This window comes from Delphinapterus leucas, chromosome 19, assembly GCF_059928025.1.
Source record: "Delphinapterus leucas isolate spDelLeu-1000000601 "Yukka" chromosome 19, BTC_Dleu_Yukka2, whole genome shotgun sequence".
Classification (NCBI taxonomy): domain Eukaryota; kingdom Metazoa; phylum Chordata; class Mammalia; order Artiodactyla; family Monodontidae; genus Delphinapterus; species Delphinapterus leucas.
Window position 1 is genome coordinate 69,002,702 of NC_143147.1, and position 70,171 is coordinate 69,072,872.

Consider the following 70,171-nt stretch of genomic DNA (forward strand, 5'->3'; position numbering starts at 1 on the left):
AGCAGGGGGTCAGTGTGAGTTCTAGGGGCAAAAACTCAGGAGGTCAAATCCCAACAGCCTCTCAGGTCTCTGTGACCTCAGTTGAGTTGTTTAAAGACGCTGAGCCTCCGTTTTCTCATCTGAAAATGGGTTCATGACAGGACTGTCCTCACTGGCCGGCGTGAAGCTCAGAAACGAGTGTCAAGCGCTGAGCACAACGCAGGCGTCGGGAGCGCAGTTGCACGGAGCGGCACGGAGAAGAGGAGGGTGGGAACGACAGGCACTGCTACCGGGGGCTCAGTGAGTGGTTGGGAAGACGAGGCAGGGCCCAGGGGCTTCGGGGGATGCTGCCCCACGCGTCAGGGTACCCACCTCCTGATTTGGTCTTTGAGTCAGTCAGTGGCCTTCCCCAGCCCACTGAGAAGAGTCCCCCCAGCCCCTCCCTGCTTCACCGCGTCTGGATGGCCTTTCTCTTCCTCTGGGGCAGGGACCTCGTCTCATTCACATCCCCCAGATCCTGGTCCAAAACCAGCACTGTGGCCAGGAATCACCCACTGCGTGCGTGTTAACGTAAAGTGAGACCCATGTAGACAGCTCATACGTACCACCTAAGCTGAGTGCTTCGTCATAGACGGAGGTCAGCTGAGGCCCCTGCAGGTTACGGGCCCAGCCCAGGACCGCCCACCCGTTCGTTCATCAGCAGAGCCAGCCTTGGCATGAGCCCCCTGACGCCTGGCTGCAGCCTCACCCACCAGCTTTTGAGGTCCGCACTGGAAGGGTTATGCTGGCCGTATGCCCCGGCACCCAGAAACCCAAGCATGGTGGGTTGTCAGGAGGACGGAAGGATGGGGTTTACCGTGAAGGAGACCAGAGCTCAGTGGGAAAGGATCTACTGTCCTCTGAGCAAGAGAAACAGAAGAGAGAATTCTAGAGAACCCAGAAGTTCAGAACAAGAATGAAACGTTCGAGTCTTGGTAAATGCTGCGTGTCGCCATCCGGGCCGGGACTTTTGAGGCCTCAGGGCTTTTCCAGGGGCAGGTGGGGGGTGGGAGGGGGGACAGGAGTGTGTGGGAAGGAGGGGGTCCCGGTAGGGAGGCCTCCAGGCTCCCTCCACCCCTGCGCTAGCTTTAATCTGAGGGCGCTGCCTTTATCGGTTTTATTTGTGTATATTTCTGGGTACAATTTCCTTTGAACAAAGGGATCTGTGACTCAAAGAATGTTTGAAAACCACTTACTATTTCCAGTACAAGATCAAGGCGAAGAGCAATCAGGAATGGCTGGGAGAGACGGGGCAGGCTTCCAGGAGGGAGAGTTGGAATTCAGACAAGGAGAGGGGCCCTGGGTCAGGCCGATGACGATAGGATGGGGCGTGGGGACCAGCCAGGTGACCGTGGGATAGCCAGGGGCCTTCTCGGATAAGAGCAAGAGGCGTGTTGATAAACAGCCAAGTGGGGAGGGTTAGAAGGGCTGGGTTGAGGGCTGCCCCGCTCTCTCTTTTGTTAGGTACCCCGAGTAGCAGGCCCAGGTTTTAAGGTCTAGGGCAGCAATTCCCGAAACCTGGTTCTAGAACGTTCTAGGCATCTCCCACCATCTTCATGAAGTCTACAGCACATGGTGTCATTGGAGAACTTCCAGCAGAGCCCAGTGCTCAGAAATATCCTCCCTCCCCTGCTGTGTCTGACCCCCTTGCTCCTGGGTTTCACGGCCTCTGGTTTCAAAGGCGTTGATCCATGTTCACATACAAACATCCAACCCAGCAGTGGTACCCTTGGGTATTCAACCCAGAGACGTGAGACTCACGTTCACCCAAAAACCTGCACCCAGAAGTCCCTAGCAGATGTGTTTGTACCAATGCAAAACTGGAAACCACCCAAATGTCCTTCAGTGGGTGAGCTGTGGTACATCCATGGCCTGGAATACAACTCGGTGATAAAAAGGAATGAATAATTGATGTGCAAACATCTTGGATGGATCTCTAGGGAATTATGCTGAATAGAAAACCCCCAGTTTTAATAGGTTACATGCTGTGATTCCGTTTACATGACACTCTTGATATAACAAAGTTACAGAGATGGGGAACAGATCACTGGTTGACAGGAGTTAGGTATGGGGAAGAGGGTTAGCCTGCTATAAAGGGGTCAGGGGAACACCAGAAAGCCTTGTGCTCCAACAGGAGCAGTCCTGTGTCTTGATGGAGCTGGTGGCTATACCAACCTACACATGTGATAAAAGTGCATAGAACTACACATGCACGAAACGAATGCATGTGAAACTGGCAAAATCTGAATAAGCTTTAAGAATTGTACCAACGTCACTTTTCTCATTTTGATATTGCACTATAGTTATCCAAGGTGTGGTCATTGGGGAAAACTGGGTGAAGGGTACACAGGACCTCCTGTGGATTCCTTTCTTTCTTTCTCTTTCTTTTTCTTTCTTTCTTTCTTCTTTCTTTTTCTTTCTTTCTTTCTTTCTTTCTTTTCTTTTTTTTTGCAAGTTCTTCTGGATCTGTAATTATTTCAAAGTAGAAAGTTAAACAAACAAAACCCCCAAATATCACTGGGAGGGGTCTCTTGCGCTTCAGTTAAGTTGTTGGAAATCGGTCAGATCTTCGACAGCAGAGGAGGTGGCAGGGAAGGGAGGGCCGCTGAACCTCAGCCAGCATCTCAACTGTTTGCCCTGGCTCCAAAGCAAGTGTCAGGTTGCAAAATTAAAGCCAAACAGAACAACACCAACAGGATGTATCCTTGAAAAAGAAAGGTCCAGTGGTGTGCCGGGGCAGGCTGGTTGCACTTGTCCTCCATTTCATGTTCCTTGAGTCATGCTGTGGCTTAAAATCAGCCATGGTGGGAGTATTTACACCACAGAAATTGGCAAACACTACAAATCAGGTTTGTTTTGTTTTTAATGCAGGAAGCCAGTTGTTAAATATTCGCCAGCACCCCGCTGAGAATACCTGGCCAGAACTGTCTTAGACATGAAAGGACACGTATCAGCAACTACAGAGAGGCCCTGAGGCAGGGTGTCCAGGACTGGTTAGTGTGGTCAGCTGAATAACGGCCCTCTGAATATAGCTCCATCTGTGACTGTTGTAGGCATGTGAGCTATGTGAACTGCCACTGGACACTTCATCCTCTAAACCCCCGTTTCCCTTTCTGGAAATAGGTATGGTGCTAATGCTGGCTGCCCTGCCTACTGATGGCTTACTGGAATGAGATAAGAGGTGTAGAAATGAAAGGGCTTCGTGAACAGGCGGAGGCTCTGCTCCAAAATAGACCATCAGTACCCGATGCTCTGCTGGTCCCACGCAGCTGGTGTGTTTACGAGTGTGTCCCTGAAGATTAAGGGCAGGGGCAGATACTCCCCGCTGACGTTAAAAGCCACCCTCTAGAGACGCTAGGTATAAACTCACCGAAGAGGCCATAATGCAGGTGTAACCTATTTGGTCTACGTGACGCTGGCAAATCGTCTCCTGTCTCCAGAATCAGTTTCCCCACGTGCCAAATAAAGGCGTTAGTTGGCTGACGTACTTCTGTGAGTGCTGAGAGACACAAACCATGACGTCTACACTCGCAACCCCGTCTGAGCACCACTGAATTGTCCCTGCGAGCACTGCGTTCTGCCCTTAACCTGCTTCAACTCCAGTGCCCTCACAACAACCTATTTCACAGGTGAGGCATGAGAGGCTCAGAGAAGTTAACGTTCCCGACGCCGCAGGTCACAGAGCACTGGGCCAGGACTTGAACTTGGGCCTACTTGCTCTGACACCTATGTGACTTCCACTTTCCAAACTTGCCATGAGATATGTTCATGTTGTTTTGTAGGGAAACCAGATATATTTTCAAAACACTTGAGAGGGTCAAGACTGTGGTCATTTAACAGGGTGAAGAGTGAATCCCCCCGACGAACAACGCCCTGTACATAAACTGCATCTACAAACCAGGCCTTTCCAGGGGGAGGGGGAGGGGCCTCGGGGAGGACGGACAGACACCCAGTGGCTCCTGCCAGGCCGGTGAAAGACACAGAGGTGGAAGAAGAAAGAGTAGGAAAGAGGTTTCTTCCCCGCTCAAGTTAGAAAGCGGGGAGAGACAGAGACAGAGCTCGAAAACCACTGGAAGTTCCCTCCTGTCAACCTCTCCCCGTCTTAATTAAGCAGCCAGTCCCCCCACCCCACCCCACCCCCGCTCAAAACTGCTTTGCACTCAGCACGAGCCGCTGCCCAGCAGGCCCCAGCTAAGCCTTCGAAGTCCAACTGCCTCAGGAAATGGCAGCAGCCCACAGGTGTGGGCAGGGAGGCCCTTCCCGCTCTCCTGCACCAGGCAGAACAGCCGCGAGGTGGCCCGAGAAGCTGCGAGAACATTCCCCAGACCCTCCCCCACGTGCTGGGACCCCCAACAGCATCCCACCGACTGTGACCACCCCTAGGGGGAAATGCATTGACCAGGGAAGCCCAGCCTACACCTGCGTGCACCCACATGGGTAAAACTCAAACAAAACCACCTATACTTAGCACTATGATGCGCAACGCACACGTGTTTTCTACCTTCTTCTTTTAATGCTGGTGGCAGCCTTTGACATTCATTTTGCTGCTCATGGATGGCTTTTGAGTTTCTTTTTTTTTTTTTTTTGGCTGCATTGGGTCTTCCTTGCAGCACACGGGCTTTCTCTAGTTGAGGTGAGCGGGGGCTACTCTTCGATGTGGTGCGCAGGCTTCTCACTGCGGTGGCTTCTCTTGTTGCAGAGCACGGGCTCTAGGCACGTGGGCTTCAGTAGTTGTGGTGCATGGGCTTAGTTGCTCCGCGGCATGTGGGATCTTCCTGGACCAGGGCTCGAACCCGTGTCCCCTGCATTGGCAGGCGGATTCTTAACCACTGCGCCACCAGGGAAGCCCCTTGAGTCTCATTTTTGAAAACCCAGCCCACTGGATGGAGGCACCAAGTCCTTTCTTTCTTTTCTTTTCTTTTTTTTTTTTTTGGTTAAATATAATTTTTATTTTTAAAAAATTCAACAGCTATATTTATTTTAAAATTGCACCTAAGTTTGATTCTAAAAAAATGTTTCAGTTATGTGTACTTCCTTTTAACAAGCCAATCTGTAGCTTTTTTTTAAAACTTATGTATACATTCTTTTTTTATACATTCTTTTCCGTTATGGTTCATCCCAGGAGATTGAATCTAGTCCCCTGTGCTCTACAGTAGGACTTGCTGTTTCTCCATCCTGTATATAATAGCTTACATCTGCTGACCCCAAACTCCCACTCCATCCCTCCCCCACCCCCTCCCCCTTGGCAACCACCAGTCTGTTCTCTGTGTCTGTGAGTCTGTTTCTGCTTCATAGACAGGTTCACTTGTGCCATATTTTAGGTTCCATATATAGGAGGCACCCAGGCCTTTCAAGAAGGCCTGGCCCGGTCCCCAGGCTCACCGCTCCATTCCAGGGGCCCCGTGCTCCTGCAAACCCTGGCGGTTCCTGAATGTCTCCAGTCCTTCCACACGTCTGGGCCTTTGCCCACACTCGTTGCTGAGCCTGGATGCCCGTCCTTCTGTCTGCTGATGTGTCCTACAGTTGCGACCACCTTGACGAAGCCTTTCCTGAAGTTCTCATTTGTGCCATGGGCTGTGTGCAAGCGCCTCTGTTCTCCACTGATCACACGAGGTGTGGTCATCCTATGGGGCCCAGGCGTGAGCCCTCTGGGACCTGTTCCCCCTGCCTGGCCAGCATCCCACAGATCAAAGTTTCTCCATTAACATTTGTGAATGAGAGAGAGTGGCGGGTTGCAGAGGGAGGGCCGGAGGGGTAGGATTCGGACCTCCTCCAACGGCAGGCCCAGCTCCTAAGGAAGGAGAGCAGGATTTATGGGTTCATCGCTGTGTCACGGACAGCGCCCACCTCTGTCTCCAGGTGGGGGCATGAGTCATCCTGCAGGTAAAATGTTTAAGAAAACCCTTAGAGATGCTTTGACAAACCTTCTTAGAAGAGAAAAACACAACCCCTTGACTTAATCCAGAAAGGCAGGAATGAGGTAGAGATAGGGAGATTTGGGGGCAGGGGGCAGTGGGAGAGAGGAGAGAGGGGGCCCCATTTCTAGAGCAGTGATGCCTGACCTTGAATCTAGAGCCCCTCCCCCATGCCCACCCAGCCGAAAGACCCAGCCTTTAGTGTCAGTGGTCCTTCAGGGGACAGAAGGGAGATGGAAGGGAGACCTTCCCCACCAGCACGTGACGATAATAATAGGACCCGTCTCACAGGGTTTTGTGAGGACCCAGCGCGTTAACAGAAATAAAGCACTTAGGAAATGGCCTAGCATGGAGAAAGTGTTCCGTTCCTTGTATTTCATCATCACATCAGCACTTCAAAGTGAATATTATTATTCCCAGTTTATAGAGAAGGAAACTAAAGCGGGAAGTTCTCCAGGAGAATCAGCTCAAGGAGAAGTACATCACAGAATCAACTCAGCGAAGAGTATTTCGTGAGCCTCTCTCACATGAAGGGCCCTGGGAGCGTTCCAGGAAACTAAAGGTCCTCCCTGCCCTGAAGGGCAGAGAAAACCCTGAGGGGAGGAAGGGGCTCGTGGCTGTCAGGGAGAGCTTGGCAGGAGCGACCACACCTGGAAAGTTCTAATCAGGGTGTGTGATTAGGTGGAGAGAAAAAGCCATCAACAGCTCAGAGGCGGGGAGATGCTTTAGTTAGGTTTACCTCCTCCACCCTCCAGCCCTGCACGAGAAGGTGCTAATTACAGAAAATAAAATCGCTTTGCGTGAGAGCAGGTCACAGGACCCATTTATCATGGGCCTCAAAGTAGGCTTTTGATCTCCAAGTGAGGATGCTACCCCACCTCACTCCACCAGGGTGGAAAAAAGTATCCACCCTCCATCCTCACCATTAAAGGTAAAGCCCTTCAACCTTGGGGGCACATTAGAATCCCCTGGGGGAGTCCCACTTCCCACCTCAATTAAGTCTGAATCCCCGGGGGTGGTGCCCAGGTATCAGCAGAGCTGATACCCATGGCTGCTCCAAAAGCAAGTTTGCAGCTCTGTTTCTTTGGCTTATTATTATTAATTATTATTTTTAATGGAAGTGGCCAGAGCCTCTTTCCAGGTGAAGAACAGAAAGCAGGGAAGAACTGGCTTCTCCTTGTGACCTGCGTCCAAGCCTCTTTTTCTCTTGCTGAGGGATTCTTCCCGGCAACCTCCAAGCAACGGGCCGAGAGATGCTGCCCTGCGTTTTCGGTCCTCAGCTATAGGACGAAGAACGCTTAGAGGCTTAGTAAGAGGCTGCTCAGCACTCTGGCCCCTGGGCTAGTAAGATCTAGAGTGAGAATCCGGTGGCCCCTTCTAGGACAGAGCAAGCCCAGAACAGGGCTGGAGGACTGCAAAGGCGGCAGCATCTCTGCCACTACCTGCTGCCCACCTGTCCCAACCTGCAAGGGAAGCCTCAGCAAAACACGGGGCTGCAGGATACAGCAGCCTCAGGCAGCGGGCCACACCCCGAACCCCATCCCTTAAATCCACTTGAATTCGACTGGTTGGTGGGAATCTCTGTCAACGGACTATCTCCCAAGGCCCCTGCTCCCTGAGCTTTGTTCCTCGGGGACGTGACTGCAAGCTCGTCTGAAGTGATCCTTACCCCCCTCGTGTTGGGGGTGGGAGGCTAGGCAGTGAGCGCTGAAAAAGACTTGGGTCACGTGAATGAGGCGAGGGGTGGAGGGGACATTGCGCCCACCTTTTCACTCTCTCCAGGAGATGCTGTGTGGCAGGTGGACCTCTCTGAGCCCTAGCGTGGGACCTGTCAGTCACGCCTTCTCACCCCTGCGGTTTCCACAGTTCACTCTTACCTGGGTCCTCTGCGTTTACCTTTGTGAACATTTGTGTCTCTCCGGGGTCATCCTGCCGGAACCCACATCTCCTCCCGCCTCCCTTGCTCTTTCGGGGTTTTCACCTTCTGCTCCCGCCCAGTCCTTCCGCTGGACTGGTCCCATCGGATGACTTCCCAGACCTAGTCCACTCCTTTTGCCCAACGTCTCACGGCCTTGGGTATTGCTGACCACACAATGTAGCTGTGGTGGTAGGGTGAAAATGACGATCTTGATAGATGGATGGACAGGCAGATAGATAGATAGTTGATAGATAAATAGATGGTAGATAGATGATAAATAAATGATAGATAGATAATAGATGGACGGATAGATGGATATAGGTAGATAGAAAGATAGCTAGCTAGCTAGTTAGATAGATAGATAATAGATAGATGGTAGGTAGATGATAGATGATAAGTGATTGATAGATAACAGATGGATGGATAGATAGATTTAGGTAGATAGAAAAATAGATGGTAGATAGATGATAAATAAATGCTTGATTGATAGATAACAGGTGGATGGATAGATAGATATAGGTAGATAGAAATATAGATGATAGATAGAGATAGATAGATATAGGTAGATAGATAGATAATAGATGGATGGATAAATAGGTATAGGTAGATAGAAAGATAGATGATAGACAGATAGATAGATAATAGATGGATGGATAAATAGGTATAGGTAGATAGAAAGATAGATGATAGATAGATAATAGATGGATGGATAAATAGGTATAGGTAGATAGAAAGATAGATAGATATACATATATAGATGATAGATAGATAGATATAGATATCACCTAGTGCTTAAAGCATGTTTGCTCTTTTCCCGCCATTTCTGCCTCCCCTCTTGAGGGTTTATGGTGCTGGGTTTACCTGGGGGGCTGGTGCTGTGTGGGTCAGCAGTGGCTGGAGGGGGCTACAGGGAGGAAGGTGTTCAGAGACGACAAATCACTGGTCTGAGGCCCCATGGAAGTGGCCATCCCCAGCCTTCTGGGGCCGCCATCCCTGGGGTGGAGAGAGTTAGTGAGATGGTCCCTGCCTCACCTTCCCATAGAAGCAGCACGACCAGGAGGTGGGACGCTCTTGCGACGGAAGTAGCTACAGCCCCGGCTTCTCCCGCGGCTGCGCTAATAAGGAGGCAATCTTTCTTTTCCTCTGTCCTTTGAAGATTTGGGTCTAATTTGCAAGGGAGCTGCTAGCCTGATTGTTCCATTTTAAGGACGTGTAGCCCTGGAGGAAAACACCAACTAAGGAAACGGATTATCTTACAGAGGCAGACAAAGGAAAGAGAAGAAATGGCGAAATTTATAATTTTTTAAAATTTGGTAAGAGAAACAGGAAAAATATTTGTGAATAGTTATGAGGTCAGGTAGGGAAGCATTCCTAAGCATACACATATTAAGAACATATAGGACTTCCCTGGTGGCACAGTGGTTAAGAATCCGCCTGCCAATGCAGGGGCACAGGTTTGAGCCCTGGTCCAGGAAGATCCCACACGCCGCAGAGCAGCTAAGCCCGTGCGCCACAACTACTGAGCCTGCACTCTAGAGCCCATGAGCCACAACTACTGAGCCCACGTACCTAGAGCCCACGAACCACAACGACTGAGCCCATAAGCCACAACTACTGAAGCCTGTGTGCCTAGAGCCCGTGCTCTGCAACAAGAGAAGCCACCACAATGAGAAGCCCACACACCACAATGAAGAGTAGCCCCCGATTGCCGCTGCTAGAGAAAGCCTGTGCACAGCAATGAAGACCCAACGCAGCCAAAAAGAAAATAAATAAATAAATATACATATTTAAAAAAAAGAACATATAATGGAAGGAGTGAAAGATTTGAATACTTTTTTTAAATGTAAAATTTCTCTATGTGAAACAGAACAATTTCTATAGGTAAAAAGAAAAATGTGTACAGTTATATATTATATAGGTTAACAAACAAAATATTAGAACATATATGACAAAGTAAATGCCCTTCATATATAAAGAGCTCTTAAAAGTGAATAAGGAAAAAATGGAAAATTCCAGTTAAAGAAAAGTTCAATGAACATGTAATTTACAAATGAAGACATACAAGAATACAAAGTATATCCTGTCTAGTAATAAAAAAATACAAACTAAAATAACAGTGAAATTCTATTTTTTTCACTTAAATAAATACTCAGTGTTGCTAAGAGTATGGGAAACAGGAATTCTGATTCAAAGCTACCAAAAATATAAATACATTTCTGGGGGCAGTTTGCTAATATGAATTAAACTCTTCACATCCCTTCACTTAGTCACTCTCACTTTTAGGAATGTCGCTTAAGAAAATAAATATGAAGATTTGCATATGAAGATGTTAATCACAGAGTTCTTCATGATGATTTTATTTATTTATTTAATTATTTTATTTTATTTTATTATTTTTTTTTTTTTTGCGGTACGTGGGCCTCTCACTGCTGTGGCCTCTCCCGTCGCGGAGCACGGGCTCCAGACGCACAGGCTCAGCAGCCATGGCTCACGGGCCCAGCCGCTCCGCGGCATGTGGGATCCTCCTGGACCGGGGCACGAACCCACGTCCCCTGCATTGGCAGGCGGACTCTCAATCACTGCGCCACCAGGGAAGCCCCTTATTTATTTTTTAAAAATTTGTATTGGAGTATAGTTGATTTACAATGTTGTGTTGGTTTCAGGTGTACAGCAAAGTGAATCAGTTATACTTATATGTCCACTCTTTTTTAGATTCTTTTCCCATATAGGCCATTACAGAGTATTGAGTAGAGCTCCCTGTGTTCTACAGTAGGTCCATAAAGATCTTAACATTAAGAACAACCTAAATGTCTGAAAATAGGAAATTGATTTAATATAGTTTAGCATAAATATATTGGATAAAATACAATACAGCCAACAAAACCCTATTTTCAAAGAATATTTAGGTATACACAAAAATGCTCACAATATAATATTAAATTTTTAAAAAGGCAGGCTACACTGACTTCCCTGGTGTTCCAGTAGTAAAGAATCCACCTTCCAATGCAGGGGACACATTTCCCTGGTCAGGGAACTAAGATCCCACATGCTGCAGAGCAACTAAGCCCATGCGCCACAGCTACAGAGAAGCCCACACACCACAACAAAGATCTCACGTGCTGCAACTAAGACCCGACACAACAAGAAATAAATTAAATAAATAAATAATACATCTTTTTTAAAAAATTGAAAAGTAAATTAAAAAGGCAGGCTATGCACTTTGTATGCATTCGAAGGCAAATATGCCTTTTTAAAAAACAAAACAAAACAAGCTAAAGGAGTTTGGGAAGCTCTGTGTATCCCTGAGCCAAGCACGGGGCCAGATAAACTGAGTGAGTGTTCCACCTGGACCCCTTACCCACGTCTTTTTCAGGGGAGGAATAGCCCCGTGATCAGCAGCTCACCAGAGTCACATGGAGTCGGGCAAGGAGATTCCCCACGGGAGGGACTTGGGGAATACAGATATAGCCATCCTGCCTTCAATGACATTGACTGTGATGATGGCAGTGGCGAGAGGAGGAGGGGCTAGAGGGGCACCGAAGGGATGCCACCTGCCGTGCTGGGGTTCCCAGGGGCAGTCTAAGCATGTACTTGGTCACTGACAAAGCCGGGCACCAAAAACTAATTTTTAAATGTTTCCCAAAAGCTTTGAACTAGAGAAAGACCAGAAATGATTGATTTCTTTATATTTATTTTGTAGCTATTATATTGAATTTGCCCTTGAGTATTGTTTTTCTTTTGAATTAAATAGGGCAGGGAGAGGAGTGGGGCTCGTCTGGCCCTCATTATCACTCTGTGTCACCACCAGACTGCTGGGAGGGGTCTGATCTCCAGCCCACCCAGAGGAGGGGCGCTACTGGCTGCAGGACTGTGGCCCCTCCTGCCTGGGAAATGGAAGGCTGGAACCAGAGACAAGGTCAGGAGAGCCTGCTGGTGGGCACCAAGGCTCCCAGACCAGAACTCAGCACAGACCCTACTCAGTGCATAAGACAACTGTGCACCTAGAAGATATTCAGGAAGCTGAGAGAAATGAGTGAGTTCTGCAAGAGCACAGGATATGAGGTCCAAATTAATACTCAATTATTGAGACTTCCCTGTGGTCCAGTGGTTAAGACTTCACCTTCCAATGCAAGGCGTGAGGGTTTGATCCTCGGTCGGGGAGCTAAGATCCCACATGCCTTGCAGCCAAAAAACTAAAACATAAAACAGAAGCAGTATTGTAACAAATTCAATAAAGACTTTAAAAATGGTCCACACCAAAAAATCTTAAAAAAAAAACCCTCAGTTATTATCTATAGACTATCAAAGAACAATTGGAAAGTAACATTTTAAAATGCCATTTATAATAGCATTTTAAAAAAAAACAAGAAATACCTAGGAGTATATTTAACAAAATATATCCAAAATATGAATGTTTTGAAAACAACAAAGCATTACTGAGAAAAATTAAAGACCTTAACAAATGGTAAATTATGCTGTGTTCATGGGTTGGACGACTCAGAGTTTTTAAGATGTTAGTTTTACCCAAACTGGTCTATGGATTCAACTCAGTCCCAATCAAAATCCCAGAGTCTCTGGTCAGAAATTGACAAGCTGATTATAAAATGTGTATAGAAATGTAAAGGACCTAAACTAGTCAAAAATATTTGAAAGAAGAATAAATTGGGAAGACATACCATCTGATTCCAAGACATTATAAAGCTACAGTAACCAAGACAGTGTGGAACTGGCATTAAAGAAAGACAAATTTATCAATAGAACAGACTAGAGAATCCAAAAATACACCCACAAATTTATGGTCAGTTGATTTTTCAATGAGTATGCTGGAAAAACAACAACAGGGAAAGGAGAGCTTTGGAAAAACTGGGGATCCACATGAGAAAAAAAGAAGTGAAACGTAAATCTAAACTTACACCATAGACAAAAATTAACCCAACGTCAATCAGAGAGCTAAACTTTATAAAAGCTAAACCATAAACGTTTTTGGAGGAAAAAGTCTTTTTGACTTTGGCATAGGCAAAGATTTTTTTTTAGAAAAAACACAAAACGCACTATCAAAAAAGGATAAATGGGTCTTCCCTGGTGGCGCAGTGGTTGAGAGTCTGCCTGCCGATGTAGGGGACGCGGGTTCGTGCTCCGGTCCGGGAAGATCCCACATGCCGTGGAGCAGCTGGGCCCGTGGGCCATGGCCACTGAGCCTGCGCGTCCGGAGCCTGTGCTCTGCAATGGGAGAGGCCACAACAGTGAGAGGCCCGTGTACCGAAAAAAAAAAAAAAAAAAGAATAAATGGATGTTTGACTTCATCAAAGTAAATACCTGGTCTTCAAAGATATTTCTTATTTTTCATTAAAGAATTGAAAACGAAAGCCACAGACTGGTAGAAAATATTTGAAATACAAACATCTGACAAAGGACTTGTATCCAGAATATATGAAGAACTCTTATAACTCAATAATAAGAAAACAAATGACCTAATTTTAAAAATAGATAAAGATGCTATCAGATATTTCCCCAAAGAAGATGCATTAATAACCAATAAGCAGACTAAAAGCTGATCAATGTCATTAGTTGTCAGAGAAATACGATGGGATATACTATACAGGCACTAGAAGACTGAGAATTAAAAAGCCTTATCACTCCAAATGGTAGAGAGGACATGGAACTCTCACACATTTTCATCCATTGTTAGTAGAAATATAAAATGACAAGACCACTGTGGAAAACAGTTTGGCCTTCTCTTATATGGTTAAAAACATACTTATATAAACTAACGCAACATTTTAAATCAACTATAATCCAATATAAAATAAAATTTTTGAAAAAGGGAGATTTAAAAAAACATATACAACTCAATGATTTCACTCCTTACTTAAGTGAAAACATACGTTCACACAACTTATCAATGGATATTGAAAGGAGACTTACGCATAATGTCCTCACAGTGACAACAACTCAAATGTCCATCAACAAGTGAATGGACACACAAGTTGTGGTACATCCATACAATGACTAAGACTCAGCAATAAAAAGAACGAACTAGACACATACCAGGGATAAATCCTCAAAACTACCATGGGCAAAACAAGCGGACACAAAAGAGTACTTACTGGGTGATTCATTTATCTGAAATTCTGGAATTGTCAACTGTGGATGATTTTGTGCTCCCAGGGGCCATTTAGAAATATCTGGAAACGTTTTTGGTCTGTCTCAAGTAGGTGTATGCTACTGGCATCTGGTGAGTAGAGGACAGGGTCTGCTAAACATCTTAAAGTGCAAAGAATTATCTGACCCCAAATGCCCAGAGAAACCCGGGCAAAACCAACCTATAGTGACAGAAAGTGGATTGCTGATTGCTCCTGGCTGGGCAGTGGGAGAGGGAAGATTGACTGCAAAGAGGAAAGAGAATGTTTTATATCTTGATTGCAGTAAACAGAAGCATTTCATTTTATGCAAATTATACCTCAATAAAACTGATTTTAAAAAATGACCCTTAACACTACCTTGAAATACTTTTCTGTTGTTCTCATGCACCAGGTCACTAAAAATGCATGGTTCTAAGTGTAAAGTACCCTGAGCAATCTCTTAGTTCTGAAGATAACCCTCCCATCCTACAAAACTGAACCTATGTTTCCTAACTAGAATTTGAGGAGGGTGAAACCAGGAGGAGAAGCAAGAACAAAGACGTCTGCGGTCAATCCACAGTATTATAATGTTCGATTATTACACACACACATAGATGCAGATATGGACACATACACACATCCATTTCCGCAAATGCCGTTTGCATGGTGCCTGACATCAGGAAAATACATGTGTTAATAACCTTTGCTGCACCCCCACATTCTTTATGCTTTGATCTCTCCATCCATGAATGTTTTCATAAAGCTTTAACCTTTTGGTGAGGGTGCAGGCTTTGGGAATGGAGGCAGGTGAGGACAAAGCAGTTCTATGATAATCATCTCAGAAACGTTCATTTTGGAACCCTTTTCCGTGGTGTCCTGGGACCAGCTCACATAGGCTTGTGAAAGCTGACCTCAGGTTTCAGTCTCAAAGCAACCGTGGTGGGAGCATTTACACCATGGAAACTGGCCGATGCTACAAATCAGGGTTGACTCCCCAGAGAGCTGGTTGTTACACGTCTGCCGGCACGCCACTGCCTCTGACTCAGAAAGAAATGAAATTCATACCAAAAAGAGGATGCCCACGGGGTGTGAACATGGACATTGCGGTTTGGAATTTTTTGCCTCTTAGGTCATAAAGACAGTTGCAACTGCGCTGAAGATCCATCTTCCTGTAAGACAGAGGGTGGGAGTGGGAGGTAGGGAGGAGCCTGGACCACATTCCATGCAGAGGTTTAAGTGAAAATTGTCCTTGGTAGCATGGGGGCTCCTGGTTAAGCAGAACACCGTGTTTATTTTACAAACCTATTCTTTGTACTGCACTGAAGCTGGATGCAGCACAGATTTGGGTGGGATCTTGGCCGTGACCTCAACGCGAGGGCAGAGAAGCCCTCATTTAGGGAGGGTCCCACCCCAGCCTCTGCTCACTGTGTTTTCCGACGGTTCATGATCCTGCAGTGAGGCCGAGGAGACAGGATTGCTCGAGGGACCACACGGTGAGCCCCAGGCAGAGCTGAGGCATCCTGCGGGGCTTCTGGGGCCTGACTCACTGTCTTTTTTTCCACGCGAGTAAGGCCAGGAAGGAGAGAGCATCCCCAGGGAGCAGCTTCTGGGGAGCTGTGGCTCTGCCTCTGGCTTTCTGGGTGCCAGCCTGGCCCACGCGGAGAAATTCATTTCTTCCTGGTGCGGGGAGCAGCGAGATGACCAGACGAGATCCCAAGTCCGGGCAGTCAGTGGCAGCCAACGGAGGCCTTGGGGGTGGGATCCATGCAGTCCTGTGGCTTGAGGGCCCTCCTAGCATGCATTTAAATCACGTTGAAAACGGGACCTCTATTTTTTTTTCATCAAGGAGCAGTTTGGTGTCCCGGCAAGATACTGGCCCATGTCCCTGGGCTTGGAAATCAGACCTGGAAAGCTGAAGACCTTCCTGCCCTTCCGAGGGCAGATGCCAGTGCCAGGTCCCCTCCGTCATGCTGGGACACAAGGAGGAGCGGAGGGGGGCGGAGACGCCCACCACCAGCAGCCCCGCTGGGCCACCAGAGCTGGGCACAGAGTCTAGGCTGCCCCCCTGGCCTCCTAAAGGACCCTCGGCTACTTGGGCTCCCATGGGACCTGGGATGGGGGGTGGGGAGTCTTCAGCTCCGTCCCCACCCTCCCAGCAGAACAGGATGGCAGGGCAACCTGCTCTCCTGCGTGAAACTGTTGGAGAAGACCCCCCAACCTCTCTGCCGCTGTCTGCCTCTGATAGCGGGATCTTAAAAACTTGATAAAAAAAAAAAGAAGAAAGCAAGCATAAAGGATTGCAGGGGGGCAGGGGAGGCAGTTTGAGGAGTGGGGAGACCCTAGGTAGAAATCAATGAAGCCTTGAAACCTTCTGCACTGAAAAAGCCTGCACTTCTCTGTTGTCTTTGGGAAGCCGCGGAATGGCTGGGAAACTGTTTTTAATAAACAAGAGTTCAAACGCTGAGGCTCCATCACCAACAGTCACGTCTTAAACTCTAAACTTTACATGAAAACTCTCGCAGTCCCTTTGAACTGGCCTCCCCTCTCCGGCAAGCATTCCAGTGTTTATGCATTTTTCGAGATTGCTGGCAGGATCTCGGGGCGCTTTGAATACTTTCTCTCTCTTTAGCAATCGTCTGCTTTCAGAACCCATTAATGCTCCACTCAGCAACATCAAGGTATTGCTTTGAAGTCCCTTCTGGCTACAGGCCTCTCACACTCTTTGGTTACTGTGCAATCAAATAATTAAATGGATTCTCAGGGAAAAAAAAAATCATTCTTTTCCTTGGTAATTAAACACTCCGGGTTGGACAGGAGTGCCGGCTTGCCAAGGAAGTGAGGCTCTGTAAAGACGTGGAGCCCAGCAGTCTTTTCTCGTGGTCCCTGGGGAGAAAAATAATCACAAGCACTCAGCTCGGTTCTCACTTCCCTTCTGCACAAGCAGCTTCCCTGGGCTCCGGGCTCTGGTCTCAGGACCTCCCTTCCAGGGCTGGGGGTGAGGGGATCCCCGCCGGGAGGCTCCCTTTGGGGGTGGGGGATGGCTGGGGTTGTGGGAGGGGCATCTAGAGGCCAAAATGGGCCTGTGAGAGATGGTAGGTGCAGGAGGGCAGGGACCGGGGCTGCCCCAAATCCCCTGTGAGTACTGGGAGGGGGAGACAGAAAGAGGAACGGGAGAGGGGAGGGGGAGGGGGAGGGGGAGGAGGGGGAGGGGAAGCAGGGCACGAGGGCGGAAGAAAGCTGCTGCCACCGGTTCTGTGTCTCCATCTTCCATGTCTCCATCTTCTGTCTCCATCACCTGTCTTCCAGCCTCCACCAGGGTTAGCTTCTCCCAGAACCGTCAACCCCCCACCTTTGATGGGGGTAGAGCCCCAACCTGGAAGACCCCAAGGTCCCCTTCATCACCTGCTCCACCTCTAGACCCTCCATTCTCACTTCTGTCCCACCTTCTGGCCTTGGCCAAAGTGGTCCGCTCTCCCATGACCACCCTCCCACTCTTTTCCTGATCAATTCCTAAGCCCCAGTGAGTCTCAGCCCCGAAGTGACCTTCCTCTGGGGAGGCCAAGCCAAGGTGTCCTCCTCTACGTCTCCAGACAAGCTTCGTTCAGGCGACAGCTCACCCTGAACTACATCAGAACCAGGCCCTCCTCTAGGGCAGGGACCATGTCTTCACTGTCTGTGTCCCCCACCCCAGTACAGGTACAGAGTGGTTCTCACTAGGTGCCAGCGATGCTGGCGATGAGAAGGTTCAGCAGAAAAGAGCCAGAGTGGGCTTAGGTCCCAAGAGTCACTTTAAAAAAAGGACATTACATACCCTAAGCCTCTGGTTGCAAGCATCTAAACGTGGCATCCTCTAGAACTTGAACTTGAGATATCTCTTCATCACTCCATCCTGTTTCTCAGAGTGGCAAGCGTCCCCCCCTCCAACCTCTCTCTCCCCATTTCGGACCATGTGGTGTGTGTTCTTGGTCTTGAGAACACATCCGCCCACTCCAGGGACAGGAGCTGTACTATTAGAAGCCTTCTGGTTGAGCAAAACAAAACCCAAGTCAAATTGAGTTAAGACAGAAAAGGGATGACAGGATTTATTGACTCACAAGGCCAAGTTTGGGGGCCGTTGAATCTGAGGATACAAGTGATGTCATGGAAGTTGGTCAGTCTTTCTCTCTGCCCCCCATCCCTTTCTCTGTGGCTCTGAGTTCTTCTTTGTTGGTTTCAACCCTGGGGGTGGGGTTGGGTCACTCTGCACACTGTGGTCTCCAGGAGCTCAAGGATTCTGCGCCCATTGCAGAAGCCCCAGCAGAAGGAGAGCATTCTCTGAATTCCTGGCACGAGCCCGTGTCTGACTCTTACTGGATCCACATTAGTCACGTGTCCGTCCTCGAACCCGTCATGATAGCCAGAGGGATGGAATGTATTAATTGGCCAGATCCTGTGCCGTTTGTATAGCTGAGGGGTGTTCCCCAAAGGAAAACCAAGGTACTATTAGCAGGAGACAAAAACATGGACGCGGAGCCAGCTAAAATAACAGTGGGGACAAATGCAAGAAAAACATCTCACCGGTGTTATTTATGGAGATTCTCCAAGGAAGTGGGGCCCAAAGGGTGGAAATCAGCCGGGATCAGAAACAAGACGTCATCAGATGTGGTACAAAGTGGGAGACGCAGAGCGGTGGAGCCCGGCAAGCAGCTGACGAATCAAGCAGGTGTGATCCAGAAGAAGGACCTCCCAACAGGTAAGGGGCGGGGCGAGGCAGGCAGGAACCGCAAGCCATTCCTTCCCCGTCCAAAAGTGAATTCCACAATTCCTGGGGAGTCAGGAGCCTCTGCTGGGCTTAGCCTACCGCCTGCCTCCGAGCAGGAGAGCCTGTGAGAGGGGCTCTCGTTGGAAGAGGAGGTCCAGGTGGCTGGTCTTCACAGTGACCAGGGAGGTCTGCAGAATGGCCACAAAGTTTGCTTGCAGCAATACAAGTCTTCACACATGTAGGGATTTATCCTCAAAAACTGGGAGATGCTCAGAATACTGAGCAAGAGATCATGCCATATATTGGAAGGAAATGCACCAAAATATTATCAATTGGTGTCTATGGGTAGTGGGATTATAGATGGATTTGGAGGGTCTTTTCTTGTCATTCTATGTATTTTTCAAAATTTCTACCATGACTATTTATTTCTGTGGTTAGCAAAAAAAAAAAAAAAAGAAAACATTTAAAGGACAAATCTCTAAGTAACTCATATCAAATTTTCTATAAGCCAGACTTTTACTATCATAATCCACTCTCCCATTTAATTCATTTTCTCACCATCTCTCTGTCCCTTGCCCTGGGACCGGCTATCCCTCAGTCTGGATAATTGGCCTCCGGCTGACAGGGAAGCAGGTGGCCCGAGCAGCCTTGCCCCCTAAAGCAAGGCTGGGAGGCGTCTCTGCTTCTCCAGGTGGCTTGGCGCTGCCGAGGGGACAGGGCTCAGATGCACAGCAGCTGCGCCCCTCCCCCAGCTCACGCCCCTCCCCGTTCTCTCACCCCCTGGGCGTTTTCGGGCGGGAGGAATGGACAGCTAAGGCCTGCAGCCGTCTCATGTCTGCCAAGCAGTGGGTGTCATCTGGCGGCCCTTCCGCCCAAACCTTTTATGTTGACAAACCGTGTCCATCAGAGGACTAATTGCGCCTTGCTGTCTCCAGCCCGGCCAAGAGCTCCACAATGATTCACAAACCATCTACACAACTGATGATCGCAAAAGACTTCACCTCCGTGGAAACAGATGCCCGAGCACCCACTGCCTGGTTGAGGATGGGAGCTGAGGCTCGTTTTACCGATGCAGGTCCCTGCCAGGACAGAAACCATCCCCTAAAAGTAAGACTCCCCTGCCACCAGCTCTACCTACCCCCATCCCTCCCAGCTGGCCCCCAGCAACCAGGGAGCCGACCGTTTCCCTTGGGAAAAATACAGTCACCCAGGCCCGTGCCAAGCTCAGAATCCCAGGGAGGAAGAGATGTGGAAAGCCCATCTAGTCTCGGGCGCAGCCTTCGGGCCTAAAGATGACCACTGACGTCGTCTTCTCAACCTGGCAATCTGTGGAGACAGAAATTCCGCAATTTCTCCCACGGGTTTTATATCTTGGTAGCCAAGAGGGTTTTTTGGAAAGATGGCGGCATCCTGCTTTTCGTCCTGTTGTGCCTTCCAGGAGAACAGAGGGAAAACGCCCAGATCCTGGCTTCATTTTCGGATGGTCAAGGATTCGGACAACCTGGATTTTCCAGCGTGACCCAGGCTGAGTGGAGATGAAAATCACAGGTGTGTGTAGTAGTCGGGATAGAGCGTGTGGACGAAAAGCCGGCAGTCTGCTGGGGTCTGTGACAGCAGGCAGGCTGGGAAGATGCAGTTACCAAGTTGACGGACGGGCGGGGGGAGTGTGGAGGTCTTTCACGCCGTCAGAGGAAGTTTCTCCTTGAGACGATGCTTCAAGTTTTTCTCTTTGAAAGATGTGTGCTTTTCTTTTCTGTTAGGACAAAATGGTAGGTGTCCCCATTCTAGCGGTCGGGAGACAGCCATCACTCTAGGTATTTGTTATGGGTTGAAGTGTGTCCCCCCTACGGGGAAGTCCTAATACTCGGTACCTCAGAATGGCACCTCACTTGGAAATAGGGTCTTTGCAAATGCAGTCAGATTAAGATGCGGTGATGAAGGTGGGCCCTAACCTAAAATGACTGGTGTCCTGATCAAAATGGGACATTTGGGCTTAGTCACAGACAAGTACAGAGGAAGGGCTGTGTGAAAAGACACAGGAAGATCGCCATGTGAAGACTGGGCTCATGCAACCACCAGTCAGGAGCACCTGGGGCCACCAGAAGCTGGGAGAGGCAATGAAGCCCACTTCCCTCCAGGTTTCAAGGGGAGTCTGGTGCTGCTGCCACCTTGATTGGGGACTTCCAGCCTCCAGAACTGTGAGAGGATACATTCTGCTGTTCTCGACTACCCAGTTTGTGGTATTTTGTTACCGCACCCCAGACTAATGTAGCGTTTTAACATAAAGTAAACCCTGATAGGAGATGCTTAGAAATTTGGTGAACTCAGTAACAGGCCAGGCTGAGCCTGTGGTCATGACTTCCAAAGCTCCGCAGAGCTCACCTGCCCAGGCAGTGTTCCTGGGTCCACTGCTACGATCCTACACGTCCTACACGCACCACACACCCGCGAGCTGGTGGCCGGATGCCACCAAGGGGAGTCGGGCATCTCTCCCAGCTCCAAGCCCCTCGGGGACCAGGGAGCCAAGAACGGGCGCCCACGAGGCTGCAACAAGCCCTGTGTCTCCACCACTTGGAAGTCAGCCGACGAGCCAGAGGGAAGATACCTCTGCCTCCTACTGAGAGAAACAAAGTGGTGGAGCCCACTTCACATCCAGACACAGAGGCGTTGGGAGAATGCGGTGCTCAGCTTTCCAGCCTCTGCCGTACAAGAGAGCACGTCAGCAGCAAAATGGGAGGAGGACCAGGTGAGAAATTCACAGCACCCATCACAACTGGACTTGCCAGGTTAAACGCCCGACGCCCCGCTACCTTTGAATTTCAGATACGTTTTTAGTATAAGCATATCCCGACTGTTGTGTGAGATATACTTACACCAAAAAATTATTCATTGTTTATCTGAGATTTAACTGGCGTCCTCTACTTTTATTTGCTAAATCTGGCAAACCCAAACACAACGCCGTAGGGAGCCGACCCCCGGCTTCCTCTTGTTGGTAAGATCACTTGGAGAGGGTAGGAGACAAAGCCAACCCTCAACTTCCTGACCATCGGACTGTCCTCTGATCCTCTCCGTGCACCACGTCTGACACGTCCGGGGCTCCCGATGACATAATTGGCGCCAAAGCCGAGTTTGGGAAAACGGAGCGAAGTTGGATATGGGGTTCAGGAGGGTGGTGTGGTCATGGGATGTCTGGATGAACTTGCCTTCGCACTTTCTCTATCACTCCGGGTGACCTTCTATCCATAAAGTTCTTGCACATTGAGGTCTGAGCCACAGGCCTTGCTCTTCAAGTGGCTTATAGCTCAGGGGAGGAAAAAGAAAAAAATAGCCGATGTGAGCACAGGCTGAGCGAGCTCTGGGGTTCTGAGACGGAAGGCTGGGGAAGGGGGGAGCAACGGCAGGGGGACAGGGCTTCATTACAGGCAAGAGGAAGAAGGAAGAGGGCTGAGCAGTCAGGCCTGAACCCAGACGGCAGGGGACAATAGCAGCCGACGTGTACGAGACCCTTATCGTGGGCCAGACTCTCTCCTGAAAACCGTGCACACCTCAGCAACTGCCATCAGCACCCTGAAGGACGTTCGTGACTCTCGTTTTACAAAGAGGCAAAGCCAAGTAGAGGGAAATTCATTGCTCACGACTACCCAGCTCGCAAGTGGAAATCACGGCAGAGAGACGGGCTGGGCTCAGATTAAGGCGAGCCTCGACTATCCAGGCTTGAGAGGGAAATTGAAGCCACAAACCCGGCTTGAGTGTCGCCCGTGAGCCAGTCACTGGGGAGTCACAGTCAAGGGTTCACAGACAGGATGTGGCCAAAGCCCTAAAAAGGACCTTCCGGGCTTCCCTGGTGGCGCAGTGGTCAAGAGTCCGCCTGCCGATGCAGGGGACGTGGGTTCGTGCCCCGGTCCGGGAAGATCTCACGTGCTGCGGAGCGGCTGGGCTTGTGAGCCATGGCCGCTGAGCCTGTGTGTCCGGAGCCTGTGCTCCGCAGCGGGAGAGGCCACAACAGTGAGAGGCCCGTGTACCGCAAAAAAAAAAAAAAAAAGGTAAAAAAAGAGGAACTTTTTTTTTTTTTTCACGAAAGAAAACAAACAAACCAACAACCGCAAAAAACCCAGTCTTACTTGATTATTCAGATATACTGGACTATTTTCTTTGGGGTGATTTCCAATTTCCTTCCTTTTGACAATACGATTACGGTCCCTGAGGTTGGGGGAGAAGAAGACGGGATCCTTTTCCCCAAACCCCACATCTCCACGTGAACCGTCCCCCTCCGTGAGGGTCCGCACAGATTTCCCAGGTACCGTGTAGGGTCAGACTTGATAAAAGAAAAGTTTAAAGACGCACTGGGGCCAAAGTGAGGCTCCGGCTGAAAAGTCTCAGTTTCCGACTCCAGCAGCCTGCCAGTGCCTTGCCCCCCACTTCTAGGTTCTGTGCCAGGGCAGGAGAAGCCGGACGCGCGCCCAGATGTTGCAGCAGGAAGAGGGGCAGGGCTGGAATTTCCACGCCAGGAGCTAACTCACCCAGGGAGCGAGGACGGAGCTGTAAAAGCTCCAACAAGCGCAGCCCAGAGTGGACTCAGCCCCGTGGTCCGTGTTGCCCCTCTGACGAGCTGGTCAGCAATTAATCAGGAAAATGAGGCCGGAGCGCCTAGGAAATGAAGATGAGGTTGGTGAGCCCGATTTACAGCTGGGGTTTTGAGAGGGAAGGTGGAAGAGGACCAGAGAGGTGAGGCTCCATCGCAGCCAGGCCCCCCCGGGGCGTGGACGGGGGGCTGGGGGCGGATCTTGGTGGGGGCAGCTGTGTCTCACCAGCCCCCTGCTGAGACCGGAGGGCCCGGAGGAGGCAGGGCTTGCGTTTTAGCTTTTTCTTTCGAATATTCTAGTAAAGCCATAGACCCTCTCGTCAGAGGAAGGCACAGGTGATTCTGCAAACAATGTCAAGCGTTCGGGGATCCCAGAAGCCCATCCCCGCCAGGTGAGGAGCCCCAGACGGTGAAAACAAGAAGCAGAGGTACGGGGCCCCTGCGAAGAGGTACAAGCACGAGTGGTCACCTCATCTGGTTTCTGTCCCACAGATGCTGCTGGGAAGGTGCCCACGGTCCCCCAGGAGGTGGTGGCACCGGGACTTGGGTTCAGGTTTGTCCGAACCCCAAGCCCGTGTTAGACCTCATTACTCTCATGAGATGAACCCAAAGGCCTGAAGACCAAAAGCCCTAACCCCCCACGCCCCCCCAGGCACACTGGCTTGAGCCTCTTCATCCTTCCGGATTGGACAGAGCCTTACGATTCTGGGAGTGGGTCTGGGATACCCCGGTATGAGCCCCCATTCCAGCAGGAGGGGAAGGGTGCAGCCACCTGCATCCTGAGGACCAAGGTCACCGAATCCTGCAGCCCGGACTCTCTCAGACTCTCTCGCCAGCTCCCCTGGCAGCCGCCCCGTCACACCGCCACGCGAGGCTGCGCAGTGCAAGCCGGCCCCGCCCCCATCCCCGCGCGGCCCCCATCCTCTGCCTTCCTCTGCCTCTTCGGCCCTGAACCAGCTTACAGAGGAGCAAAAAGTCAACCAGATCCGCCGCAGACCCCGCTCCTGAGAAGTGAAGTCCAGCTGCCATCACAGACACTTTTTCTTAAATTTTATTGTAGTTGATTTTCAATGTTATGTTAATTTCTGCTGTACAGCAAAGTGATTCAGTTATACACAGATATTCACTCTTATAATATATTCTTCTCCATTGTGGTTTATCAGAGGATGTCGAATATAGTTCCCTGTGCTCTACAGGAGGAGCTTCTTGTTTCTCCATCCTGCATACAATAGTTTGCATCTGCTAACCCCAAACCTCCCACTCCATCCCTCCCCCACCCCCTCCCCCTTGGCAACGGCAAATCTGTCCTCTGTGAGTCTCTTCCTGTTCCGTAGATGAGTTCATCGTGTCGTATTTTAGATTCCACGTATAAGTGATATATGGTATTTGCCCTTCTGAGTTACTTCACTTAGTATGACAATCTCTAGGTCCATCCGTGTTGCTGCAATGGCATGATTTCATTCTTTTGTATGGCTGGGTAGTATCCCACTGTCTAGATCTGTACCACATCTTCTTCATCCGTTCATCTGCACATCTGTACGGCGGACATTTAGGTTGTTTCCATGTCTTGGCTATTGTGAGTCACGCTGCTATGAACACTGGGGTGCAGGTATCTTTCTGAATTATAGTTTTGTCCAGGTATATGCCCAGGAGTGGGATTGCTGGATCATATGGCAACTCTATTCTTAGTTTTCTGAGGAACCTCCATACTGTTCTCCATAATGGTTGCACCAATTTACATTCCCACCAACAGTGTAGGAGGGTTCCCTTTTCTCCACACCATCTCCAGCATTTATTATTTGTAGACTTTTTTAAAGATTAAATGTTTTTTATTTTGAAGTATCCTTGATTTACAATGTTGCGTTTCAGATGTACAGCGAAGTGATTGTCATATATACTTTTTCAGATTCTTTTACATTATAGGTTATTACAAGACAGTGAGCAGAGTTCCCTGTGCCATACAGTAGGTCCTTGTTTTTTTATCTATCTTATATATAGTCGTGTGTATCTGCTAACCCCAAACTCCTAATTTATCCCTCGCTCCCCCACCTTTTCCTCTTTGGACATTTATTTCAAAAAGGGTTCATCATAGGACTCCTTTACATTGACTTGCCCTCCGGGATCTGAAATGCAGCCCAGCCCTGAGTGCTCTGAGCACGGGGACGGGACATGTGTTTGTTGGATGAACAATGGCCACACGAAACAAACTGTTGGTGAACAGTGCACTCTTCTCACTGAACCGTCTGGTCTACCCAGCCATTGGGAGGATGGCTGAGTAGCACCGAGATCAAGGTTCACTGACCCCACTGGGCATTCACGACCTGCACACCATTTTCAGTGGCTTTTCACCCCCGAGACACCTATGAAAACACAAGTACTCCTGGGAGGACCCCATCCCAGCTCCTCACCTGTACCTACCTGGCCAGATAGCAGGCATCTGCCTGGGAGGAAGAGGCTGAATCCAGGTGGCAGACGGGGGGAGGACATCAGAGGAGATGCTGTCCACACCTGTTCCACGACGAGAAAATCCTCAGCCGGTCAGCAACCAGGTGATTTTCAAGAAATCGTTTTTCGAAACACCAGTAGGGTAAGAAGAGCTCCAGGTCAGATAGAAATGGGCTTGAGCAAAGTGGGAAAAATCAAGCGAAGAATGTTCACGTACAAAAGGGTGCCTCTAACCCACTTCCACCCCAGGGGATTCAAAGACGAGGCCGATATTTTGAAAAATATAAAATTTTAATAAAGGCTACATCTCTTAATTACAATAATTATTGTACCAAGTAATTTTCCTTAAATGAACTCTTTATAATGCATAATTTACAGTACAAGTAGAACAAGATGCCATGGCAAAAGTCACCGAGTACAAGACTTGTAATAAAAAGGCATAAAATATATTTATACATAAACCCCTTTCAAAAAACAAGGGAAAGCTGGAGCCCTCAATATAGGGCGACACACGGCATGGACACCGTGCAGGTACAGGTACTGTACGGATTCAAGGTCAAGCACTAGAGATAGTGGATTAATACTCTTTTCCGTACAATATATACAGACGTATGGTACAAGGAACGATGGCAAACAGAATGCACAGATTAAGTTAATGTAAAAACCCGAACGTCACGATGAAGGTGTCTGGAGGAAAGGTGCAGCTAGGTCTTCCCACAACTGTTCGCTTCTTTGCCGGGCAGGGCGCAAGGGGAGGGGGTAGTTTCCAGAATGGCTGGGGTCCAAAGACTACTTTTAAAAGACTCCCAAGGAGTTGTCATCTCAAGAAAAGCACGAGTCGAACCACATGGCTCCAGAAGGCCTCAGCCGTCGGGTGCTGGGCCCTGATGGGGAGCTCCAGGAAGTCACAGGGTGAACCTGGGGCCCCGGGGAGGCTCCCCCTCCTCCACAGTGAACCATCCTGTCCGACAGGAGGGCCCCCAAATCAAACCTCAAGACCTTTATGACAAAATAGAGCAGCGCTGGGGAAAAAAGATGCACCAATTTCTGTGTGTGTCAACGGCAGGACACCATTGTTTAAGAGTCTACGTTCACTTGGAGAAACGCACGGCACAGCTTAAATCCTCTTTCCGTGAAACAGAACCACGAAAACTTCCTCTCTCCCCCTTCCGTGTTTAAAGCAGCATATCCACAAACTGGGGGCGGGGGAGTCGACTGTCCAATAAATAGCAGGAAGGATTCCTGTCCAGGTGAGCTACACACAGTCTCTCCTAGCTGATGGATCTGGAGCCCTAGGAAGTCATAGGTTATGCACGGTGGTCTCTCCAATACCGTCAGCGTCTACAAGAGCCAGGAGCCGTCCTGTCCGAGGCCGGTGGCCCGAGCCAGACGCCGAGGCTCAGTCGATCCTCTCCACCTTCCCCAGGATCCGGCCCTCGTACGTGGGCAGCACCACCTCGTCGTCCCAGACCTCCTCAAACACGGCTCCACACGCGAACTCGTTGCTCGCTTTTTTGAAGTAATACCTTAAAAGGAAAACCCAACACGCGGCTTGGTAAAGCTGCATTTTCTACTGGGTTTGAGAGGAGAGTCTGTCAGCGCTGGGGGCGAAGGGGTCTGAGAATGCTGCTACCGCGGGCGGCAGGGAAGTCTCCGCCCGGGTGTCTGCTTCGTGCGGCTGGTGGGAGGGCAAAGCCAGGCAGGGACCCCGGAGGCGGCGGCGGCTGGGCACCCCCAGCTGCCAACAATGCAGAGGCCCAGCACCGTCACCCGACACACACGGTGAGAGGTACCCTTTGCAGAGGACGGCTGCTTCTTTCTCCCCATTTTTGGGGGGAGGGGCGGGAGAGCGCAAGGCGTGCCTGGAGGGGTGGGTCCCTCAAAGAGACCCCCGACTCAGCCCCCCGACCCGGTAGGAGCCTGCGGAAGGCTGGCACCTCTCAGGCTCCCTGCCCTCCAGCGCCCAAGGGCCAGCCCTCCCGGCTGGTGTCGGGCACAGCTCGGGCTGGCGGGGCCAGGACAGGCTGCTTCCCCTGTGGTCACCGCAGGAGGCGGGCAGCCCACTGCTTCCCGGGGTTGCAGCCACCGAGAACCCGCTGCTCTCCCCTCTGCCCGGCCCCTTCCCTCCCCTCCTCCAGGGCAAACGCTAAAGGCCCCTATTCTGCCAGCTGATTAAAAAAGCTCCTTCCATCCCACCCCGGCTTCTTGCTTGAAGCCTGTTTAGCTGTAAGGACGCAAACGACCAGCCTGTCCCAGGAGAGTCATGTGTGAAAACTGCTGTCCCGCTCGGCCAGGCCCACCCGAGACCCTTCCCAGGACACGAAGCCAAGGCCTATCCCTCCCCGTCCCAGGCCAGGGAGACCCCTCAGACACTTTAAACTCGCCCCTGCAAGCTGTCATCTTCAGCCAATAAAGGCCACTCGTGGAGGGAGGGTCACGGTCCCCTGGGGGGAGGGTAATAGCTTCCCAAAAAAAAAAAAAGTAATTGTGTCTCAGGGTTACAGTGGTTTTCTGTTTTTGTCTTTTCTCCTTAAAAAGTTTTTTTCAATTCCCCTTGGTTAGAGCTAAATTTTTTTCCTCTTTAATGAAGGCCAGCCAAGTACTTTCATAGGAGATAAGGCTAAACCCAGTGAAACAGCTGCATTTAGTCAAGGGTCTGGGTTTCTGGCGTTCCCGGCTGGGCTAAGGCATCGGGGTGACCGCCCAGCTCGAGGGGGTCAGCGGAGAAGACGCTCTGGCACGAGGAGGGCAGAGTCCCGGGGGGCCCGATGAGAGCTGGGGGAGGGGCGCCGTGCACAGGAGACCCTGGGCAGCGGGGGGAGTTCTTTCTAAATGAGAGGCTCCAATGCCTACGCCACCCCGGGCAGGCCTCGGGCCCAGCATGGGGGCTCTCCCGGCCCCTCTGAGCAGAGACACGCAGTGAGTGACCTTGTCCCTGACTGCGACCTCCTCCCCAGCCCTCCCCTGCGCCCCCAGACTTCAAAGGCACTGAGCTGCCCTCAGCTTCTCCTCCACTGCGACCTGCTTTGTGGCAAACTCTGCTTCCTTCTGCCATCTGGCACGTCTGCAGGGGCTGCTCTGAAGCTCTGCCCAGGTCCCCGCTCCCCGCCCCCATCCTCGCTGGGCTCCGGATGGCGGGCGGCGGAGAGGGGTGTGAGGAGAGTGTTGCAGTGCCACCCCGCCGGGAGGACGAGGCGCGGCGCCCGGTGCCCTCCCGACCAGCGGGCAAAGGGTCCAGCTCCGGCCCGGGGAGCCGGTGGAGCCGCCTAAGGCGGCTGGGAAGGGCCGCAGCCTGACCCAATCAGCAAGGAATGTGCCAGTCGCCCATGTGTGCGAGTCTGTGTGCATTAAAGGGGAGGCTGGGGCTTCAAAGCCAGGCTTGCTGAGTGTGCCTTAGAAAACACTCCGAGCCAGACGAGGCTCGAGTGGCTGCGTGTGGAGCCGTCCCTGCAGCCTCTGCTCAGCGCCCCTCGGCCCTGCTCCCCTGAAGGTCACCTGCGGTTCCAAAGTCCAGCCGAGCCAAAGCTGAGATCAAAATGAATCCCTGGGGGGCACACTTGTGTAATTAGTTTCACCTTGTGTCTGTTCAAGATAAAAAAAGAAGAGGAAGAAGGAGCCAGGCCCGTTCCCCAGTCCCCTGGTTCATTTCCAGAACTGTCTCTGCCCGGGCGTAAAAGGGAAAGATCTCAGCCCAGCTCCGGGCCCCGCTGTCGGTCACCTGCAGGGTCCCGGCCCTGAGCCATGTCCCTTCCCTGCAAACAGAGTCACTCTGGGCCACTGCCCAAATCAGCACCTCCCCTCCCCCCGCACCGGCCCCGGTGGAAGTGGCTGCTCTGGAAGGGCTGGGGTCACGGGCCCCGGGGGTGGGCTTGCTGGGGGTCCAGAGCCGGCACGCGCCCAGCAGGTGGTGAAGTGTGTTAGAGCTCTCCGTGCCATCCCTGCTCGGGGCAGCAGCAGGGGAGCACCTTCCGGGCCCGGGCTGTCTCCTCTCTAACCTCCTGCCTCTCCTGTCCCAGCCCTGCACACGGCACTCGGGACACAGCGGGATGGAACCCACGGGTTCCCTTGGGACGAAGGCTGCCGAGAAGGGGCAGGTAGGACTCTGGTCATCACCTGCCCCACGTCAAGGGGAAAGTGACCGAGAGACGCCCAGGGCCAGCCCCCAGCCCTTGAATCCCCTCCAGGGTCTGGCAGGCCAGGGTGGGCATCTGGACCGTGTAGAGGGGAGAGGACACCGGGAGGGAGGACGGGTTCCCATCCCGAGGCCCCAGCAGGAGGAGCGGCCAGCCCTGACCCCGCCCCCCCCATGCCCACCCACAGGTCCTGCCCTTCCTCTGTTACAGGCAACCCTGTCCCACATGACTTGGGACACGGAGGCTGAAGGAAGAGGACGCCGCCACAGTGCAGGCAGTGGCCTCTGCCTGTCCCTGAGCCTTCGGTGAGGACGGCCTCTCCCAGACGTGCCAGGAGGGCAGCCTTTCAGCCTTCTCATCAGGCAGTCTCTCCGTCTGCCTGTTCCCTCCCTAGCTTTCCCCCGCACCCCTCGCCCCTTTCAGGCAGAGCCTCCACGAGACGGCCCCAGCCCAGCTCTCCTTCTGGCAAAGCCAGCCGACCCCTTGCTCCTAACCCTAACCCTCAGGCTCGTCCACCTGGTAAAAAGAGCCCACCCAGGTGCCCACAGAGCCCTCCCTGCCGCCGCTGCTGCCGTGTCATCTCGGGGAGGGGTGAGGGGACAGCGTCAGTGAGACAGAGCGAAGCATCGCGCAGCCCCTCCAGTGGCCCCTTCAGGTCTGGCCCGGCCAGGAAGCAACCCTGGCTCTTGGTTCTGAGCAAACCAAGTCCGGAGCAGAAAGAAGCCATGGGACGCTTACCTATAATTTCCCTTTTTGCTGAGCTGCTCTTTAAAGTGGCCCAGGGTCAGGCTCTGAGCCTTCAGCATCCTCCGGTACGGGATTTCCTCCCCGCAGAAGAAGTAGGTGACCACCAGCTCGCTGGCCTGGAGAGCGTGCACCCCTGCCAGCTTCTTTGGCTCTTTGTGACTGAAAATAAGATGGAAAAGCAACAAGTCCCGCATTTGAAGGCAGCAAGCACGTGTGCACGTACGTGCACGTACACACCCGGGGGCGCTGTCTTCAGAGATAAAGTCGGGCTGCAGCTGTACACCACGAGGGTGCGGGTCCCGATTCACAGAGGCAGCCATCTCCGGTGGACACACGGTCCTCCCTCGGGTCATCTGTGTGGGGCAACCAGGAAGGGACCGTCTCCTTCCACCCAATGGGAGGACAGAGCAGTGTCCATCAGGGGGGCACCAATGGGGTGCTTGCCAAGGAAGATGAGAAAGAAGAAACCCACCCAGGGGCCATAGGGACACACCCAGGAGTGGCATGAGCCCGGAAAGCCAGAGCCCACTGGCGGGGGGTGGGGTCAGCCCTCAGTCATCTCAACTTCTGCGTTTTTGTGGAGTGGCTTAAAAAAAAAAAAAAAAAAAAAGATGCAGGCCCGGACAGCTGGTTAACTTAAGGTCCACCAGCTATTAACAGGGTGGAGGTCTTCTCAGTTCGAACACTGTTCATTGCTCACAATGAACAAGCTAACCAAAAAAACTTTAATGATTTAGGCCACTTTAGATCTCTGCAACCTAACGCTTTTTCAACGCACCACCCTGGAGTGAAACGAAGCCTGGCTTCCCTGCCCAGTTTACAAGAGTGTAGGTTTAGGACAGGAATCATGGGACCAGTGGGGAAGATGTGCTGCTCCCCTCGCAAAACAGCAAAGATGGTCCCCTCTCCGTCCCTGCAATGGTGGAGAGGCACCCTCCCGCTCAGTGTGACACAAAGATGGTTTTCCAACTCGCTAACTTTCTGAGCTAATGGAGACAACTTTTCCATCTGGGTTTGGGGTCCCTCTACCCGTCAGCTAAAGGCTTCCCGTCTGAGCTTGAGTCCAGGAACCCTGAGCCATCCACCACTTCAGGAGGGAACACTTGTGTACAAGTCATGATGCGTTTCTTGGTGCACATGGGGTTTTTCGAGATCCTAATTTACGGCAACATCTGGGTTTACTGTTCCTTGTCGCTAATGTGAAAACGAAGGTGATTTTATAGACTAAAAAAAAGTTTTCAAAAACCACAGCCCCCGATAGAGAATTCCCTGAAAACTAAAGCCTCTGGGCGGATCTCAGCAACACCAGGTAAAGACACTCACTCTTCCGAAGCCAGGCTTGGGCTGGAGAAGGGCGTGGCTCCTGGCTGACCAGTGGCCGAGTGGTGCCTGTCCCTCTGCTGACTGGCCACGCAGCACCTGAGGACACCAAGGACTTAGACGGAAGCCTGCCGTCCCCGGGGCCAGTGGGAAGCAGTCAGAGAAGCGCTCTCCCTGGCCTCCGACTTCCATCCCCGTGGAGACCCAACCAAGGCCTTGTGTTGACGGCAGCTCCTGGAGACCTGGCAGAGCTGTGCTAAGCCCCGGGGAGCCCAGCACTGGGCGTTGCAGCCCAGGCAGAGGGCTGAAGCCTCTAGAAGCCCCATCGGCCACGGCTCCTCGTAAGCTCACCTCACCGTCGGGACCTTCCTAAGGGAACGGGAGCTGTGGGGGCTGCCTCCTCCCACGCCTCGCCAGGTCCCGGGTAGCCCTTCGGCTAGCTCAGGGGAGCCGTTCCTACAGGCCGGCAAGGGGACCCGCCACCGGCCGCCCCAGCTACTCACCGCTGCTTTGGGGGCTTGGACACCTCCGCCAGCCGGCGGCAGGCCTCCTCCAGCTGCGCCAGGGTGTTGGGTGGGGTCAGGGGAGGCACCGCAGGGTCCTGGGTGAACGGGTGGGCACGGGGGGTGGCGCGGGGGTGCCCGCTGCTGCCCACCCACAGGTGGTGACGGCCGGCTGGGGACGCTCGGGCGCACTCCAAGGGATAGGCCCGCTTGGTGCTTTGGGCACTGAACGGGCAAGGGCGAGAGAGAGCCGAGGGGAGACACGGGGTTAGGGGGCCAGAAAGCATGACTTCAAGAGAAATCACAGAGACAAGGGGAGAAAAGAAAACGCGACGGTAACACGGCTAGGCGCATGGCCCCAGCGCGGCACTCCTGCGGGCCGCCCAGTCGGACGCTCACGACTAGAAGGGCGGGAGCCGCCAGCCGTGGTCGCGCTCAGCGCAGAGGGCCCCCCACCCACACCCCGCCCCGGGCGGCGAGCCGGCCGTGTTCACCTGTGCGGCTTGGGCTTGCCCGGACGCTCGCTCTCCAGCACCCACTGCCATACGTCCTGTGCCCGGTCTCCCTCCTCCCCGGGCGGCTGCAGCGGCCCCGCTCCGCCGGGGGCCCCTCCTTCCCGGGCTGGCCCAGCCGGGCCTGGCTCCGAGCCTCTCCCGCTCCGTCGGGGTGGGACGGCGCCTCGGCCGCGGCCGCTGCGGGGAATGAGGAGCGCATCCATCCCGGGGACCCCGGCCGCCTCTGCCTCCGCGGCCCCTCCAAGCCGGCGGGCAAGGGGCACCTGCTGCCCAGCCCCACGCCCCCGCCTGCCCCGCCGCCCTCCCTGCGGCCCAGCGCCTCTGCCCCCCGACCCTCCGACCACGGAACACCTACCCAGCCTGCGCGGCCGCCGCGGGCTCCGGCGCCCCGGGGTGGCTCTTGCACTTGGCGCAGCAGGGGTAGTCGGAGCCCCCGGGGGTGGGGACGGGGCAGGGGCAGCGCGCGCGCTGGGCGGCCTCGGCCTCCACCTCCTCCCGGGTCCGGGGGCCGGCATGGTGGTGGATGTAGTGGTGGTGGACGTGCTTCGTTGTCTGCCTGCTCACGAAGCCCCGGGCCCCGAGGAGGGGGCAGCCGGCTGCGGCGGCGGTGGCGGGGAGCAGCGGGCCCCCGGGGGGCGGGGGCGCGCGGTGCTGCAGGAGGTGGTGGCGGCGATGCTGGTCCGGGGAGCGTGCGCGGGGGCTGTAGCGGCCCACGCCCGGGGACTGGCAGCCGGGGGTCTTGAGGACCCTGGACAGGTGGTCGTCCAGGATGGTCTGCGGGTCCTCCTCGTAGCTGCCCGATGGCAAGAGGGAGAGGGGGTGCTGGGTGGGCCCCGCCTCCCGGGCGCTCAGCGCCAGCTCGGAGCCCTCCTTCTCCTCGTCCTGGAAGGCAAGGTAGCGGTCGGGGGGCGCCGGGGTCAGCAGGAGGCCCCCCCCAACCTCGGGCAGGGGGCGGGGCGGCGCCCACCTCTCGGATCTGCTGCAGGCGCTCCTCCAGGCTGTGCCGCGTCTCCAGCTCCAGCTTCAGCTTCTCCAGCCGGGAGATGAGTTCGGCCGCGAAGGCAGCGGGCTCCACGGGGGTCATCTCCTTGGGCAGGCGGTGGGTTCTCTGCGGGGCGCGGGGAGGACACGGGGCGGACGCTGTCAGGGGGCTGCCCGGGCCTGGGGACGGCGCGTCCATGGCTGCGCGGAGAGCGGGCGGCGCGGGGCCCGAGCTGCTCGGCCGCTTTATGCGCCGCGGCCTCGGCCTCATGGAGAGCCATGGTCCTGGCAGCGCGTGCCGCAGGCAGGAGCAGTTGGTCGCACTGCGAGGGGCCCCGTTTGCCCTCCCTCTGGAGTACAACCAGCCCATCAGACGCTACTCTGAACTAGAAAATCTTCAAAGACTGTTGTCAAACATCAAAAAAAAAAAAGGCAGCTCTCTGCGATGGGGAGGGGAGAGAGCCCACCTCAAGGAATAAAAAGTAGAGCCTAAACAGAAAGGGAGCTGGAAATGTAAAATATAAGATTGGAAGGGCAGTGGGCGGGGGGAGGAAAAAGGGAAAAAAGGGGGAGGGGGGAGAAAAGAGGAGTCACAGGGCCCAGATGAGACACAGCGGTAACGTCTCTCCTGGCCGCACACTGTGCACGTTTGAGGCGGAGCTGTCTACCGCCGCCCTGGATGCCCTCGTGCTCCCCGCCCCTCCTCCCGCCTCTTTGCACAGAAAATGAAGCAAGCTGCTGCCGGCTATAGCAGAACTCTGCTGCACTCGGCTGCCTGAAGCGCATCTACCGAGGGAAAGGGCGCATCTCCAAACCGGGTATGGGATACAAACAGGCACGAGCACGCCGGCCGCCGCCGCCAACAGAGAGGACCCCCGCGGCCGGCTTTCTGTCCCCCTGCCGTCGTCTGGTACCCGCAGCCCCCGCCCCTCATGGTTCTGCCCCCTACCCCTCGTTTGCCTCCTGCTTTGGCCCTTTTCTTTGGGAGGGGGCGGGCTGGGGGCAGCAGAGAGCCAGCCTGCAGAGGCTAGCATCTCCCCACCCGAGCCGCAGATGAGAAAACAATCGCACACCCCAGGACAGAATCACCTAATTCACAATCCTGGGGGGCCGTACAGCTTTCCTTGAACACACATACCTCTCCCCAGTGCCCCCACCAAGTCAGAAATATATATATATATATATATATACATACACACACATATATGAATACATCATCGATAGTGCTGTACGGGTGGGGGGGATGTTATTGAGGGGGGGATGCTGGAGGTCCCCAGAAAAGCAAACTTAGTAGGCTAATTTTACAAATTTAAGTCTTCCCTGGACTGTCTGAGGGGCTTCAGAGAGAAGTGGCAACAGTCCACACACTAACGCAACATGGGATTAGCAACTCGACGTGTCCACTTCCGACGTGTGACAGCACCGACGGACAAATCGGATCCTCTGAAGCTGGCAGGAAGGACTCTAAGCAGAGACGCTGCTCTAAGCTGGCCACTCTCTTCCCCTCCCTAAGGAGCAGCTGGACCTCCGGGTACCACAAGAAGCACAGCTCCTGAGACGCAGATGGGGCAGCTCTCTATGTGCGGGGGCCACGGGCTGGCTGCCCCCCGGGACTTGGAAATCGTAGGGGAGGACCCAGAAAAGCCCTCCACACCACACTGGCCTCTCATCTCAATCGCAGAAAGGAGCTGTTCACGGGATGCTCAGACACTTATTGGGAGTAGATTCAACAAGCAGGCACTAAGCCACGTGCTGGGGTTGGAAACAGACAAGAAGAGGGACAGCCGACCTCCAGGGCTTTGGAGGAGAAATGGCCGAGCACAGAGACGAATGGTGACTGAAACGACACAGCCACGCGGGCAACACAAGGAGAACATCCCAGGATGCGACCCTCACTCAGGAGGCAGATCCCTCCAGCCTCATCCTCTCTCTCTTTCCTTCATTCAGTCGACCAGCAAGTGTTCAGTGAGGCACTGTTCTCGCCTCTGTGGTGGGATGGACTTAACGGGATAGCCCAACGCAAAGCTCCGGTTCCTCCCACCCTCCCACCCTTCACTGCTTCGCTTCTTTCTCATGGAGTTTTCTTTTTTGAATCAAGGAAATGGAAAAGGCCGACTAGGGCATCGTGGGCGCCCCTGCTCTGGGTTACACCCCAGTGAACCGCAGATCGCCCCTTGCGTGGCCCTCCCCTGCCCTCCCTCCCCCCCAGGTCCCAGGCGCACCGGCCCCCAACCCCTCACTCTTCCTCCCAGAAAAGAGCTGCCGACCGACCGACCGTACTCACCGGGAAATGAGGTAGGCACACCTGGCCGTTGGCCTTCACGCTGCGATGCATTTCTCTCTGGAGCTGTTTCTTACTCCCCCCGAGGTAAGGAGGGATTCCATCTCTAAGGGAAAGGAAAGGGCAGAACCCACCGGCTCACGAGGAGGCCTTAGCGCACGGGCCGACTCACGCGCGCCCGCCTGAGACCCCGCCGACAGACGGGGCCGCGCACCTCCTGGAGCTGGGAGCGCCCCCAGTCCCCGGGCGCTGTGGCCGTCCTTGCAGGGAAAGTCAGTCCAAGGCCCAACCGCCACATGTCCTGCCCCTCAAGCCTCTCTGCAAACGGCTCCCGCTCGGATGCAGGAGTATCAACCTGGGAAGAGCTCGTGTCTCAGAACTGCACCCACCGCAGAGTGAAGGTCCCCCTATTTTACAGGTGCCCCAAGCAGAAGACTAAGACCCCTTTGGTCCCTCCGACGGTCTGTTACCACGGCAACCAGGGACCAGACCCACAGAAGACTAAGCCAGGCGCCGGTGGAGGGTGTGCGTTACCCTCCAGCAGTCAACCTCCCAGGCGTTCCCGAATGTCTCCTTTTTATCAGCCACCGGCAGGCATCTCTGGGCTCCTTCCTTCCCTCAGCTCCAAACCCTACTGCCCCCAACCAATGGATTCTCAGATCCGTGACCAACGTGGGCATAAAGAGAAAGCCCCTACTCCACGGTACTCTGTGCAATTCATCCAAATATCTGAGTACCTACTATGTGCCAGACCTTGTTCTAGGCTCCGGGCAAGAGAGCAGCGAAGGAAGGGGATAAAAATGCAGACGACTGCCCTGAGGAAGCTTGTGTTCTAACGGAGCGGAACAGGTAATAGGCAAAAATTAAAAAGCAACATCTATGGTAAGTTCGAAGGTGGTAAAAGCACTGTGACGAAACACACTGCGGGAAATGGGGAGTGAGGACGGCTGGGGCGTGGAGCTGCATTTTGAACAGGAGGCGGTGGTCACTGAAATCCTCTCCACGGAGGTGATTCTGAGCAAAGACCAGAGGCCAGAAGGGCCCCTTAACGTTCTTCTTCACTATATTTTTAAAAAGCAAATGGAAGAAGTTTAAAAACAACTCTACCACCACCACCTCCACTCCAGCTAGTCTGCACTAAAAACAGGACCCGGACTTGCTATGATTTTGTTTTAAACTTTTGTTCTTGAAAGCAGTCGGACGGTCAAGGTGTGATTATCTTCCCATTGTTGTTCCTTCCAGAAGCCACTTATTGACAAAAGCCTCAGGGTTCACGCATTTCCGCACTGAATCATCCTTCGAGGCTGTAAGTGTTGAAATTAGCTGCTTGGCTATTTCCCTTTCCCTGGTGTTTTGTTCATCAACGGGTGCTGGCTGACCAGCAGTGGGTGACAATCAGCTGTGCCTAAAAAATGCCAGGAGAGGCCTGGGCCAACTGGTCGACCTCCGGCTCCTCTGCATGGCCGCGGATTCCGGAAGGCTGCTGACCTGGGCGGGAGAAAAGGGCTGCCGCCTCAAGGATGCAGTACAGATACAGATGAACTGACCTACGAGCCAAACCTTGGAAAAGAAGCACTTTATAAAGTCCGACCGTACCGAGGGTACAGGCGGGGAAGACAGGTCAACGTAAGGCAAGGACTGACGCGCGCGTGTGAGTCCTGTGTCCCAGGGAAAGGCTGAGGGGGGTCAGACAGCAAGCGCTGTGGAAATGGTCAGCCCGTTGACCAGTGAGGTCAAGTCTCCTAGGCAGCCTCCTACTCACTAAGGCCTGGGACGGAACTGGGCCCATGAAGGTCAAGTAGGAGAAAAGGTTCTAAGTCTAAAATCTTCCTGAACCACGTGGAGCTTCGTTACAACTTCTCACCCCAGGATCACTCACAAGACGTGGGCCGGTCGCAAGCAGGCCTGGCTCGACCAGCAACTAAGGGTCAGGCCCGCCGACTCCAACCCAAGGCTGCCGGCCCCCCATGGACTGAGTGATGTATAATCCAACTGCACCCTCACAAAACCCCTAAATCGCCACAGTTTATGGATGAGCAGAGATGCTCCAAAGCTCTCCTGGAATCAGCCGGTAGGTCAGATCCAGGCTTCTAATCCAAGCCACTGGTGGACTCCAGAACAGGCATCCTTAACTCAAACATGTACAGTCCAGGCCCAGCTGGAGAAGCCAAGCTTCCCAATGGTCTGAATGCGGGGGACACCACTTCCTACGCCCTACGGGGTCACCTGGCATTCTGAAGGGGTGAATGGGGGGTTTGGGGAACATCCTGAAAGTCCTGCTGACCACTTAGTGCTCGCTGGCTATGGGGCATGCCGGCCCCCCATCTCCCACCTAACATCCCTTGTGGGGTGTGGGTAACGGCAGGGGACCAACAGACTGGGTCTCACGATGGTCTGAGCAACAACTTCTGCTGCCCCAGGGCTGCAAGACAAGGTCCACGTTCCAACCAGCAACTCTTCCAGGGCCGTAATAAGAGGATGGCTCTGCTCCAGGCCTCTTCCAGGCAATCCTGGGGGTGGGAGTCAAGCACCCCGTGGATCCCACCGTGACACACACGGGGCTGCACGAGTCCCAGGAGGCCCCCGCCTGTCCCCTCCAAGACTCTGACCTTGAGTGTCCCCCAGAAGCCTTTGCTCCTCCCCCTTGCCTCCCAAGATGAAACGAGCAGTAAGGCTTTCACACCTCTCTCTCCTTCTCTGTATAAAGCAGGAGAAAGAAAAGTGAACTGGGGGAGGCAGAGGGAGCAGGTCCCTGGCCACTTGAAGGCAAGAGGAACAAATGCGTTTTTAAACCACTCCTCCAACCAAGAACGTGCCCACCACAGCCAGGGCAGGTCAAGGGTCCAGCTGTAGGCAAGGAAACGTGAGACCAGCACAGAAAAGGGAGACCGACTCGCAAAGGCTCAGAGGCTCAACAGGCACCTTCAAGGAAGTGTGCCTTTAATCCCACCCCCACCCCGACCCCCCAGCCAAGAATCTTCTTCCAACACAGCCCCTCATTCCAGAAAGGGGCCTCTCTTCTTTGTATCCAGGCTCTGAAAGCCTGTGATCAGTTTCCTGGCTTCTCAGGACCATGAGCTGACCCGTGTCTGCGTCTCGGTCCCCGGACGGCCTCCTTTAATTATAAACATTTTAGTTAACGCGCCCGCTGCTGGGCCCAGCTGTTTCTGGGGAGCGCTGGTTTCGAAGTGTGGACTCCACTTAGTTGCCATTTAAGCTGAGCCAATTAGTTTAGCCTTTTGACTCGGCCGTGCGCGGCCTAACCTGAATGTCGCTTTCCGGTGGCTTTGAAATAGCGGGCTCACGTGCACACGCGTCCACTCGCATTTTCGTTTGGCCACCACTCCGAAGGCGGCCTCTGGTCACAGCCAACATCAAAAGGCCGGTTTGTAAGATAAGGCACTATTTGAAGTTCACTCAGATGCTTTCCCCGGGGTCCAAAGTGAACCCATAAGTAAGATATAAGGAAATAAAAATAAATATTATAAAATAACCTGGGCCACCCTCTGTGTGAAAGGCAACAAGAAGGTCTCGGGCTGATTTTGTGACACCCTGAGCAGAAGCACCCTCCGATCGCGCAGATGCCGATTTCAGGAGCAGCTCTGCGCAGAGAGAGGTGTCTGCCACCTCCATGCTGTCCTCCTAGCTTTCACTTCCTAACGGAGGCCACACCTGGGCGCCAGGAACCTGCTCCTTCTGATGTTTCTAGCGTGCCCCCCGCTCCCGCCACTGCAATCCTCCTACAGCCCCCCGCAGTCCTTTTGCCCAAGGGCTGGGGTTGAGGACTTGGCTGGGAGTCTAACTTTCCAAACAACAAAAACTAAAAAAGCCGTTTCTTCTGACAATGTAGGTTTCAGAGCAACGGGCTCGTGAGAGGGCCTGCTCAGAGGCCTTGTACGAAGACTCAACTCCCCAGCCATCTGAGACGGGGCTTTCTGCATGGCGGGGAACCAGAAGTCGGCAGCAGGCCCTGGACTCGCCAAGGACAAGGCCCCTCGGCCCAGCTTCTCCCGGGCCTCGTGCAAAGGCCCTGGGACTTCACTGCTTCCCTGGCAAGTGAGACGACTGCTTGTGTCCGATGAACTCCACCTTCTGGAGTCTACTGAAGGCGTCCCGTGACCCCCGCGCCTCCCGCCCCCCGCCCAGCTGTGCCCCTTCCCCAGCCCCCAGCAGGGCAGCCAGCCCCGCCCCCCGGCCTCTGTGCCCACGAGAAACGGCCAGGGCTCCTTTCATGCCTTACGGGGCGCTCCTATTCACTAGCGCCAGGAGGTTTCAAAGGGGTCTGCTGCCCTCTCGTCCTGCTAAGCTTCCCCGACTCGGTTCAGCTCCGCGTCCCCCTCGCACTCCATCGCTCGCTCGGGCTCTGCTCTGTGCCGGGCCCCAAACTGGCCCGGCCGAAGAGGGCTCTAATCCCGGCCCAGGACCCCGGGGGACCTGCCCGACGGGCCAGCCAGCCAGAAAGCACCTCGCCCGGCCCGGCTTTCAGTGCCTGCCAAGCCTGCGGGCCCGCTTGCGCACCATCGGAATGGCTCTTGTGCCGAGACCCCTTTCCCACGCTGATGGGAAACGTGGGCCCGGTGGCACCAACATGCCCACGTGGGGTGTGGCTGCGCCGGCTGCATCCAATAAGCTGCCCTAGAGGCTGGGAGGAGGACCAGAGGCCCCCCAGCGCTGACGTCAGAAGACGGGCTCCAGCACACAAGCCCCAGGTCCCCAGGGACCCTCCCTTGCCCCTTGGGGTCCTGGTTTTCTCATCCCCAGCCCGAGGCAGCTGCGCCGAGGGAAGGGCTGGCCACGCCCTGAGGTTCTGCCACCTGGGACCCGGGGGCACCTGCTGTGCCCCGGAGAAAAAGCTGCCGAACGAGGGATTTGCCCTCTGTCTCGATTACCAACACGGACCCTCCTGGCCCACACGCTGACCCTTGCCGCCCAGGACAGCTAGCTTCTCTGATCCCGGAACGCGGCTTCCCCGGGTGGTGAGGGCCTTAAGCCCACGATCGCTCTAGCTAAAGGCGGGAAGGGCGGGCAAGGGCTCTAAAGTCATCGCTCGATAGAACTGGGGGTTTTTCTTCTGGGCATAAAAGGGGGTTAAAAAAAAGAGGGGAGAAAGCATTACTTACTCCTCCCTCCCCCTCCCCCTTAAAAAAGAAAGCTGTGTGGTCACTAATAAATAAAAACAAAAGAGACTCAAGGTAGCTCAAAGGTCTCATTATCAACTACGGGGCCTCACGTTCACGTGGGGCCGGAGGGAGCAGGCCAAGGGCAGGGGCCTGTCTGGCCCGGATCTGAGCTCTGTCTGTGACGGGAGTAGTTGCGGGAGCGCTGGGCGTTCCTCCCTCCTCTGTAAAAGTCACAAGCGTCGGCCAACCTTTCCGACTGGGTCCTGCGGGGCTCACCCGGGTATGGGGACTACACCCGAGTTATCTCATCCTGAACCCAGAATCGCACGTCCGTGACGGGGAGTCGGAGGCCAGCCAAAAATAACCTCGCAGAAAACTCAACAGAAGCCTCCTCGCCTAAAGGAAACTACATCTGGTGAAGGAGGGTCGCGCGATGCCCTCGTTCAAGTCCAGCTCATTCTTATTTTACACGTGACGCTGACTACCTCATCATCCAGACACTAGTTCAAAGCTAGAGGAATGGTGCTGCTGGAGACAAGCGCACGAGCGAAAAAACGACAGCAGGCAGAAGGGCAGAGAGAAGAAAGGAAAACCGCCGTAAAAAGGGGGTGAGGCACCAATATCTCCAGGAGCAGAAAGCCTTACACAATTTTGAATTCTGTGAGATGATATTACAACGGAGAATGAAAACAGACCTTGGGATTAATTATTTGAATCAAGAAACAAATTATGCCTTGCCTGATACTATTGGATAAACACGAGCGAAAGCACGTTGCTTTAAGGAATACGTCCGCCTGATACTATTGGATAAACACGAGCGAAAGCACGTTGCTTTAAGGAATACGTCCGCCTGATACTATTGGATAAACACAGAGCGAAAGCACGTTGCTTTAAGGAATACGTCCGCCTGATACTATTGGATAAACACAGAGCGAAAGCACGTTGCTTTAAGGAATACGTCCGCCTGATACTATTGGATAAACACGAGCGAAAGCACGTTGCTTTAAGGAATACGTCCGCCTGATACTATTGGATAAACACGAGCGAAAGCACGTTGCTTTAAGGAATACGTCCGCCTGATACTATTGGATAAACACAGAGCGAAAGCACGTTGCTTTAAGGAATACGTCCGCCTGATACTATTGGATAAACACAGAGCGAAAGCACGTTGCTTTAAGGAATACGTCCGCCTGATACTATTGGATAAACACAGAGCAAAAGCACGTTGCTTTAAGGAATACGTCCGCCAAAGGATAATATTTTTCAAGTACAGTAACTTAGAGTTCAGTCGATATGGAAAACTGACCTCTGTGGAAGCCCTCATTCCTTCACTTTGGATGAAAAGTGTGTTCCCTCCCTCCATTTTCACTCCTGCCAAAGGGCTATTCTCTTATTAAACTGGAACTTTTCACCTTAAACATCTCCCTCCTTTTACTAACAGGGGAATCTGAGGTAACACAATAAAAGCCACCAGGAAAATCAACAGTCAAGTCCCAAACCAACCCGTCAACTTTCCTTTCAACTGGTTCCACACCGCAGGCCAAGCAACAGATCACTGGCCAATGGAAACCAGATCATTTCAAACAAACTGGAAGAAGAGCCGGTCCCGTTTTGGGAAGCAAGCTAGAAGGAACAAACTCGACACAAGCGTGCCAGAACTTACAATGGCTCCACGGGCCTGCCTTGCAAAACGGTTCCCCTAGCAGAAGATCCTCCTCCAAAATGTTTGTAGAAAAGCCTCCAAAGACCACTTTTAGAACGGTGGTTCTCAACTGGATGCTGGGAGACGTGCCCTGGGGAGTCTCGCCCAAGCCCAGGCCCTACCTCCTCCGAGCCTCCTGAATCAGAATCTTCAAAGTTGGCAGGAGACGGGGACGCCTGGTCCACCTCCCCACTCCACTCCCACCCACCTGAGACTCACAGAGGATCACTGTTCTCCATCCACAGAGGTCACCACTGCGTGACCTCAAATGACCTCCAACTCAAAGCATGACCCTGCCCCATGGCCTGCTGACCACATCAGACCACCCTGATGGCTTGGATTGCATCCAGAAATGCCAGCCGTCCATCTGCAAAAGAGCTGAGGTCAGAAACTGCTTTGGAGAAAACCCCCAGTTAGGGGCAGAGCCCCAGCTGCAGAGGGAAGACGCCCGCCGACACCTGATGAGCTGAGCGACGGCCGCTTGAGCACATCCGTGAGCGAGCCTGGCACACAGTGTCCTGGAGGGAACCCTGGCTTTCTGACCCCACCTTCACTGAGCCCCCAGACACATAACCTTCCCAGGCCACCCCACCTCCCCACCTGCTGGCTCTGCAGAGGGACACCTGGATTCAAGACCCTCTTCTGCCCACCGGGAAGGCAGGTGAAATGATAACTGGAAGAGGGTCTTTTAAACTCAGGGAATCTGTGGATATTCACCTTAACCTCCTACCTTAGTTTGGCTTTCTTCTGTGAAGGTACCATTCAACCCCCTTCCAAGGCTCTAAGCTTCACTCCACCCAGGCGACCACGGGAGCCTCCTGAGCCAGACCAGGCCCACCCCTGGGGCATACTCCCCTCCCATCCAACAAACGTCCACGCGGACACAGGTGGGATTGGCAAAGCCGGGTGAGGACCCTGCCCCATGGCCTGGCGGGTCACACCGCCAGCCGCGTACGTGGTGGGGAAACCAGAATATACTTACATGCTACTGTCCGTCATGGACATGGAATCGTCGGTCAGCGCATCACTGGATATCTCGCTGTCGTTGGCGCTGGTGGCTGGCGCGAAGATGCAGCCAGAACCCACGTGGTACGGATTCACCGGGTCGCTCCTCCTGAAGGACCACAGCACAGCATCACCGACTCTCACCCAAAACCCAGGGAACCGGGGGGCCCCAGGACAATCCCACAACGTGCTCCAGGCCAGCCTGCTGCCCAGGGCTGGGTGCTCCTCTGGGCAGAAAGCAGGGGCCACAAAGGGGCCTGCTGAGCCGCAGCTCTGCCAGGGGACAGGGGACCCCAGGGGCTCTTACAGAGTTCTCGAGAGACACCTGGAGGGAGGACCCTGCTCTTAGAGGGGAGGCTAGGGAATGACCGACGGGATGGAGTGTCCTCTCTCCCTGCGCCCACCCCCAGGCCTGTACGGGGAAGGAGACAAGAGGACAGCGAAACTTCCACACTCCCCCGCCGGGCTCTGTTAGCGGAGATCTGAGAGGCAAACAACTAGCGGCTGGGCCTGGCGAGTGGACAGACGGACAGATAGGCAAGTTCAGGATGCGGTCTGGGGCTTCCGTCCTGCACCGAGCTGGGCCTCGGCCCACAGCCAGGCTGCCCCCCCAGGGCCGCCGAGGGCCTCCGGACGCAGAGGAGCAGCACAGCGGTTTCCAAGGAAGGTCCAGGCGCTGCTCCGGTGCCTCTGCCCCTGTTCTGCCCCCCCGACCTCCTCCCAGAAACGCCAGTGTGCCGGCCCAGCTGGGCTGCATTCCTCTTGTGTCACCTGCTGTGTCTCCGCGAGGGCCTCAGTGCGGGCGGGAAGGGAGAGGCAGAACCCGCCATGGTCGGTGGGCTGCAGGAAGGGCCCTCGTCTGCAGAGACCCAGGCCTGCTGTGCCGGGGCCACCGAGTCCAAGTAAGGGAACTTACTCCATCAGGCCGCAGCCGCCAGTCTGTAAAGATGGCCTTGGGGTTGGCGGATGAAAGGGGCCCCTGAAAGGTGACGGCACCTCCTGCCCGTGCTCACCGAGCCCCAACCCTTTCGTGAGGTGCACAGCCCCGGTCTCTGGTCCCCTGGCACCTGTGGCTTGGCAGGCAGGTCCCCGTGACGGGGTTTGGGCAGGGGTACCAGAAAGAAGGCATGACGGCGCCCCTGACACACGCCACCTCCTCCGGCCCTCACTGCCCCTGGGCGAGGAGCGCGTGTGCCCGTTTGACAGATGTGCCCGGGTGGCCCCGCAAGCACAGCAGCCCTGGATGTCAGAGCTGGAGGCAGCGGTTGTGGGATGGATTCGTGCAGCTCCCATTCAGCCTCTCTCTCTGCCCCTGTTCAGAGACCAGCCTCGACGTTTCAAAATGCTCTCGCATAAGAGGCAGGATGAGTGACCTGGAAGAGGAAGTCCTGGCCCTGCAGTGTCGGAGGGGGCGGGCCGGGAGGCCGGGTGGCTCCCCGGGACGGTGGGAGCAGATGTGAGGACCAGGGATGGGAGAAGCGGTGGACAGTCCTCCCCAGCCTGGGGCAGGAGGGCGTCAAGCTGGCTGGGTGAGGGGGAGCTGGAGGCTTCCCCAGCGGCACGAGGGGTCTGGGGGGGCCACCAGGCTGCACTGAAGTGGCCATGGGGCAGGCAGGCAGCCGCTGCACAGTTTGGCGGGAGGGAGGGCAGCGGGGCTGGAAAAGGTGGGAGAACAGCTCGGTTGCTGTCCTCAGGGGGCCTATCCTCTAGCTGCAGTGACAAAACAAACAAGAGTGACACTAATTATCCAGCCCAACCCCACCGCCCCGAGATGTTAATGAAGCCCGAGGGCCACCAGGACTTAGGGCTCGCTGTGGGCAGGGCCTGGTTTACTCCCTGCTGCATCCTCCCCCGGCCCACAGCAGGGGCTCGAGGACTGTCTGTTGCCCGATCGTCTTCACGACCCCCCAGGGAGGTAACGGGCCCCAAGCAGGGGCCAAAAGTCTTGTCGGAGGCCACCCGCTGGAGGCCCGGCCGCGTGGAACCCACCTCCGGTCACCTGGAGGAGGTGACGGCAGCAGGGACCCCCGAGGCTGTTGGTCTGAGCTAGGCCGGAACGTCAAGCCAGATTCCAGGAATGTGGCGTGGTGGAGAAGTGACCAGAAAGTGCAAACGAGGAACATGGCGCTTGAACCCATTGACCGCCACGGCCCAGCAACCTTGACCTGTCACCTGGACACTCTGGTCATTGAATACCACGGGCCAGCGACCTTGACCTTGTCACCTGGATACTCTGCTCTCTCCCACCCCGCTCCGCCCCCAGGATTTTCTACGATGATGCAATGAGGCTGGTGAGATCTTCCATGACGTAGAACTGGTCCCCACGTCCTCAGTGTGGGATCTCCAGACACCAGGGCAAGAGAGAGAGGAGGGTGGTGAGAACCAAGGAGAGGCAGTTGGTCTTTCTGGAGAAGAGACGAGATGAGGGACGAATTAGTGAGAACAGTCTCCTAGCCGATAAGGAGGAGGGTGGCTCTGGTGGTATTGCCACTGAAGGTGGGACAAGAGGAAACGGCGTACAAGCCAGAAAGAAGAAATCACTTCTCCACGGCCAGGGCAGCCCCAAGGGGCGGGTGAGCGCAGGTCACGGGGTCGCCCAAGGCTTTAAAATGGCCCAAAGCCCCCAGCTGCCTCAGTGGGCCGCTGCCTCCAAGCGGGACGGAGAAGCTGATGGACTTCAGGAATCAAGTAACAGAAATCAAGAGGCCACGGGCTGGTGCCGGCCTGGCTCCCGGCCAGCTGGGTGACCCCAGGTGTCACAACCTCCGTGGACACAGGGCTCCACTAAAACAGCGTGCAAACACGGCCACCTGCACGGGGTCCGTATGTTCTCCGAAAGGCCCAATGAGGGCACTGTTTACGGGGTTGGCATAGGAACGCTCCAAAACACCACCCGCCAACAAAAACAAGACTTCTTGGGTGACATTGATCATGACAATTACATGTCGTCAGTGCATTTCCATGGTGAAGGCCTGTCCCGTGTATGCGACTACAAGCTCCACGAGGGCAGGGACAGGTCTGTCTTCCCCATCTGGGTCTCCCCAGCTGCAGGTAGCGTGGGGCTCGTGGCAGAAGCTCAAAGCTTTTTCCACTCAGGACCAAGCGGGCTGCTGAGGGGTGTTTTCGCCTAAGGGGCGTAGCATGGAGATCAAAAGAGCCAATATGGCCTTAAACCGCCTTCACACACTCTTTCCATCCCTTCAGGGTTGCTATCTTCGTGGTATTAACACATTAACAGTGCCCCAAGTATGAGGGTTGTAACTCAGCCTCTGCAGGGAGAAAATGACGCAACAGAAACCCCTCCCTCCCCAACAGAAAAAGGCACCTCGCTCAAATCCCAAGTGTGGACAGAATTCTGTGCTCCCGGTCAGACACACGGGTCCCAAAATAAACTCGTCTCCCTCCCTTCCAAAATAGAGGGCTACTGTGTGACCGGTAATTAAAAATGGAATATACTGCTCTTAGCTCAGCTGCCTGCAATAAAGTATTGGGATTTTCCTACCATCATAACAGGACAAGGCAGACGAAGGTGGCAGCCTGTGGGGAGAGACAGAGACTCAATTTTTTAAGAACTCAGAACTTTGTCAAAATCATCACGTAATTTCAAGAAACTGAATTAGAGCTGCTTTCTTGTGATCGCTTTAAAAAAAAAAAAAAAAAAAAAAAAAGGGAAGAAACTCAACCACACTACAGTAATTGTACCCAGATGCTCTGAGTATTTCTTCAGGACTGTTGTGCTCCCAGTTGCTGCAAGGGTTTTAAATTCCTCTGGAGAGTAAAGGCCTATGTACAGATTTTGCACTGGGCATCCATCCACAGACCTGGTTTGCAATTTCAATATGCAAAGGGCTTTCAGCTGTCAGGTAGCAGAGGCTCCTGGGACCTTAAGGGAAGGGAAATGTGGGCTCCTCCTCTGCCCCCCACCACCATTCTTATCTCTTATCTCACTGAGATGCTGCAGGCCCCCGCCTGCTCCCCAGACACCAGGGCAAAGCCCATACAGAGAGCACAATAGACGTGACCTTTGGGACCCCTTTCTGGGTCCCCTCTCACAACAATGCAACTTAAAAAGTATTGGCTTCTAAAGCTGTGTGCTCTTCTTTTCAAAAGCCCTCTGACAGAGGCTTCCCTGGTGGCGCAGTGGTCAAGAGTCCGCCTCCCGATGCAGGGGACACGGGTTCGTGCCCCGGTCCGGGAAGATCCCACATGCCGCGGAGCGGCTGGGCCCGTGAGCCATGGCCGCTGAGCCTGCACGTCCGGAGCCTATGCTCCGCAACGGGAGAGGCCACAACAGTGAGAGGCCCGCGTACCGCAAAAAAAAATTTAAAAAAAAAAAAAGCCCTCTGCCTGGAGCGAGAGAGGCCAGGCACGCAGATGGCATCAGGCAACACCCTTCTGAGAGCAGGCAAACTTCGACAAGCGACAAGCGTGTCCCAGCAAAGCGCCCTCCTCAGAGCCTATCCGCTCGCTGTGGCCCGCTGCTTCCAGCACAGCTTTCCTCTCGCGTCATTTTCTTTGATGATGGAGGCCAAGCTCGATTCCAGTGGCTTCGCATAAGCCGGCCCCATCAGCGAGCGCTCTGGGGTGACAGGAAGTGCTGGGAGCCGGCAGAGGGCCACCAGCTGGGGCCCCCTGACTTTACGTGAGGCCAGAGCAGAGGGTCCAGTGAGAGACAGGTGAGACCGCCCAGGGAAGGACAAGGAGAGCATCCCGACCCCGGCTCCGAACTCCACAGCCCCTCTGCACACGCCTCCATGCTCCAGGTGTTGTGTGTGTCTGTGTGTAGTCTGTGTATGTGTGTGTAGTCTGTGTCTGTAGTCTCTCTGTGTGTGTAGTTTGTATGTATGTGTGTGTGTAGTCTGTGTGTGTGTCTATGACTGTGTGTGTCTGTGTGTATGTGTGTGTAGTCTGTGTGTGCAGTCTGTGTCTGCCTGTGTATAGTCTCTCTGTGTGTGTAGCCTGTGTCGGTGTGTGTAATCTGTGTGTAGTCTGTATGTATGTGTGTGTAGTCTGTGTGTGTGTAGTTTGTATGTACGTGTGTAGTCTGTGTGTGTGTGTCTATGCCTGTGTGTGTGTCTATGCCTGTGTGTGTGTCTATGCCTGTGTGTGTCCCCGTGTGTGTGTTGTATGTGTGTGTGTCTGGGTATAGTCTGTGTGTGTAGTCTGTGTGTATAGTCTCTGTGTGTGTCTGTGTGTAGCCTGTGTGCGTGTGTTGTCTGTGTGTGTCTGTGTGTAGTCTGTGTGTGTAGTCTGTATGTATGTGTGTGTAGTCTGTGTGTGTGTAGTTTGTATGTACGTGTGTAGTCTGTGTGTGTGTGTCTATGCCTGTGTGTGTGTCTATGCCTGTGTGTGTCCCCGTGTGTGTGTTGTATGTGTGTGTGTCTGGGTATAGTCTGTGTGTGTAGTCTGTGTGTATAGTCTCTGTGTGTGTCTGTGTGTAGCCTGTGTGCGTGTGTTGTCTGTGTGTGTCTGTGTGTAGTCTGTGTGTGTCCCCGTGTGTGTTGTCTGTGTGTGCAGTCTGTGTGTGCAGTCTGTGTGTGTCTGTAGTCTGTGTGTGTGTGTATAGTCTCTGTGTGCGTCCGTGTGTAGCCTGTGTGTGTGTGTTGTCTGTGTGTGTCTGTGTGTGTCTGTGTGTAGCCTGTGTGTGTCTGTGTATAGTCTGTGTGTGTGTGTCTCTGTGTGTGTAGTCTGTGTGTGTCTGTGTGTAGTCTGTGTGTCTGTGTGTAGCCTGTGTGTGCGTGTGTCTGTGTGTGTAGTCTGTGTGTGTTGTCTGTGTGTGTGTCTGTAGTCTGTGTGTGTATAGTCTCTGTGTGCATCCGTGTGTAGCCTGTGTGTGTGTGTTGTCTGTGTGTGTCTGTGTCTGTGTGTAGCCTGTGTGTGTGTGTGTCTGTGTGTGTCTGTGTGTAGCCTGTGTGTGTGTGTCTGTGTGTGTCTGTGTGTTGTCTGTGTGTGTCTGTGTGTTGTCTGTGTGTGTCCCCATGTGTGTGTTGTCTGTGTGTGTGTCTGGGTATAGTCTGTGTGCGTAGTCTGTGTGTATAGTCTCTGTGTGTGTGTGTGTAGCCTGTGTGTCTGTGTGTAGCCTGTGTGTGTGTGTGTCTGTGTGTGTCTGTGTGTAGTCTGTGTGTCTCGCCCTGGCTCTGGGTTATTTACAGGGACCATCAGAAGCCCAGGCCTCCTGCTGGACCACTCTCCAACCTGAGCCCCTCCCTCTGAGGACCATGCCTGCTCTTAGGCTCCAACTCTTTACATGAAACCTGACACCACGTCAGTAAGGACACAAACAAGTCATTAAAACGAGGCTGCTCTAAGCGCTCAAGGAAATCAAAGGGATTAAAGACCAGCCATGCCCTTGGCATCCAGCTGCCCAGACCGCTGCTCAGCAGCTGGTGACAGGGACCGACCCCTCGGCAGGGCAGGACTCGGGGCTCCTGGTTCATTCACTGCACCTGGCCTGACAAGTGGCGGGGAGGCGGACTTGACTTGGGGCCGATCCCAGACCGAGCTGCGAACGCGAACGCGCTCAAGTTCCGCAAGCAGAGAAAGCCACGGCGTGGGGAGGGGACATGCTGAAACTTCACAGTGAACACGTGTTACAGCCAAGGCTCACTCTCTGAAAGTGGGACCCGAACCTGCTTGGCGCTTCTCACACAGCCGGCGATGGGCGCTGTTCTGACATTTCCCTTCGCAACGGGCTTTCCTGTTTATTATTTTGGTCCTAATGTTATAGCAACCTGTGACATAAACTGAAGGGAAGGTTGTCCGCTCCCTTTACAGAGGGCACACGGGCTTCAGAAAGACTTCAGCCCAGGTGGTAAGAGGCGGTCCGGGCTGCAACTCGGGTCTCTGAATAACTCGGGGCAGCTCCTAATAATACACCTCAGGCACCCTTGAATACCTCGCATGTTAAAAAAAAATATCGGGGTGTGTCCTAATTTCTCTCTGATGATGCCCAGGTAAGACATGTGCAGTCCAGGTAAGATATGTCGTCTCTTCCCGACAGTGGGAGAAAACACACACACGAATCTAGTATGGAAAGCCCAGAGGCCAGCGAAAGGTGTCATTTGTATATGAACACCCACAGTTCCCAACCAAAAGGCAAGCGCCGACACGCAAAGCACCCCAGGCCCTGCATCCAGGGTCTCCGATGCTCCCAAGGGCCCGCCCCATAAAGCTGAGCCCTAGTGACAGCCCAGCCGGGGTGGGGGGGGGGGGGCGGCTGTGGAAGGGGGAGGGGCTCGCCAAGGCTGGGTCCTACTGTCCACCCGCGAAGGGGAGGGGTCACAGCAGGGTCCCACCTGGGGAGCCTGTCTCGCTCCAAAACCACACGGGGCGCTGTTTACAAAGGTGGTGCTCTGGGCCCTGACACTGGGGGACACAGAAGCCCCACTGTCTGAAGGCTCCCGGAGAAGCTGCCTGACCACAGGCCTTAAGTAGCCTTGGCGACCGCTGCCAACCTGGAGGGCATGGAGGCCAGCGGGGTTTACCCACACGTCCACCTAACAGAACAGGGCAGGGGTGGCAGGTGGCCCCTGACTGCCAGCCACAGAAGCCAGAGCCAGTATCTTCCTCCAAAACAGCCTGAAGCCATAAGCTTAAAGATGCTGAAACAACTCCGTTCACGTGATCCTTGGCTCCCTCGCAAAAGCCAATCCGTTCCCACTTAAGGTGTAGACCAGATGACTGCACGCAGACGGCCGGCTCCCGAGGCTGCAGGCGCGCCCCCTGGTGGACCCAACACAATCCTTCCCTCCCTGCAGGGCCACCCCGAGATCACAGGCTTCCAGGCTCAGACCCCGCTCCTCTGCCCCTCCTGCCTGCCTCGGACCCTACAGAGGGAGGGTAACCTCCAGAGAGACAGCCGCCAGATCGCGTCTGCCTTTCCAAACCCACGGAGCCGGACACAATGGACAGCGAGATAAGCAGCTCCCGGCCAGGCCCTCCCCTGCATGCTGTCCGCAGCAACCTGGGATTGAGAGGCTCATTCTCTTTTTGGACATTTGGAAGGGGAGAGCGAGAAAGAGACAGAAAAACTCATTCTAACAGGAGGTCTGAAGTTGCCTCCAAAGGTCAAGAACCTTGAGACTTGGCCATTCTATAAAGAACCATTTGTCTTTGAAGCCTCGAAGGAGAAGGTACTCTTCCCTTCTCCAGTCTTCTCCGGCCAAGACCTCTTCTCCATCAGCACCAAGGAACGCAATAATCAACTGGGGTCTGATCCTCGGGCCGCAAGCATTGAAAACCCAGAATAATGTATCAGCAGGCTCCAAAGCTAAGGGCCCTGCATTCGGGAAAGTCACAGGGCCTCCCCTCCTTAGGAGGTTTCTTGCAGGGTTAATATCTCATCCCACAAAGAGAATCGCAAGCCCAGCTGTTAAGCCAATCGCTGGCTCTTATCTGAACTTAAAGCTCAATGGATCCCACTTATCCCCACGGTCGGTGGGCACGCACGTTATTTCCTGGGGCTCCGCCACAAGCCAGGTGCCTCCCTGGCCACATCCATCCTACTCCCTATGTCTTAGCTGTGAACAACCCCTTCCCAAACCGGTGCCTGGTAGCTGGTGAGTCATCGGCCTCAAAAGCTGCTGTCCTCTCTCCACACCCCCCCAAGACTGGCCCAGGATGGTAAGTGACCCGCATTAACGCACACTGCCTGCCCCTGTGTGAAGCCAGCACTGGAAGACTACAGGTATTTAGCTGTGTGTGCATCGCTTTCCCACCCCTTTCAACAGCAAAACGCAAGATCGAAGCGTTCGTGGCCAGCGGTCCGAGCTCAGGACAGGCCTCTGTGAGCCTCAGCAGTCCATGCACCCGTCCATGCACCCGTCCATGCACCCTACTTAACTCAAAAACATCTGCAAAGGCCGTCTCACCCTCCACCGAAGGCTCACCTGTGTCCATTCTCCACAGTTTCTGTGGACCTCACACCGACTGTAGCCCTCAGGGTTTTGCTGGACAAGCCGACCACGCTGGGGGACAGTTTGCACTTGAAGTCGGCGCAAGTCCACTCTTCCTCCTCATTCAGCGTGGGGAGGTAGCCACACACGAGCTTCAGGCTCCCCAGCCCCCCGCCGCCCACGCAGGCTGGGTTTTCACCCCCACTCCTCACGTATTCGAGGTATATATCAGAAGTCAGAAACATCTGGTAAGCATTGTCCTCCATCACCGCCTGGATCTCAGTCTGCGCCTGGTCAAACATGACAGAATCGATCTGCTGCTTCTTGATGCCATCTCTGATGTAGGTCTTGGTGGCAGGTTTCAGCTGCTTGGAGACAATGCTGTTGTTCTCGATGTACCTCTTGTAGATCGCTTTGGCTACTCGTAAAGTTTTGGCATCCTTCAGGTTCATCTGCCTGAATCCATTGCAGGCAAACCAGAAGTCTAAGGTATCCACGCATTTCTCCCTCTCCAGGAAAGTCCGGAAGAGATAAGCACCGTCTTGGTCACCCAGCAAGGAGTGCAGGGACTTGGTCCACCTGGTCAGAGGGGAATCCGGAGACGCCCGCCCCTCCGGCTCCCCCAACCCGTCCTCATTCCTTCTGGCATTGGAGGAGACAGGCAGGGGTTTGGCGACCGGGCCCTTTCCCACCCCGGGCTGGCACGGTGGGGTCTCCCCTTCTTCGCCCGGCACTGGGGGCCGCGGGGCATCCTCGCGGAAGCTGCTGCTGGGGTCTGGGAGGCGAGGCACCAACACAGCGCTGCTCATGGCGAGTGAGTTCTTCTCGCTGAGTTGAGGAATTTTTTTTTTCTCCTTCCAGTTCCTCTCAGCAATCAGCGTGGTCTCTCTTTCTCTCTCAAGTCAGCAGGGACTCATCTGAGCCTCCTTTCTGGGAAGAAAAGGAAGGGGGGGGGAGGTAGAGGGAGAGAAGAGGGTATTGATATAATCAAAACCAGATCTACCCAACATCAAAGCAAGAAAGTAAACAGGCTTTTCAACTCCTCAAATTCAAATCAAGCAACCCAGCTATCTGCGAGGTGCTCATCTAAAGTATCAGAGGCTGCTTTTTCAAAGGCGAAATCTGAGCTCCCTGCACGCTTGGGGGGGAGGAGGAAGGAGGAAGGGGCGGGGAAGGGGCGCGGGGAGGGGGCAGCGGGGGCGGAGGGCTCGCGAGGTAGAAGACACCAGCTTCCAAAAACCCACCGGCCCGGGCGCACGCAGGGCGGCCCTCCCCTCCCCTGCCCTCCCCTCACCCCGACAGCATCCACTCCAAAGACGCGCAACCCCGCGCCGCTGGGCTGTGTGCAGGTGAAACCAATTTCGGTAAATTTCCCCACTCGGCTCTCCGCACAGATAACTCGAGCTCCAAACGCGCCCGTCCCCGGCATCTGGTTCCCATTCCCCCCACCCACCCCTTCCCCCTGCGCCCCCCCTCCCACTCCTTAAAAATTCAGAAGAGCCTCGACCGAGGAGGAAAGCCCGCCCAGCACAGGGCGGAACGGGCGCCCGGACTCCCGGCTGCAGCCCCCGCCCCGCAACCCAGATGGAAGCGTTCGCTGCGCCCCCACCTCCCGCCAAGAATCCGGCTCAGTCTACACCTCGGTCTTCCGGGCTCCCCCAAACCAGAAATCCACTCACTCAGACAAGGCTTTGATCTTCCAACTTTGCCAGGGAGCAGAGAAGCCTCACGACCCGTCGCCCCCGCGCCCCCCGCCTCCTGGAGCCGCAAACCCTACAAAACCGGATCAGAGACCATCTCACGCTAACACTGCCTGTGCCAGGAATCCCAGACTCGGCTGACCTCAAGCCTCTTTTTCCCAAAAGCAAAAAGTCTTATCTAACCAGTAAACCAGCCGCTTTCCCCAGCAAGGGGAGGATCAAACTCGGGAGAGGGCAGGGGCGGGGCGGGGGGCGCGACCCCGAACCGGGGGCGGGAACCCTGGGCTCCGGGTGGGCGCGCGTGGCCCCCGTGCGGGGCCTCAGGCCGCCGGTAGCGCCGCGTTCCCCGGGCGGAGAGGAGGTGGGGCGGCCCCGTTACCTGGAAGACCAAGGCGGCCCGAGGCCCGGCTCTCATCTCCGCCGAGCCCCCCCGGCCCGCCCCCCGGCCCCAATCCACCCCGACACGTCCAGAGCCCCGGTGGGCGCTCGCAGCCCCCGAGCCCGGGTCGGAGGCGCCCGCAGGAGAAGCGCGGAAAGCGGCAGCCGGTCCAGCAATGGCGACGCGCGGAGGCTCGGCCTCTCTGCACGAGGGGCCGGGGCGGCCGGGGGCGCGGGGCCGGGCGGCAGGAGAGACGCGGGGGACGCGGGCGCCCCGGGCTCGGGCCGCTCGGGCGCGCAGACTGAGCCTCGGCCGGCGCTCGGGGCCCCTCTGCGCGGACCGGGGCTGGGAGGGGAGGAGAGGAGGGGAGGAGAGAGAGGCGGGAGGGGGCGGGGGGAGGGGAGGGGGCGGGGGGCGCCACCACCCTTTCATCCCACCTCCTAAAGGCACTCCGGCGCACACTCGCACCCAGACTCCCACCCAGCACCGCCCCGGCGCGGCGCCCCCGGGGGAGGGGATCTGCCCCCGCTCCGCCCCCGCCGCAGCCGCCACTCGCACAAGTCTCTCCGCCGGGCCCCCGCCACCCCGGCCGAGCCCCCCAGAGCGCCGGGCGCCGCGCCCGCCGCCCCTCTCCGCGCCCGCCCGGAGCGCGCCCCGAAATAGCCGGCCTGCCCACTTCAAAGGGCCGCCCGGCACATCAAAGCGCGCGGGCCGCCCGCCGCCTCGGCCTCGCACTCACCAGGGGTCCGCGCGCGGGCTCAGCGCCCAGACCTCGCGGGCGCCCTGGGCAGGGCCTCGGCCCCGGCCCCCGGATCGGCTCGCCGCCGCGGCCCCGGGCCCCCCCGGGCCGGTCCCGGCGTCGGGGAACATGGGGGAGTCGCGCGGCCGGGGAGGGAGTGCGGGGAACCCGGCGGCGAGGGAGGGGGCAGAGGCGCGCCCCGCCGCCCCTCTTTCTGCGGAAGATACGAGTGGGCCTCGCCCCCGCCGCGGCCGGCCTCGGCTCCTCCGGCCCCCGCCCGGCCCGGCTTTCGACACGGGCCCCGCTTCCAGCAACCACTCCGGGCACCCAACGTCCTCCGGGCGCTTCCAACAAAAACTGCGCCGTGGATTTCACTGTGCACTTCAAAGGCGCGAGCCGGCGCACGGTCCTGAAAGGGAGGTACGCGCCCGCCGCGCTCCGGGCCGCCCCCGGCGCCCCGGCCGCCCCTCTCCGGGGCCGTCCGGCTCGCGGCCGCCCTCCCGGCCGCCTCTCGGCCGGGCCGGACCCTCTCCCGCGCCCTGCGCCCGCGACGCGGCTGGGCGCGACCTCGCCCCCGGCCCGGGGGGGACCCGGCTCGGAAGCGGCTCGGCCGGGGCCGCGCCTCCGCCCCCACCTTTTACAGCACAGCTTTCGCCGGGGGAGACGGGCGCCTTGGACGCCCGGCGGCCCGGCGATCCATGACTGCGAGGGGTTATTTTTATTTCCCGGCGCTCGGGTGGTTACCGAGTTGCCAGGACCTTATCAAAGCGCAGCCGGCTCCAGCCGACTCCCCCGGGCCGGGCCCGGGCCGCCAGTGATCCCGCCGCGCCAATCACTGCCGCGCTCGGCCGGCCCGCGCCTCCCGCCTTAAAGGGACAGCGCCCCGCGCCCGCCCCGGCCCGGCCCAGCCCGCCCCCGCCCCCTGCCAGGCCCCCGAGGCCACCCGGGCGCTCCCGACCCGAGTTCTGATTCCGCCTTTCAAGTGCTCTGGCTTCCTCCCCCGGCCTGCTCCGTCCTCCCCAGCTCAGGAGAGCAACAGTTTATTCTGGCATCCCGGCCATCGCAAGAACTGCAAGCAGGCAGGTTTTTTTGTTTTGTTTTTTTCTATCATCGAACACTTTTCTACCTCTGTTCAAGTTTCCCTGGGACTTTGGGCTTGGAGTGGCTAGTCCCCGGATGGGATGGCCAAGTGTCACAGGAGGGACGCGGACCTGGACGCAGAAGGCAGGGACGTGCTTGTGCGCTCCTGCCTCCGAGTGTGAGTTAGGGTCAAGGTGCGTAGTTTGTGGATGTGTGAAGATGGGGGTGTGACTCTGCCAGCAGAGGCCTGAGTGCTGGAGAGGGGCCCTGACACCTCGCTGGGAAGCAAGCCTCAGTGTCCTGAAGATTTAACCCCAAATTCCCAACCTGGCCATCAGGACTCTCCCAGCACGTACATTGACCGTCTTTCTGTATCAACTGCATAGGCAACGCTCTCTTGGAAGCATCCCCCCATCCTCCCATACGTTACATATTAAACAGACATGGGATGTCTTTTTTCCCCATCGACTCTCAGTTTTAATGTACTGAAAACTCTTCACCCCACTGCCACCTTTGAATCCTTCCCAACATCCATCCAATAACGTATAGGAGGTACAACCTTCTCACTTAAAGTAATAAGAAAACATACCACAAACCCAGAACATTATTTACTTGTCTGTTGCTATAGAATGATCTCTCATATGATGAGCTAATAATTGATTTTTCCTCCTCTTAAAAAACATAAAGGTGCAGCCCAAATTTGTCCCAGAGGTGAGAGGAAGAGCTTGGCATCCTCAGAGCTGCGGCTTTCAACTCTACTCACTTTTTCTTTATTTACTTCCTTAGTGAACTGAATGGGCGACAAACCCTTTTCAATGCAGAGGTGCCTCGAACCTTCATTAGGCCTTTAGGACTTTAAAACATGCAAGAAGTGTGTTTCTTTGTCTGTTTAGGTTTCCGTAGGAAAAGGGGAAGAGGATGCACCACCCTGTGACCTGCTGGAACATGACAAGCAGCAGGGAAGATGCTCTCCTGGCTGTGACAAGGGACCAGAGTTCTGGAAAGCCACGCTGCCGGACTTGTCAGCTCCTGGGCACCGTGCGGGGGTGGCATCTCCCTCCCCAAGACCCGCCTCTCTGTGTCCATGCTCTGCTCCTTGGCTCACCTCCCCAGGTGGCCAGGCTGGCATAAAGCCAGTGGTCCAGGCTATGAAACACATGGCCACCTTGGGGCAAACCAGGCAGGCCAGTGAGCGGGTGTGGCCAGATGACTCAGCCCTGCCTTGGGACAGCTGCTGGGTGCAAGGAAACTGGAAGCCGGTCCACTTGAGGTCAGCTCCCTCCAACAGCCCAGCCTTTCAGAGTGCTGCACACCCACCCCCTTGGGTGACCCGGGAGAGCCAGGAGCAAAGCTGTCCCTGTGGTTCCCAGGAGTCTTTCAGCCACAGAGGGTGTGATCCTAGGGCCAAAAGTGTATACAGAAGGGGATGAATTGCCATAAAAGCGTCTGCAATATAAACAACAACAGCATGTGTGTGTGTGTGTGTGCATGCACACGCACACACATACACGCACACACGTGCGCACGCAATGTGAGGGAGGGGGGGTTGCAAACTCCAAACGTCCAAAATCAAAATAAACAATGATCAGAAAGTGGAGGCTTTCAAAAAGGAAGTGGAAAGCTGGTCTTCATGGGTGGTTTTCCTCCCCTCCACTGCCCACCCCCCCCAGCCCTAACCATCACAGGCTCAGCTTTAACCCAAGGGCTCGCCTTCTGCTCCCTCGTTAGCCCAGGGCTGTAGTGACAAGAAGGGCGGATGGAGATAGCGCCACAGGAGCAAGGCTGAGTTCAGTTTGGTCCTCTCAGTGATAACCCTTCGGAGAGCCTGGTTTCCAGAACAGGTGCTCGGTCACCTTGGGCCAGTGACTCCCCTCCCCCCAGTTTACCCCTCGCCTGTCCCCTGGTGGTACATTTGCCACCCAGCAGTGGGGCTGGACTGGGGACCCAGAAGCCGGGAGCCCTCTCAAGCCTCCAGGTCTCCGACTACTTGTTGATAACATTTCTGGAGGAGAATCCAAAGGCTTTGCTCATACCCGGCCCCTTTCTCAAGATAGCACAGTTTTCCATTCTCCCCTTCTTCCTGGCAGCCGCGAGGCCACGTGACTTGTTGTAATCCTGCGCGGTTGCCTGGAAACGGCAAAGCAAGGTGATGGATTTCTGCACATGCTCGCTCCCCCCTCCTTTAAAGACAAACCCTACCCAGGATCAACAGCCCACTTGGCCTAAGTGCAGACAAGTTTAATAAAGCAGAGAGTAATTCTTTTCTGCAATTATGTACTGGGCTGAAATCCTAGAATCCTAGAAAACTCAGGGCTCCCTGAGAGGCATCTGGCCAGATCTCCAATCTTTAGTCAGCCCGACAAAAACCCCTCTGGAGGGGAAGTCACACCAGCTGCGACTTCAGAGGAGCTCGGACCCAGGACATCACTCTTTAAGACTCCATGACTTTGTCTTTTATTTCTTTGGAAAAGTGGCACCTTAGACAATGTAGCTTTGTTTGGGGAGGTGGGGGGTGGTGGAGAGACACTCAGGTAGCCTTTCTAGAGACTGCAAGTCACCTAAACGCTCTGAGGCCCTGCCCCGCGTGTTTACCTGTGAAGTGCAGGGAACACCCCTCAAAAGGCTGCTGTGAGGTGAACACACAGCACCATGCTTAACACATCGCAGGTGCTCAGAACCCGGCAGTCATTTCTGTGCAGTCACCCATTTCCTCAATAGCCTGTTAGCTGTTCTGGGAAGAAAATCCCATCTCCGCAGCAAAGATGCCCTCCAGTTAGGAGCCACACTCTGGGCTGGAGGCCTGGAAGCTGAGCAGGGGGGGTCCTGCTGAGGTGACACCCCCCACCCCCTGCTGACTTCCCAGGGGAGAGGGGCAGAGCTGGGTGGCACAGGGGGCTGTGCTGTCTGCCGGCTCTCAAAGGCATCCTATCCAGTACTCCCCCAATATATCAGCATCTTCTAGCCAGGGGAGCCCTTAAAATGTCATTGAACCCAACCCATCATTTAAGAGATGAGGAAAATTAAGCAAAGAGGAGGTGAGATTTCCCCAAGATTTCATGGCCCATTTCCCAGCTGAGCTAGAACCTCCGAGGGCCCGCACTCCTGCTGCACCCTCTTTCCTCCCATCCTATGGTGAGGAGACCCAAGGCAGGGCTGTCTAAGAGGGGGTCCTGAGCATCTTGAGTCTTTGGCTGCCATGGCAGGGCTGATAAATAGAATTTAGCTAACACAACATTGTAAATCAACTATACGCCAATAAAATTTAAAAAAATAAATCGCCAAGTTAAATGATCACAAAAAAAGGTGAAAAAAGTCATCAGCCATCTTAATTACTACAATTATGAAGGTAATCAAATATTCTCAAGTGAGTTAAATAAAGGAAGGTTGCTACTTTAAAGAATAATAATAATAATAATAATTTGGGATGCTTTCCTAAAAGCATCATCACAGGGCTTGAGCTGGAAATTCCGCAGAAGCACATGTCATTCAGCACCTACCAATGAACAGCCTCGACCCCCGGAAGTGGGCTCCCTTCAGCCGGCTCCGGGGGGAGGGGGGTTCCACCAAGTCTTTAATGGTGACAGACGTTTCCACGTGCATCTCAGTGGGGTTGGTGCACCTAAGGGAGAATTGGCTTTTAAAGAGTCTGGGAGGAGGAAAAGAACAGGAAAAGACGGGTTCAGCTTCCTGCCACCCTCTCCCTACTTCCTCCCATTTGGAGAGGGGTGGGGGAGGAGTGGGGATGTCAAGGTGGAGACTTTGAAGCCACAATCGAAAAAGTGAGGTTTCCTTTGGAAATCCCATCCCTAGCAGTACTGGGCGGGGGAAGCATTTTTTTTTGCGGTACGCGGGCCTCTCACTGCTGTGGCCTCTCCCGTTGCGGAGCACAGGCTCCGGACGCGCAGGCTCAGCGACCATGGCTCACGGGCCCAGCCGCTCCGCGGCATGTGGGATCTTCCCGGACCGGGACATGAACCCGCGTCCACTGCATCGGCAGGCGGACTCTCAACCACTGCGCCACCAGGGAAGCCCAAGGGAAGCATATTTTTAATAAAAATGATCGTCTTCAGTCTGTTCAATTTAAAACACAGTTAACCAAAACGATCATTTCAAACTTCCTAATCTGATTTACCTTCAAGTGCTTTTAATACTTATTATAAATGGAGCTACAAACGGCTGGCATCGTTGGTGTCCCACCAGGAATCATTGCGGAGTTTGACTTTCAGGGGTTGGTCTGCGTGCGGAGCAAGAAGAGACCATCAATATTCAAACAAATCCAGAAAGAGGTTCTGATTTCCGCACTTATCTTCTCCAAAGGGTCAAGCACATGCACACACACACAGGTTATTTTCAGAAAAGGAAGTAAAAGACAGATAGGAAAAAAAAATCCCTGAAGTCAGCACTCCAGCTGGCAACATGGGAAACTGCAGATAAATAGGTCTGTGCTCGTAAGCTCTCTCCGCAGACGTTTTTGTTTTCTGCTCCTGAGGTTTCCTCCTGCTCCTTTTCAACCATGTCTGGAAAGTGAAGTTGTGCCACAGGCTTGACATCGGCTCCTTTATTCTTTCACATCAGTGCTTCTTGACTGGTTCTCAGCATCTCTGCCAGCTACGGGTGCCTCCCCGGCTCAAAGGATGGGCCGCGGTGGCCCAGCACGCTTGGCAGGGCCCCAGGCTGCCCCAGAACACCTGGGAGGGTCTGGACTTTGCTCCCTGTGGAATCTTCCCTCTGTCAGGTCTGCGCTGATGCTCTAGCGAGGTCCTCATCCCCTGCCCCCCTGGCATGAAAGCACTGGGAGTAAAAGGTGGCTGACGGACATCTTTCAAGAGGCGTCTGCGTCTACACTTCCTCCCCCTCACGGTCTCCTCCACCCGCAAAAACCCTTGGCAGCCAGGTAGAAGGCGTCCCACGTGAATCACGTGGGCCCACCTGGATCTGTGTATGTGGCTTGGCTTGCCTGCAGCTCCCCTACTTCTCAAGTCCCTCGCGCTTCTCTGCAGGACTTTCTACCAAGGACCGACTCCCTCTCCTGCCTCTCTGGGTCCTGCCACCTACGGCGTTTTCTGGGCCAGTCTTCTGTCCCCATCCACGGCTCCAAGGCCCGCTCTCCCGAGACCCGGACCTCCCAGCCCTCTAGCCCCACCTCTTTCATGAGCCTCCTTCATCCTGCCCACTGTGGACTGCCGGCCACAGGTTCTCGAATCTAAGGCTCTTGAAACAAAAGGAACTTCCTTTGTGCCTCGTGGAAGCCAGACGTCCTCTGTCAGGCAGTGCCCAGCATCCCCGCTGCCTCGGCGAGCAGCCCGGGCTGCGTCCAGACTCCTTGTCCCTGATGCACCCCCGTCCAGCGCCCAGCCCTGACCATTCTGCCTCCTAAAAATCGCCTGAAAGCACCACCCTCTCCCCATACCTGCAACCACCACTGGGCTCTGACCCTTCTCATCAGGAAGAGCGGAATGTTCTAACCGTCCTCCCCACCTGCAGTTTACAGCCCCCGGTCCCAGGGCCGCCTTCCGTGATGCTACCACGGAGAGCGCTCTGTACTCCCAAGTTGACCGCGGCCTTCCTGGCTTCAGATCCTCTCCTGGCTGCACATGACCTTCAGGATGAGGCCCAGAGCTCTGAGCATGGCGCCTGGGGGGGTCGGCCGGGCTGACCTCCGCTCAGTCTCCTGCTGTCCCCCACGCCCACCAAGAGCAGCCCACACGGAGCCACCGCTATCCTTCCTCGGCGCCTTTACGCTCAAAGGTCCCCCGGCCACCCGGCCACCCTCTTTGGCTTCCTCACTCCTCGCCCGACCCCTCCCGCCCAGACTGGGAGCATCTCTTCCTGCCTCCACGGCACTCGGGCTGCGCCTCTCAGCAGAACATCCAGGTTGCTCTGCTCTGGCTCCACCACTCCACCATGAACCCCAGGACGAAGGGGCCGTGTTTTATACTTGCACCCCAGCCCCTGGCACAAGGTCGGGACTTAATAAATGGTTGAACTGCTCTGTGGGCAGAGGTGACCTGTGAAATAGTGAACAATTGGTGAAACATGTGCACAGGCCGAGCAGCGCGGATGCTGGCCTGGGCACTGGAGCCGGGTCTCGGAAGCGCCCCTGTCAGAATCAAGCCTTTAGTTGCTGCGTCAAGGACAGCCGTGGTCGGCAGCCTCTAAGGTGGCCCCCGATGACCCCTGCGTCTTGGCCTTCATGCCCTGTGTAATTCCTTCCCGCCGAGTCCTTCAAGTGGGACTTACTGACTCACTTCCAACAAATAGAATATGGCAGACGTGACAGGATGTCCCTTCTGAGATTAGGTTATGAAAAGATGAGGACTTCTGTCTCGGGTACATTTTTAGGATTATAAGGCAGCCCTGCGGAGTGGAGAGGCCCATGTGGAGAGAGATGAGGCCTGCTACCCACCAACCTAGTGATCTTGGAAAAGGATTCCTACCCAGCCAAGCCTGGAGATGCCAGGAGGCCCAATTGGTAGCTGGTCCGGAACTCCATGGGACACCTCGAGCCAGAGGCAGCCAGCCAAGCCATGCCCAGATTCTGGACCCACAGACTGAGATGCATCCTTTGCGAAGGGGAATGGCAAAAACAGACCCGCTGATAAGACTTTTGCCCTGTCAGTCAACATTGCTGATGCTAAGAACCAAGTTGCAATATACACAGGTGACAGGAATCTTTTTTGCACCTCATTACATAACAGCACATTGATGGGGGGCGGTGACCAGCATGAATTGGCCATAATTATAACATGTTAGAAGTTCTTCAAAGGTCACTGGAAGTTTCTATAAGAAATATATCAAATTTCTCCAAGAAGTTTATGAAATGAACACCAAAATCGTTTTGAGATTTCAGTGGGTTATGGGATAGTGACATTTGATCACACTCAGAAACATTTACTTTGTTGTCACATTTTCCCAAGAATGTTCTCCCCTAAATGGAGACACAGAACTTATTGGTCTAGAAGGTAAATATGAACGTTACTGGTTAGTTATCACATTCGAATTTAGAAGAGGGAAATGAATCTTCCCTCTGGAGTGATGGGAACCTCGAAGAGAGATGCTAATGAGAATATCTTTGGGATTAAAAACGCTGCCAAATGTAGCACAGAACAAGATACAGTCATGACTGAAACTGGCAATCCGTCTTGACATTCTCGAGGAACCACCCCAACACTGAGAAAATGTTAGGGAAAAACTAAGTGGAATATTCGATCTTCTTGAAAAAAAAAATTCAATTCTGCAAAGAAGAAATACTCAGTCCAGGGGGAGGGGACTAGATATTATCAGCTACAAGCCTGGTGTCCGGGCCTCAGGCTTCTGCTGAAGTTGGTGCAATCTCACTCCCTATCTTCCTGTCTGAAGAGTTGGGCCAGAACTGAGTTCGTTTTTTCAAGAAGACCAAAACTTTTCACGTGAATCCATTAATTCACAAATCAGAAAATGATCAAGACCTCTTACAGAGGAGTCAGTTTTAAAATGATCATTTGTGAGACCAAAATATAAATTTAAAAAGTTTCAAGAATCTAAAACAACAAAAAAGAAAATGATCAAGACCTGGTGGCTTGATTTGGGGGCCAGAAAATATGGTCACCAATCGGGAGTGAGTGAGGGGCTCCGTCCCCTCCCCCCATCTCTATTCCAAGCTCAGAGAAGACCTGAGAACAGTGGGCCAGGTGTTCCGGCAGGTGTGAGACGGCTGCCTGCTGAGTGGAGAAGCCGGGGCGGGGGGGGGGGGGGGGGGGGGGAGGGGGGGAGGACGGGAGGGGGGTGTCAGGGTCTTCCTGGTGGATGCTCGGCCCCCCGGGGAGCCCCCAGCTTCAGGAAGGCTTCCAGAGGCCAAGACCGTGAAACTGGCGAGGGCGAGCTCTGCCACCAGGGCGGGCAGGGCGGGGGGTGGCCTCGAGGGCTTTATCCGCTTGGGCATTTCCTAGGCAGCCAGCGGCTTTGTGTAGGTCGGGCAGCTGCTTCACCCAAACTTGGCTTTTCTGCGACCGACCCGGCCCTCCCCAGCCCCCCACCCTGAGCGCCGACCTTTGCGGCCCGACCTGGGCCACGCCCCTCCCCCGCTCCAGCCCGCCCCAGGGCGTCCGGACTCTGGATTTCCCTGTGAAAAGGTGTCAACCTTAAACTCTACAAGACAATGGAGGTCCTGCGTGCCCTTGGCCTGCCCCAGAAGCCGGGCCTGCGCTCAGGATCCAGGACGGGAAGAGGAAGGCGGGCGTCCACCCCTGGGCAACGAGGCCCCGGAGTGGAAGGGAGGCCGTGGTGCCGGACCTGAGCGGCCTGTCTGGGGGCGTCAGGGAAGAGGGAGACTTCATAACCCGACAGCTGGGTCGGTATTTTTTGTGCAGGCGCCGGGCAGGAGAAACCAGGGGCACAAGATGGGGCTCTGATCGCCCTGGGAGGCGAAGCCGGGGTGGGGGTGGGGGTTGGAAGAGCCGGGACCCCAGAATCTTCCCCGGAGTCGGTGAACTGCAGCCCAGGGGTGGCTGGAGCTGGGACAGCTGGAGCGGGACCCACACAGGCCCCAGGCAGCAGGATGCTGCCCTTTTCCGGAAACCCGTAGAAAGCAAGAGCAACGTGGGCAGACTGGCCTCGTAGGCCCCGGGGAGGGGGTTTTCTTTAATCCTGAAGTGTCACTATGAACCAGGAGAGTGTGGCTCACAGGTCAACACGGAGGCTCTGAAAGTCCTCAGCTCCCCGCCACTGGAGAGCTGTCGCGTCCCCAGGCCTCAGTTTCCCCAAGCATGGAATGAGAGGAGCGAAGTCCCTGTCATGAGGATGAAGTGAGGTGATACGGTGAAGTGGTGAGAACCCCGGTCGGGGACGCGGAGCCCTGGGTGAGAATTAGTCCTGTGGGCGGCTGGGGAGGGCAGCCTGGGCTGGGCCCGGCTCCCCGACGAGGATGGCCTACAAGTCTTCGGGGCTGAGACTCTTCCCTTAACTCTAAAATGGGAATAAAATCCTGGCACAGCTAAGGTGGCGTTTGCGCGGACACATTCTAGCTGGTCAGTGTAGCTTCTGAAAGATGTACGTGCTCCGCTTCCCGGCGCAGAGGTTTCCCAAGGTGGACGCATCTCATCTTCCTGAGGATGCAGCTCAGGGCTGCAGCCAGCTGACTTCCTACTGCGGCGACCGTGTGCTTTCCTGCCGCTTGAAAACGGTGCCTCCTTCTTTGTACAGTCTTGCACGGCATCAGCGCCCACGGCTCTGCCGTGTGTTGACGTGTTATATGATTCTTGCTGCTCGTCCCAAGAGCAGGGAGATGGGCCCCACGGGGTGAGGTCGGGGAGCCCGGGGACCAGCTTCAAGCCGCGCCTTCCACAGAGCTTCGCATAATTGGCAGCAGATACCCACCTCAGCCTGCTGGATCTCTTCATTTTAACAATTTTTTAATGATCAAGGTTAAAATCCTGCGGGATGCTGTGTGTCATGGAACCTTTTGGGTGGAGATTCCAGCCTCCTTCATTTTCTGCGTTAGAAAAAAGGCCTGTCTCACTAGAACCCTCGGGTGAGTGTCTCGGTGGCCATCGACGTGTCACGTCTTCCTGCCGGGGCGCACGTCCTGCCGCTGGTGCAGCCGGTGGGATGCAGGCGGGTCTCACCCACCCAAGGCCTCGAGTGCCTCTGGGGCTCCTCTCCGGCCCTCTGTGCTCTCCTCCTGCTACAGGTGCCTGGTCTACGCGTCCTGGCCCTTGGTTTCCCAGAGGCCTCTGGGCAGAGCCTTGTCCACAGACACCATAGTGGGTACGCAAGCCCACCTGCATCTCCCGCCATCTTTGAAGCCAGCCCAGTGCCCTGCATGGCGGGCGTTTACTGCTGCCCCTTGGAGGGAAGGGAGGTGGGAGGGAGGCCCTGAAGGGATGTCTGGCTGCCCTGCGGTGACCACCGGCCAGCAGTTGTCAGATTTCAGTTCCCTCTCTAGGGAGAGGGGCTGGGTGACCTTACCGGGTGCAGTGGGCCCAGCGCGGGGATTCACTGTTTTTCTGACTCTGGAGGGACGTGCGGGGAGGGGGGGCAAGGGGGACAGCTTTGGGTTTTCCATGCGTGGCCTTGCCCACTTCTGTGAACAGAGCTCAAAGACTTAGGGACGGAGGCACGGGGAGGTCTCCTCGCTGACCACGTCTTCCAGCCACCCTTGTGGACACAGGCGAGCTCCGTCCTCTGCTGGTCAGCTGGGGGGCTGCGTCCTGGCCATACGCCCTGCAGGGGGGCATGCTTGCCTTGCCTATTCCTCTAGTTTCCAGGTGGGGGGCCCTGGTCCCAGAAGATGATGGGGCTCTCCAGCTCTGCCCCTTCCTCTTCGGGGTTGAGCTGCAGCGTGCCCCCGTCACCCCGTTCCCCCAGGACAGGCCCGACAGGAAGGTTCGAGGTTGTCTCTCCAGCCCAGTGTCAAGTGGCGAGTGTGCCTGCTGGGGACCTGGCCCTGGGGAGCCCTGTCGCTGGTCCCTGCTGGGCACTTCACCTCCATCCGCCTGACCCTTGTGTCTGCTCTCCCTCCGCTGTGCCCTGGGGCAGAGGAAAGGGGTGCTATTTCTTAGCCCCCCCTAAAATTCCAACACCCAGTTTAGAAGGTGTTTCCCCTATAAATATACTCTTTGAGGTGGGCCTTACCCAAGGGCACCCAAGGCTGGGAAGAGATGGAGACAAAGGGGGACACACGGAGGCAAGAAGCCACGGTCACCCATCACAGAAGTATTTTTCCCCACACTTCACCACGCAGCCTGCGCTGGGCTGTTGGGCACATATACAAAGTGCCGGACCTGTCCAGGGGTGCTCGTCAGGACAGCCTGACCGACACGGAGCTCCCAAAGCTGCCAGGACCAGCGTTCCATTTCTCCCGAATCCAGCACAGTGGAATGAAGGAAGGACCAGGGGAATTAACGAACGGCACATTTTGGACTCAGGAGTCAGGAAGATAAATCAAGTTTCAAATCCTGACCCCACCACCACTGAGGTGTGACCTTGAATAAGCCCTATCTATCTATCATCTATATCTATCATCTATGTATCTATCTATCATCTATCTATCATCTATATCTATCTATCTATCTACCTACCTACCTACCTATTTATATATCTTTTTGAGGCCTTTATTTTCCCATCCATAAAATGGAGCTAAGGACAAATAACTACTTGGTAAGGGTCGTTCATGACCTAGTTTTCAAGTTGTCCTTTTTGGTTTCTTTGCCACTTTTCCGTGCTGGTGCCTGATAGACCCAGGACGTTATGAGGATCAAGAGAATACACCCAAAGCGCCTGCCGCAGTCGCGGGCGCGGAGACAGCAGTGACGCTAGTGCTGGGATGTTCCTTTCCTGGAGCCGTGGGCAGGGTGACCACCCTCAGTCCAGCAAGTGCTGCTACGGGGCCTCGCCAGGCTTCGCCAGAGCCAGACCCTGCCCGGCGCAGGGACTCCAAGCTGTCCCTGTCCCCTGAGGGAAGGTAGGGAGGCTCCCTCCTTGGCGCCATCTGAACCCTTGGGGCTGGGGCAGTAAAAGGGCCATAAAGAGAGCCAGCGGCCATAAACCAGAGACAGAGTCGTTAGCAGTTTCCTTTCTGATAAGGGCTTCAAGGGCTCCGAGGAGACGGCTGTGAACGCCACGTCTGGGTCCCTGTGCCCTAGATATTTGAACCCTTGGTTCGGAGTCCACGGAGATAGAGAAGATCAAGGAGGGGACGCCCTCCGAGGGCACCGGAAAGAACGGGAGGAAGCATCCCGCCCAGGGCAAGGGACAGGTGACACCAGCAAAAGACGGCAGAGGTGACGCGGCACCTCCTGGCGGCCAGGCCCCCTGCGAGCGGCTCACCTCACTCACCCCTCAACTGACCACCACCGTTATCAGCCTATTTCACAGAAGAGTATGTAGCGGGACCTGCCACAGTAAAAAACACAACTTCAGGCCCTGTCCAACCGTTATTAGGAATTTCAAGATGGCGACAGTAGACATTAAACCCAGCAGGGGCCCTCCCATCACGGGACCGCGTGGCTGCCCAGATCACAGACTGAGAAGCCATCCTGTGCAGAGGGTTCCAGACTCCTCACGAAGGTCACCCGTTCAGTGGTGAGCGGCGGGGGCTGGGTGGGAACACAGCGTGTGGGAAAGACCACCCTCTGCGTCGGTCTCTCCATTCCCCCCAGCCCTTCTGCAAGGTGCACAGGGCTGCCGCCGGCCCAGCAAAGCTGAAAGCTCAGAGGAGCTAAGTCAACAGTCCGAGGTTGCCCAGCTCCCTGGGAGGTGGGCTCTGCTGATGATACAGGGACTTGGGGGGGGGGCTGCCAGCTGTGCCCGGCCGCCTTTAGCAGAGGGGCGTTTTCGTAAAAACCCTGGTCCAGCGCCAGCGTGCCGTCCTCGGAGTGAAAGGAGCCGGGGCTCATGGGCCTACGTATCCGAAAGCATCTACCCTGCACTGCCGTTTTAAGGATGGGATCCACCGAACTGAGAGGACTTTTATTCCTTGTCCAGTCGGCTACGTGTTCTCACCCACTGAACGTATGATTGCGGAGGGTGAGGGAATTCCCTGGCGCCCACCACTAACCCTCCCTAACTTTATTTTTTTAATATTTTTGGCCATGCTGTGTGGCTTGCGGGATCTTAGTTCCCCGACCAGGGATCGAACCCACGCCCCCTGCAGTGGAAGCGCAGAGCCCTAACCGCTGGACCGCCAGGGAAGTCCCGACCCTGCCATTTTGAAATGCCTTTTTCTACCCGGACAATGTTTTAAATAAGCCTGGTCTTGCCCCGTTTTTCCAGGGTTGCAGAAGAGCTGCAGTTCAAGGCCATCTGGAGGCCCAAGCAACCCAGGATCTCCATTTGTCAGGGACGACCTGACAGGCCAACAGGCCCTCTCAGAAATGTCAGCTTTGAGAGACAGCTCAGCCTCCTCTGTCCCATGCTACCCCCATGCTCAGACTGCCTGATGCAGACGCCCACACTCACACACACACAAACCGGAAAACGAACGACTTGGAAATACCAGATGAGAAAATGGAGGATTTCCTAAGCGAGGGGACTTGTGTTGGTGAATCTGAACAGGTAAGAGTGCTATGTTTCCCGGCCCTGTGATCCCTTCAGCACCTCTATTCGTCACACAGGCTTCTCCCTTGAAAGTTTTGTTCTCCACACTTCCTGCCATCTCAGACTCTTGGCCAGGTCTGCAGACTTGAAAGGGCCCCAGGGTGGCCGCAAACGTCCTCTCCCCCTGGATAGAATGCACACAACCGCGCTCGCCTACCTGTTAGCTTTGGTGAACTTGCTTCCTACCCGGTTGAAATGCGGATCTGCAGGGCAGAAAGGGCCCAGGGTGGGCGAAGTGGGGGAAAAGGAGGAGGGAG

The 70,171-nt window shown here is 54.8% G+C and overlaps 1 protein-coding gene across 1 annotated transcript; it reads right to left on the reverse strand.

Annotated features, from left to right (window-relative positions):
- Nucleotides 1-25,980: 25,980 nt before the first annotated feature.
- Nucleotides 25,981-55,373, reverse strand: AXIN2 (axin 2). The gene is made up of 11 exons (XM_022589822.3): nucleotides 54,622-55,373; nucleotides 52,937-53,872; nucleotides 44,026-44,157; nucleotides 36,225-36,327; nucleotides 33,927-34,067; nucleotides 33,315-33,841; nucleotides 32,939-33,136; nucleotides 32,445-32,669; nucleotides 31,945-32,040; nucleotides 30,613-30,780; nucleotides 25,981-27,267 (listed from the first exon to the last, which is right to left on the reverse strand). Exons 2-11 carry the CDS (start codon nucleotides 53,749-53,751, stop codon nucleotides 27,141-27,143), a joined length of 2,532 nt encoding a protein of 843 aa, XP_022445530.2. The 5' UTR covers nucleotides 53,752-53,872; nucleotides 54,622-55,373; the 3' UTR covers nucleotides 25,981-27,140.
- Nucleotides 55,374-70,171: the final 14,798 nt, after the last annotated feature.

Excerpts from the sequence above, each read along its gene's own strand:
- AXIN2 (XM_022589822.3), bottom strand. The coding sequence starts at position 53,751 with ATGAGCAGCGCTGTGTTGGTGCCTCGCCTCCCAGACCCCAGCAGCAGC. Across the intron at positions 44,158-52,936 it reads ACTGTGGAGAATGGACACAG|GAGGAGCGACCCGGTGAATC; the intron begins GTGAGCCTTCGG and ends GTGGTCCTTCAG. Across the intron at positions 36,328-44,025 it reads TCCATGACGGACAGTAGCAT|AGATGGAATCCCTCCTTACC; the intron begins GTAAGTATATTC and ends CCTTTCCCTTAG.